We start from the raw sequence: 62,726 nt of genomic DNA on the forward strand, positions 1-62,726 counted from the left end.
GAATGGAAATTAGTGAGTTGGCGTTTTGGAAGTTATTATCGGTCTGTGCTGAACGCCTATGCTGAACTTATTATGTATAAAGTACCTAGGGAACTCCTATAGTATGCTTATAGCAAAGTTTTGGCCTTTAATCTAATTTTTGTATCAGATCACCCCGTGAACAATAAAAAGACTAACATTTAGGCACTTCTATCTTCTTTTTTCTATAAAACATCATAACTTCATTAAAATTTGTACTAATAGCAGAAGTTACAACATCAAACATGCACAGATATCAAAAAACAGATCTAAAATATGGATACTACATATCTAAAAAACTGATAGAAATTACACTGTAAATCTCCAAATGAGATAAAATAATTGCAATCACACGAACATTTGTGCATGCTTTAAATTGCCAGATCTGTTGATAAACTACCTCAAGTTCAGAAATTATGGTGAGATATGTCGAATAAACTCAAGAAATTCCAAATCTAACAGTCAAAACCTAAAAAAAAACTCAAATCTAATAAAAGAAAAATGAAAAAAAACTACCTAAAACTCTCACTAGGAATTCTTAGGAGAGAAAAAACTCTCACTAGACAATTGTATGAGAGAAGAAAGTCTCATTAGGAAATATTAGGAGAGACTTTATTCACACAAATGAAAGAAATTAGCAAGAAGGTTCCTTTCATGGGGAAAAATTAGAAAAATCTGATCTCTCCCATGGAAGAGTTGAAGGAAGTTTTAACTATAGAGTTTTTCTTAGGCGCTTCTATCCATTTTATTCGATGGGGTAGATTGAATGAAGGGTATTTTTGTCCTATTTTAATAAGAAGGACTCTTAGAATAAAGTTGCGAGGTCAATTTCAGTGCTACTGCAAAACCAGCTAGCCGTCAATATGCAAATAAAGAAATGATGGATGACTCAACTAAATTTTTAAATTTATATCGTTCTTCATGCACGAGTTGCCATTTTCATCTTTTTCTCCAGCAAAATTTATAGAGTGCCACTAGAGTGAGTTGTTCTTTTTTTCTCTTTTTTTTTTTGAGTTTGCTTTTTTTTTTTGATACTTTTGCTCAAGAATGAGAATATAAAACCCAAAATTGCTTCTCTTAAATCTTAATCAGATCTGGCCAGATATGGCAGCAAGACAGGGGCGGCGAGTACCTTGGAGAGGGGGGGAGGCAGAAGGGAGGGAGGAGAGGTTAGAATCCTTTCCATTGGATTTCTCTCCATTGGTCTCTCCGTTTAAAATCATCCGATTATGTCATTACTTTTCTTTTTATCTCTAGTTTAATCTCCTAAACAATGACATTGTCTTGAGAATATTTTGGCATCAATTTACACAAAACATTTGTGTTGGGTTTTTTGAGAATATTTTGGCATCAATTTACACAAAACATTTGTGTTGGGTTTGGGTTTTATCCCACAAACTGTGTCAGATTTAGATTTTATCCCACCGACCGTTATTTTATTAGATTTGAGTTTTATTCCACCAACCGCTTATTTTGTTGGGTTTGAATTTTATCCCATCAACCGTTTATTTTGTTGGGTTTATGTTTTATCCCTAGGATAAAATCCAAACCCAACAAAACAACGGTTGGTAGGATAAAATCCAAGTCCGACAATTTGAACAGTAAAAAATGAGTCAAAATTGTAACAAGTATATAGTGAGTTAATCAAATGGCAGAATTTAGTGCAGTTCATATGAATATGAAATGTTATGTATAACTTACACAAGTGATGAAATATATTATGAACAGTATTGATTTTTGAAAATAAATTTTATTATGTTACAATGAAGTGAAATTCTCTCCATTGCAAGGGAGAGGAGATTAGCCCCCGTTGGGGGGAAGTGGGAAGTGCGAGGGGTAGCAGGTTGTATGGGGGGTAAGGGTAGAAGGAAGTTGGTGAAAGAAGATGTTTTTCTTCCCCTAATTTTCGGTAAAGGAAAAAAAAAAAAGCTCAGGAAATGGTGGTCAAATGATTTTAATTGGCCATTGCCCTTTGATTATTTGATTGGACAAAAATGTCCATTATTTTGCTTGCAGTAATGGCATAAATGGACGGAAATACTTGAAATACATGATTTTTATTGTTTATTGGGTGATTTGATACTAAATGAGGTACCAAAATATTGCAACTGGCATAGTTTAAAGGCTGTATAGGTGGTTTATCCTCAAAATATTTGTAGAAGAATTTACCTCATAAATTCACTTCACCAATCATTGAGCACGTATAGTTAACTAATGTTCTTTTTTTATTTTCTATTTTCCTTCAACTTGCAGGACATAAGTGCCAGATATTTTAACCAGACAAATGGTACAAAGGAAATAAAATTGTTTTAGTGGTCCACGATAAATGAGTGCAATTGTTGACCAAAGACGACAATAAGATATCCAAACACTGGATATCCACTAGGCCTGTCAATCGAGCCTAATGAGTCGGCCAGCATTAGTTCAAGTTCAACTCATTTAATTTATAATATTTTCGAGTTTCGAGTTACGAGTTTCGGGTTAATAAATGTGAAACTCATACTCAACTCACATAATATTCGGGTTGTGAGTCTTATTCGGGTTTAACCCAAACTCACTTATTACTCCTTAATTTTCTTAATATAATTACTATAACTATTAAGTTGTAAAACTAATTTAACATTTACAAGACTATAATATTAAAACTAAACATGAATAAATAATAGTTCTTAAAAATTATATAAACCAAAAATTTTTCAACAATATTTATATTTAATTCATTCAAAATGCATGAAAAATAGTAATAAAACATGCGATCATAAGCCAATACATCTTAAAAGTTGAAACTTTTTTTTATATGATTTGTGTTTCTAGATCAAAAAGAAATCAACCAATATTATGCCAATACAAAAATTTACTCAACCAATAAGAAAAATTAAAAATTTAGTTATGCATTACTAATATTGGCTCTCAAAAAAACTCATAGAAATGTCTTCAGATGTATTTTTGTATTTTGTAATTTATATATATTTAGAATTTAGTAATAATATATTTGGATATATAATTATACATAATATCAAAATATAAATATTATATATATAGGTAATTAAAGAGTCTGGCCTATATCGGGTTTGAGCCTAATGAGATCCAAGCTTGGCTCATATTTAATTCGGGCCTAATTTTTAAGTTCAATCTCAGACCGGCTCACTAAAAGGTAGGGCTCATCGGATTTTTTGTCAGGTCGAATGAGCCGAGCTCGTGCTAGCCCAACCGCATTGACAGTCCTAATATCCACCATCAGCAATTGTTGACCAAAGACGACAATAAGATATCCAAACATAGCCTTATGCCGATGGTGAGCAATTAAACCAAGCCCCCCTCCCTCCTCTTCTCCACTTCGAAAAATCATAAATTCACCGCCGGAGAAGGGAAGAACCTTCTTCTGTTTTCTGGATGTCGTGCCTTTGCAAGTGAAGCCCTGTCTTAGACACTGGCCATCTGCTTGGCCAGAAAACATTTTAAGTTAATTTTAGATAGAATATTATTTGAAATAATTATTATAGTATTTTTGTTATGTGATGTACGTGAGATAAAAAAGTGATTAAGAACATAAAAAAGTGGGTTGAGAAATATATTTATGACACAAAAAAAATATTATTTAAAAAAATTTGATATCCAAACACTCATCTCGGCTGCGTCCATCATTGACTTGCAAAAGTCGTGGCCCTTCTAACGTTTAGGTTTTGGCTCCACTTACTCTGGATGTACACATATGTTACTCTGAAACTACAAATGAATTACAATATGAAGAAGTAGGACATTGTGGAAATTTCGATAAGGGATTTTGACTAGATTATGCCTCTTTTATGAATTTTGTCCTCATGCACATTGAAGATGAAATTTGGTACCCATTAATTTATTTATTGTTAACTTCACTAGGGTACTACATTGAGGAAATTGGAATTTAGGAGAACTTGACCAGTTTAAAGACCAAAAATTGGCGTCTTAGGGTTTGTTTGATAACATAAAAAAGTGCTGAAACTGAACTTTTTCAGACATTCAGATGTTTTGAGTGTTTGATAAATGAAAATCCATCTGCTGAACTTGTTAAGCAGTGCTGAATTTGTATGTATTTTTTTTCAGCACAAGAATGCTAACTGAATGCTTAATTCTGATAAGAATCAATATAATTACTTTAACTACCTTATCTTATCTATCAAATCTATTCTTGTTGTTAATTATACTCAAAATTCTTATCTAATTTAACAACTTGATATTTTCTATCTAACAATTTTCTATTTCTCTTTTCTCCTTTTTAATGACTTTCACATCTTCTCCATACTCCTCATATAATATATTTCATCTTTTATATTAATTTGATTCAAAAATAAATATTGTCATTTTCATACCTAATAATTTTAAACTAATTAGATCATAGGTTCTATTTATTTTTTGGATGAAAATGTATAAGGGCAAAATTATCAAATTTAACTTATTAAGCATTCAGTTATAAATGTTTATCAAACAGTATAAATAGGTTTAGCATTAAAATTCAGACATTCATATATTCTTTTTAGTGCTTAAAATTCAGCAAACTAATTGTTTCAGTATTCAAATTTCAGAATTCAGATTTAGTTTTATCAAATAAAACCTTAGTACCCTACCAATTTGGTAACTCATACTTTTTGTCAGTCTTGATGAGTATGAGTGGTTTAAACATGAGGAAGAAAGAACAGAATATGACATGCACAAACAAAAGAATATAAACGCCAAGGCCCGGTTGCCGGAAAGTCGGGCAGCATTTTCATATTTCATAACCACTGTCATTAATAATTGGTACTATAATAACCGCTGTGATGTCCAATCCTTCATTATCAAATTAATTAAAAGTTATTCATCCTTAAATTTGATTAAAGGACTAGTTCCTACCGCTTAATAAATTTTTACCAAAAAAATTTGATATTCCAAAATGTAATTAGCATCCTTACGAAAATTAGATCTAAAAGCCTAATAATTCAAGGGGAAAAAATTTTAGGGGCTCTCGAACGTTTATCTATGTAAAGTTTTAACTCTTCAACAATTATGAAAAAAATTTTGACCCTTGATTTATCAGAAGTATAAAATGTTGGCCTTTCTGTCAATTCATGAGTGACGAAGAAAAAGTACCATGTGCAATGGGTAGGGTTACAAACGAATCGAACCGTTCGTAAGTATCTCGAATTCGAAGTTGACTCGAACTCGAGTCGAGATCGAGTTGACCAAGTCGAATTTAATTTCAAAGATACTCAACTCATTAAATCGCGAGCCGACACGATTATATATATATATATATATTAATTTTAATAGTAAAATTACACATATATCCCTAATTTATTATTATTTGTTAAGAAAAATAATTATTTTTAAATTCGAATTCGAACTTTATATTGAAAATTCAAATTTCATAAAATTAAGTTGAGATTCGACTCGTTTGCACCTCTAGCAATGTGCGAGAGATCAGTAAGTGCATTATAATCAAAAGTGTAAAGCATTTATCGAGTAAAAGGTAGCTTCTATTCCCATCTTCGATCTCGAGTTGCAGACAAAGGAAAACAAAAAAATGTATACCATGGGAACAATAACCTTTTCAAATCAACATTGGGTGCCAAAGTCCCTGCCCTTGGGCTCATAAAATAACGAGTTGTCGTGGTCAGGCGCTGAAGCTTTTACGTTTCATGGGGGCTGATGTGCAATCCTAGAGATTAACGGCAAGAGGTATCCTCATCAAAGTGAACAAAAGCTCACAGATAAAACATTGGCACAAATTTATAGGAATCGGCATACGAAGTTTTAAAAAACAGAGGATTTTTTGGCCTCTTCTTCAGGCCACCAATCTTTTCACTGATGTGCATCATTACAATCCCAACAGGTATAAGATAAATTAAGCGCCTGTTTCTCCTTCTAATGCCAGTAGAAAAGTTCTTGGATCCTTTTGTTTAATTTGTTCAGTTGAGGGTTTTGGAGGAACGGGATGTAAATTGAGGCAAATCAATTAAGTCAAAGTGCTTTTATTGTCTTTTTTATTCGCTAGATGCTCCTGCACCAACTATATTGTCCTTGCTATTTCCTTGTGCGTCCTACGTGATGTTGTTCTTTATCACTCATAACTACTGAAATTGATAGAAGGGTCAATAATTTATACTTTTGATAGGTAGAAAATAAAAAATTTCATCATAATTGTTAAAGGGCAAAAATTTTACACGGTTAAAAGTTTGAGAGCCATAGAAACTAGTTTGAACCTTATGCTAGTGGGACTATCTTTTCGTAACTAGGATTAATTTTATTTAGAATAATTCTATAATAAACGACATACGACTTGCGACAGACACATTGAAAAATGGTTCATATTCTTTAATTTTAAGCATTCTGTATTTATCACTTAAAAATATAGCGATTTTCGGTCGCTCCACGTAGGTGGACTCTTTTATTTAATTGCTTATTTGTCTCAAGACATTATAATTGGGGCCAGACTATCATCCACGTGATGACAAATAGCAAAATTTAACTACCAAGGTTGGCGTTTAAGTGTGCTAATTAATCCAGTCTTTGCTTGATAGTATCACTATTTCCTACACTCCCTAGTTAAGCCTTACACTTATTATTGACAGCCAACTCAGCATTTCATGTGGTCAAATCTTACCCCCAATAATAGCAATATTTAACTTTATATATGTGTATAATATTGCTCTGTGTCTACTTGTCTGAGATTCTCTATATTATTGATGTCAAACGATGTTCCTGAGTTTTTTAATATGTAACTTGCATTGATGCCAAGAAGTTGCATTAAGAGTAAGTGATGTGAGTTCGTGAATTTTTCAGTAGGAGAAAGACCTGTGGAATGTGGACCTCTTTGTTCATCATATCAGAAACTTCTTTCGGCACATTAGTGCTATTCATTTAGCAAAAAGAACAAAGCCCACTAAATTTTTCATCATAGGCAACACAAAACACATTATAATTAGGAGGGCCATCTTGTGACATAGATCTAAATTTTTTAAGGGTTTGGCTGTTCTTTGGCAGCTAGCAATAATTTGTTTCGAGGATTTGGGTGTTACTTTTGCTTCTCGTCATGGTCCTACTTTCATTGTTATAATTTGTAGTGTAATAGTTAGTACATTTTTGTCGATTTGAGTTCTTGAAATTAGTAGTCCAAATGCACGGCAAGTATACTTTATCAATTTATCTAATGACAGAAGAGGATAGCACGTTTTTCAAATCTTTTCGGGAAAAACTCTGCTTGCAAAATTAATCCCGGGATATCTTTTTTTTTTTTTTTTTTATGAAATCATCTTCATTAAATTTGATCCGGCAAACTTTAATGCACTGAATCGAGATACGACTGCCTAAAAACTTTTCATATTATTTCAAGGGTGACTGTGTACCAATTCTTGCAGTATTTCTTTTTTTCTTTTTTTATGATCGTATCAAGTAGTCCATATATTTTCATTACCATACAAACATCTTATTATATGAGGAGTGGATATAGCATAGTCAATGTACTAATTACGGAAAAAATGTTCATTGATTAAAAGCAGAAAGTAAACTGCCTACTATCTTTCTAGGTGTTTATCATTATAAGCAATTGATTAATAAGAAGGGAAATCAAAGGTTGATTTTGTTTTTATTCCTCTTTTTGTGTTTAATACAGGGAGAAGATCTAAGGAATTTAAACTTGTTGATCCCCTTAAAATGTGTAAGAATCATGACCAAAGACTAAAGAACCAAGGGTAGGTGAACTCCCTTCTCAGTGCTTGTCTTTCAACATGTTTTTGACTTGGACATAAAATCAGAAAATTTTGCATCTCCTCACATTATTTACAACACATAGTATGCATATTAAATTCCGCCCCATGCCTTGCCCAATCAAAATAGCAATCATAAACTAATGTATGGTTGTCATTTTCTACTGTGGTCCAACAGTGTATCAATACTTAATCTCACATGGGATTGTGTAACTTCTACTCATAATGCCATGAAACATCACATGGAATACAGAGAGGAAACCATAGCTCGATGTTGAATTAGAGATAAACATATATATTAGGTGTTCTTCAAATAGGACGAATTTTTGCACTAAAAAAAGATGTTGACACTTGTTCCTAGAAAATATTAATACATAAATTTTGAATTTTACAATTTGTCTTAGAGCATCATTGACACTTCCTCACATTCCATACCAATTTCCAAGATAACAAGAGAATACCAAATATAAAGATAGGAAAGCAAAAGAAATTCAAGTAGACTATCATAAAACAAACACTTATCTATTGATGTTTTGCCAATTCTTGATGCCCTTGACCTTGAGACCATGAATTTTGTAGCTTGATCAACGACGATTTAACAAACTATAAGGTCTTGATCTTGGAAGATAAACAATGGATTCTGAGACTGCACAAGTCCTTTTGCAAGAAGCATACATGTTGATGAATCCAAATCGATCACTTAAACTTGTCTTTGATGAAACTTTTGAGCCCTTCCACAAATTACCAATAACATTTCCATCATGGTGACGATGGTGATCATCCTTGGAACATTCCACTAATGCTGCAAAGAATGGATCCATCCTAAAACTTTCACTGGGGTTGTAGAACTTCTTGGGAGAAATGATGATGTCTTCTCTATTATGATGCTTCCTGAAGGAATTTGAGCTGAAACTTCCAGCTGGTGGCAATGGGAGAAGGCCTAAAGCAGATAAACCTTCCTTCTTGGAAATTTCATTCTTGGGAATTCCTGGGATTTGCTCCCAAGAAAATGGGACTCCTGAGAATCTTGCTTGAGGGGTTCTGGGAGGACTGAATGGGGAATTATCATCAGGGAAAGTTAATGATCCAGCAGAGGATGAATTGGATGAAAATGATGGTGATGAAGATACGGAAGAATTAGTCCTGCGAGAAGAAGGAAGGAACAAAAGAGTTGAATATGGGGTGGTATGAGCATCAGTAGGTTCAATTTGGGCATGGCTAGCTCCACTATATGCTGCTTCAGTAGAAGCCATTGCTTTTCTGAGCAAGAAGAAAAGTGGTTAAGAAGAGCTTGTATTAGTCTCTTTTTAGTTACTTCTTGTGGTTTATATAGAGAGAATTTGTGTTTCTTTTGAATTAATTTGTCATTTATTGATTATTATTGCCACTTTGGTAAATAAAAATGTGGGACAACAAAATTGAAAGCAGAAAGATATTGTAATTTACTAATCAAAAGAGGACCCCATAACATTATGACAAGGATGGAGAAAGAAGGGGAAAAAAGAGGACGGAGAAAGAGGGGGGGACTTAGTGGGAAATAAAAAGTACTGGTTGGGCTGGGGTATTATGCAATGGATATTTTAGCATACTAAGTTACATACTATGTAAGACACTAAGAGTCACGAGCTAGGGTTGATTGAAGTGAATAAAGCTATTACTTCCAAAGTTAGTATTATTTGTGCCAAAATAGCACATCGTCCCAAAAACAAGCAGATATAGTTAACTGAAGATGAAAATTAAGACAACAGTTTCTTTGAAATCCTCATGTTGAACATACTTGTTACTGACTTAATTGAGATTTGGCAAAAATAAGACGAACTCATAAGATTTTTCTGGGCAAAGATAAGTGTTTAAGTATCACACAATTTAGAATAAGTTGCTAAACAATTTACCATAATTTGGGAAATCTCAATTTGATCCACCAAATTTAAAGTGAAGCATCTTGATTACTAATGCGTATGTTTAGGGGGCACTAAGTCGGTTCTCAATCTTCGTTGCACTCATCTTATTACTAGAAATTAGACAGCCAACTCCAATGGATAATTTCATCGGTAAAAAAAATCACAAGATTATAAGAAATTAAATTAGGTCCCTAATTGTTTTAACCTAGAAAAATTAACAAATTAATATGGGATCAAGACAAACTTTAGGTATGCCGAGTAAGGGAGGAAATTGTCGTTACCCTTCAAATGTGAGGGACTAATTCCACATCTGTCAGAATGAAAAGGACTGCTTTGGCAATTCATCCCTCAATTAGTAGCCTAGCTATTGAAGAAAAACTAAATTTGGGGGAGTAGTTGTGATGTATCACATGAAGGTGATGGGATATGGTATACCATACATTTGTGTCATATCTTTATTTGGTTAGATAGCTAATCCTATATTGTTTATGTTTAGGCAACATAACCATATCTTTACTTACCACTCCCAATGAAATAAGTTGGAAGAGCATCCAGTATTAAAATGTTCATGTGTTTCGTTAAGTGTGCGGATCGGAGTCCATAGTCAGGCTAGTGCATCACGTTTTAATGCTTTTTAAATTTGCTGTGAAAAGTACTTGTGTGTAGAGCTACCAAATTTTGTGTATCATATGCATTTCTGCCGTAACAAGATTAATGATAGCTACTTATTAATATTCTTCTGCAATAAAGCTAGAGACCTAATAGGAAGTAAAAGATGTCATTGGTCAGTAGTACCACGGCTGTAGTACCAAAATCAGAATAGTTTGTCCTTTCAATCGCTAGAACAGAAATGGGATAAAATTTCTTCCAATTGCCTATGTGTTTAATGGACAAGGTGCAACCGTCCCGGACGGTTTTGATCATTTTCAACTACGCGTAACTTTTTTTGCACATCGCGTAACTTTAGAGCAAATTTTTGTGGGTCCCACACATAGCGTGGAAATCGAGTTACAACTTGTGATCTCAGCCGCACAAATTTTTGAGGCCAAATCATGGCCATTAACCATTCAGGGACGGTCATCTGCCCCATTTCCGTGTTTAATTTTGTTAACCGAGGGTCTCAAGAATCTTAAGCACAATAATGAGTTCTTCTAGCTATTATATGTTAGTTTTCATGTCACTGTTTATGTGTTAGTTTCTAATTTTACTGGGTTATAATATATATGTATTATTCCTGTTATTGTGAGTTTTTTTTTTTTTTTTTTGAAAAAAGGGAGTATCAAGATTTATGAGTTCTCATTGACGAGACAATACAGATGTTATGCAGTAGATATACACACTAACATAGCAATTTAGCAATAATAGCTCATTCAAGTTGAAGTGATTCAATCATTCTTACAATCTCACAAAAGAGTAGTGAAAAGACATGAACAAAAATGATTGTAACTAATAATTACATTCCTAATTGATAAAAGATTAACTAAGGCATGATTTAATAATGAAAATCATTTTCTCAATATTAGGTAGTCTGTAAAAGTATAGCAAACACTTCTTATTTAATTTGGGGTCTTGAAATATTAATACTATAAAGTATTACGGAGACAACTTGGAATTCATCAATTGTCTTGCACCTTGTGGAGGAGAAATTCAGCCTAAAAGAGAATGAATCTAATTCATAACTTGAAACCAATTATTCATCACAAGTTTACCTTCCTCAAATTTTACACCAACATAATTGTGTATGCATCTGCTAGGATCCAATCACGTTATCAAAATTGCTTCAACTTTCAATTATATTACACCATTTTCAAAAGGGAAGATCCCAATTATGAATTACTTGCAGTTGCATCTTACAATTGTTTTTCTCTTCTCCATGTCTATGTATCAGTGGTCCATTAACTTCATATGCTTCCAAAAAATAACTGTACCAGTTTGAAATAATACCAAGCCTATTGGCTGATCGATCTTCAAAATTGAAGCTGCACCTACCTAATTCAATCATCAATGGCCGGTTCCTAGCTCCTACCATTACCATTTGCCGTCAAAACTAACATCGAAATGACATCACAATCGTGGTTACTTTGTGCTTTTAATAAGAATGACACTTCTAATATTCATTATTTTATCTAGTTGTCTGCCTTAGCAATTTAATTTTCAGATTAGAAGAAAGATTCGTTCAATTTTTGATAACCAATGCATATATAATTTTTAATTTTTCATATAAAGTAATTCATCAAATCTTGATTAAGGGCGTAGGTTTAAGATAGTAGATATTGGCGCAGTTTAAATAAAGGAAGTAGGAAATGGGACATGATACTAAAGGATAAGAAGCTCCATCCGTACACTTCTCATAATTTGAGGCTTTGATTCTCTCGTAATTATTGACACGATAAGCTCAGAATTGAGCTAATTAATATGTCAATTATTCGACCTAACCGATGGAATCACTTGTAAATTAAGTAGTAATCTTATGTTTTGTTTTGATACAATAATTGTAAATAAACATATTGTTGTTAACTTTTGATAAAAGAAACAGTAAACCATGAAATGTACATATCAATATGCCAAAAAGATAAAAATAAATTTGCTCATTTTGATTAAAAAGGATTGAAGCTCAATGAGCTTATAGGAGGATGAAACTTGAAAGAATTGTTCTGGAATTACATCCTTCAATGTAATTTATTTGTACTTTCCCCTTTCATCATGCAACAAGTTAATTGAAAAAAGAAGAAAAACATATCGATTCAGATTGCAGATTATTTTTTGACATGTTGACTTTTGTGGCCGGAAAATGATTTTGCTTATATTTGTGGAGCGGATTTGAGATGATTTTTTACAAACTATGTTGTCTTTTCTGTCAGCAAAGAAGCCGATTTTACCTCTTTTTTATTTTAGTGTTTTATTTTTTGGTTGCCTCCTTCTGGTTCTGCTTTCTTGTTTTTCAACCTTTTTTACAGTAAGTAAATAATCCTAACATACTAAAACTTAATTCTGACTAATGCATCTCCTTCTTTCCCAACCACCTAAAAAAGTTTTCAAAAGAATTTTTCTAATGTGACCAGTTGACACATTAGTACACAATATTTATACCTTGGTGTATTAATTTTATGCATATGTTTATATATATTGATTGCCCCTTTCATTTGGACAATTTCCTAATTTAGGTTCATTAATTTAAAAAGGATTTTTTAATAGGTACCAACTAGACACCCATTAACACGCCAACGGATCTTGTGTCCCATACCCTATGCCATTCTCTGTCTCATTTTTTATTATATTGTTATTTCTCCTACATAAATATCATGTTTTAGTCCTTTTTTGTTTCTTTAAGATCCAATAACTATTAACTGAGTAATACAAAAAATTTAACAAACTCAAAAAATCAAAATTCATAAAAAATGAGATTTTTTATGAATTTTCTGCTGTATTTTTTAATTTTCTATTATATCTATTGATTTTTTGAAGCTGTTGTATTTATTTTTTATTCAATTAATAGTTATTAAATTAATTAGTTTTTTTTAAATACTAACACCTCAAACCGCTCTTAACGAGTGTCTCACAAGCACCTGTTAGTAGGACTGCAAACGAGCCGAGTCGAGTCGAGTTTTGGCCTAATCGAGTCGAGTTTTGGCCTAATCGAGTCGAGTCTCGACATAATTTCATTAAACTCGAACTCGAACTCGAACTCAAGCTTGACGAGCTCACAATTTCAAGCTCGAGCTCGAGTTCGAAAAAAATAAAAAATAATTATTTTATTTTTAAAAAAATAAATAAAATAAATATTTTTTTAATAAATAATAAAATATTAAGGATATATATGTAATTTTACTATTAAAATTTAAAAAAATAAAATATATATATACTTAAAATAAAAAAATATATATATACTTAAAATTATATATATATATATATATACTCGAGCTCACGAGCAGGCTCGCGAGTTAACGAGCTTAATATTTTGAACTCGAGTTCAAGTTCGATTCGTTTGCAGCCCTACCTGTTAGTCAAACCAATTTAAAAACTATTCTTGCAACTGTTCTTCATAAGTGCTTATAGGTCACAAGACACTCGGTAGACCAATGTTTCCAAAAACTCCAAATAACTGCTAACCAATCTTACCAAATTGAATCCCTTTTCCAATTCAGCATTTCAACCTTCAATCAAAAGCTTTCATTTTTCATACATGAGTTTCTAGATCAAACCACTTACCAATCTTTACCCAAAAGCTCCAAATAACTGCTAACCAATCTTACCAAATTAAATCCCTCTTCCAATTCAGCATTTCAACCTTCAATCAAAAGCTTCATTTTTCATACATGAATTTCTAGATCAAACCACTCTTTGTCGAATTTCCTTTCCTTCACTTGTGTAAATCTAAACCACTGAAGCAAGCAATCATGAGCCTTTTTTTTTTTTTTTTTAAGCTTATGAAAGTTTGAATTCCAATGGTTTTTCTTCAATTTCCTATATCATTTATTTCTTTGTGGGTTACAATCGGTTCTCTTAGATTTTCAATCAGTTTAATTTCTTTGATTTCAGCCCATTCAATTAATTTTCATTCTATAAAATCTAGACTTTTCTGGAAATTCTGCCGGCGGATGCGTAGGCATCTGTTTGAGGTGGTAGTAGTTCAGTTCCCTCCGAATTCCCCTTGGACCTTTATAAGTCCTCCTCCCCTAGTATAGAGTAGGAGTAGGTTTATAGTAGATTCTATCGTGTCCGGGAAAAAAAATCAGTTATATTAATTTGATCTTCATTATGACATGCTCAGCATAGCAAAATCGGTTTAGTTCTTCAGTAGTAAAACTCAGTACGCACACCAACCTCCACTGAAATTATCTAAAATATTATCTCAAAGGTGATATCTTTGGAATTGCATCATTCCTCTCGGGAATTTTCATAATGGCATCCATTCCAATGATACTAATCATATGAAAATTGGCATTTAAATGCATACATTCATATTTATCCGATTCAATTTTTTTTTTCCAAAAAGCTACCACCTTAAGCGTCTTAACCAACACATTGGGCATTGCCGCATTGCTAGCCAGAATCTTTATTTTATTAAGAATTTCAAAACCCTTTCCTTTCTAAAACATAATATAGGAAAATTAGTATTTGACCTCCGATTGATAAAGATCATACAACTAGCTAGTCTACAAGTCTTTGCAGAGAAGGATTTGCATCTGAACAATTCACTATATGTTGTTAGGTGTGATGCATAATACTGCATTTTCCTCAAGAGGGAAAACACAATCTGTCATGTGATACTATTCCAACTTCCCAGTATTTGCTAGGGACCCATGAAAATAAACTATCAAGTGATGTTATCATCAATGTTCTAAAATTAAAAAGACAAATTGTGGGCGCAACGAAACTGCTTCATATAATAGCTCATTCCATCGACACATTTAGAATTTTGATGGACTTCACATTTGGCTAACATATGGTATGAATTAATCTGAATAAATGAGGTAGGAATTAATCCCAACTGCCTTTTAGTACCGAAGTAAATGTTTTGTCATAGTGTACGAGGCACTGAGTGCTACATCAAGGCCCAAGGGTGAAGAAGGCCACATTGGTTAACGTTGATGGTAATGCATGTTATGATGGATTCCATCAAAACTAGAGTAAGATGAAAACTAAAATCTACCAAATATTGTCCCCAGAAAAATGTTGTGAATCATGTATGCATAAATATTCATTCATGAAGAAATACTCATCTTCTCTTTTGATTAACTATGGTAGCCTTCCTCCCCTCCCCCCCAATCCCCCTCTCTCTTTCTTTTAATTTTAGTGCATCATTTTGCATCATTTTAGTGCATCTTTTAATTCTGGAGTATGTGTTTTTTTTTTTAATCTTCCCGCCCCTCCTCACAATCTTTCTACCTCCAACTGCCAGGCAAGATTTTAAATCCTGACACTGACAACAGAGAAGACTCTAAAAGTTTTCCTTGACCACTGAGTCGAATCCAATCATTTTTCATTGGTAGAAATAATATCCAAATCTTAATAATGAAGTCTTAGGATGCGTTTGATAAAATTGAAATTTGAAAATTAAAATCTAAAATCTAAAATTTGAATTTATTAAGTTACTAAATTATTAAGTACTAAATCCAATACATTTGAGTATATATTTTATTAATTGATAAATGAATAGTTTATCACTTATTGTTTGGAGCAAATTTTACATAAAAAATTCAGTGTTACTTAACTAATTCAGATTTTTTTTTTATTCTCAAATATGTCTGAATATATTAATATTTGAATTCATTAAATTTAAATATTGAACTGGGTCATTTTCCAAGCGTGTGTTTTTTAATACCTGAGTTTTGGGAGAGAAATGAGTTGAATGGTATAGGGAGAATATAAATGAGAGGTCCCGGGTGCGAGACCTCCCACTTACACTTGAAAAAAATAAATAAATAAACTGGCTTTTGAAGAGATTATTTCGGTCTTCATAGAATCGATCGATCTACTTAGTCCTTAATGGTACGCATACACATGGTTCATGCTTGATGAATGGACATCAGTTTAAAATCCTAATGGCAATTACTGAATAAAGAATCTACACAACAAGGACTAATTACATTTGAAAAAACAAATTATTATTATTTTTTATAGTAGGATGCTTAGTTGATTATTTGTTGGAACTCATTTGTCAATAGTGCAAACCTTTTTTGTCCACAACTCCTTTATAGCAAAAGTTAGTTAAGAAATCGATGGCTTTAATACATAATCCAACCAAATGATCCGCTTTGGTAAATTGAGACAACAATCTTTAAATAACTAATGTTTAGGATTATTTTTCTGAATAATATATTATCATGTTACTGAAATACTGTTCCTTCTTGAAATCAACTATGACTCAATGGACAATGTATTTTCAGACACTAAACAAAAAGAACAAGTTTTTCACTCTTGACCAAAAAAAATAAAAAGAAAAAAGGGAACAAAAGCATGGAAACACCTTTTTGATTAGTTTGTTATTAGCTTGGTTTCTTGAATTTGAAAAGCAAATACTCCTTCCGTCCCAATATTAGAGTTTTTTTTTTGAGAATTCAATTTTTTACGGAGACATGGTAATCATTATGTCTAGATAAGATAGCATTGGTGTATTTATATATATATCTTTTGAATTCAAAATATTCTCTTGATAGATATATATTGGGATTTTAAAAAGTGACTTTTTCAAATGGCAATATTGAAAAACATATGTTAAATTTGAAATGATAACTCTTATTTTGGAAGATCAATAAAGTGAAAATATGACAATAACAGTGGAATGGATGAAGTACAAAAGCACATGAAAGATGGAAGCAATTTTAGTGAATAGACACATAAAATAATCACTAAAATTATGCTAGAATCTTAAGATCCTATATCACCAAGACACCAAACACAGACCCACTTTGAGGTTTACAAACTAATGTACTTACTAATAATCCTACTAATTATGCTAGAATCAAATAAATATAATGATCATTAAGGCTCTTAGAATTTTCCCTACTGTTAGGTACGGAATCAAATCTTGTACCTGACAGTTAGGGGTGAAAAAGTGTAGGAGGGGATAGGGGGTAAAAAAATTTATTTATGGTAACATTCTTTTAGTCACATCAGGAAATAATGAAATTCCTAATTCACCCTTGTCGATGACGAAAAATTTACATAAAGTCGTGGTTATACCACGGGATTCTCACAGCAGAGGATTAGGACAAAAGTGGACACCCGTGGTTCTGATTTTCTACGAGTTTTTGAGTGAAAAGGTCACGTGTACATGATGATGCCTCTGTTTGCACCTGGCATGTGAGAACGGGACCCTCCCATTTTTATGAATGTTTGCGAATTTTTTGTCCTTTCGATGTTGATTTTTTTTTCTTGGAGTTATGTACTTGATTACTTGGATAGCTTTTGAACACGAAAAATAATTTTTTTTAACAGAAAAACAGTGGAATTTAAGAAATAAAAAGAGGAAAAAAGGCTTAATTTGTATTCAGAAACTCTAATTTCAGAAGTACTTTTTGTTTGGCTTAAACTTAAAAAAAATATCAAGCTAAATTTGTCTTAATACTTAGAAATGTTTTCACTAGAAAGTGATGGAAAATTAATTAGTACAAAGAGAATTAAACATTTACTCCGGCATGGGAAAACAACAACTCGTCGTTAATGATCGAATTCTTTGACTATGGAATATATCTTCTTCATAAATACCCATCACTTGTCCAATTTCATAATTCATACATTTAATATTTATACTTATTGATATTTGTTAAAATAGTTTAGTTGGACTCCAAAACTGCAGTAATGTTAGAACAGCAAAAGGAATTACTAAATAAGCTTGATGTGGGATTTAATCTTGTTAGAGGTTTTTGTTTTAATAGGTAAAAAGGCACCATATGCACCCGTGAGGGCATATAAAAGGATAAAATATTACTCATGCAAATGTAATAATTGAAAACAGGGAATACACTTTACACCTTAAAGTTTCCTTTACTTATCTCAGACTATGCATTTCTTTACTAATCTCATATAATTCAATTTGTCAGTGAACAAAAAAAAAAAAATTGTTATGAGTCACAAGTAATCACCTTTAAAAAAATATTATATTGCACAAACTTTTTTTTTTCTAATACGCATTCTGGTAATTAAATGCAGTATGCTCAAATTAATTTGTTATAGCCTGATAAGTTTACTTGATAAATTCTTTTAAATCATATTTTTACAAAAAAAAAAATAATAAGAAAAGAAATAAGGACTTTGGAGTCCATAGCTGACAACTAAATGCAGTACCTTATGTTAGGATCATCAGTGCCCTCATGTGATCTGATCTGTCATTCATAATCTGTGTGTGTACAAGTCAAGCTTGGTGATGTAACAGGATATTTGTGAATGCCCATATTTATGATACTTAGATTTTGTGGTGAATCTCCTTGATAAAGTAAGACAAATATGATGGATGATCGGTCAGGATTTGAGTTGAACTTAAGCACATAATAACCTACAAGTTTAAACCTAATATGTGTTGAAGTATCATTAGATTAAACCTACCAATAGATTAACTTGTGGTTTACAAAAGTTTTGCATGCTTATCAAATGTAAATTGGTTACAGCTCTTTACGCTTGAGAAAAATTAATGAACTCCATTACTTTTTTTGATCCAAGATTGTTTAAGTTTTTTAAATATGGTAGATGAAACTTAAAAATTAAACTCAAGATTTGTCTAATTGGTGTCCATATATTATGTGTTAAAAGGAGTTTGAAGTGTTAGACCTTGCTGGGAGAAAGTTAATTTGGGTGGCAAAGGAGGAGGGATTATAAGTAGAAAGTCATGATTTACCAAAAAAAAAGTTCGACTCTATCTGATACAAGCATTAAGACTTGTTTAATAACTCAATTCAGTATTAAATTTGATAGTTACTATGTTAAAATGCGTTTGATAAGAGGTTCTGAATTGCCTAGACCAAACTTATTCAATATATATATATATATGTATATGTAATAAGATAGTCATTATCACTTAATGCAAAATATACTCAAATGTTAAGATTTTATAGTAATAGTTCAATAATTTAATAGATTCAGATTTCAGCTTTTAAATTTTAAATTTCAATTTTCAGTTTTATCATATGTACCCTTAATTTTTTTAAAAAAATTAAATAAAATGATTCTAAATATAAAGGGTAATAAATGTGCAAATATGCGTATACAAATTGTAAGTTAATAAGTGCAAACCGAATGCCTTATTGGGCGTGTTATAGAATTTTTCAACATCTCAATCATAGATTTTGATATTGTTGTCCACAAGAAGTTAATAGGAGGAGTGAGGATAACATTTTGAGGAGCCACGTGCGCTCGGTTTCATGGAGCATCTATCGTCGGTGACTTGCTAGAGAAAGAACATCGTAGGAAGTTTCTTGAGCGAGTACTTTGTCGAACAGAATTACTTGCAATCAATTGCCTGACCCAAAACCCTTTGCTGTCCCACTGATGTGCTTGGAATCAATCAATTATTCGTCCTGCGCTCCCTCCCTCGTCCAAACCCGTCCCCGCCCTCCTCCCCGTTCCACTTCCCCTTTTCTGTAAGAAGAATGACCGCGTCCAATAAAATATAGGCATAAAAAAAATTTCGTGGATTAATTCCCAAGATGAACTCTTAGAGCTTGTAATTTTAAGTTTGCACTAAAAATATATATATAGAGTAACTTTTATGTAAATTGTTACTGTGTATTCTATCACGATTGGATGTATGACACATATGTAACATTTGGGTTTTAAATTTAAATTTTGCATATGTATCATATATCTAATGGTGATAGTGTATATACTAACAGTGTATACAAAATTAATCCATATATGTATATAATATATACATATATGAATTACTATTTTATATACTGACAGTGTATACACTTTCACCATTAGATGTATGACACATAATTTAAATTTAAATTTAAAACCCAAATGTTACATATGTGTCATACATCAAACCGGCCCCCACGGGGTAGCTCGGACGGTGCGCTCCCCCTCTTTAAGGTATAACCACTTACCTGGCAACCCGGGTTCGAGTCCCGTGGCTTACGTCTTCGGTGTGGAGTGGGGCCTCCTCTCCCGGAGTGCAAGGGGATTAGTCGGGCCCTGTAAGAATTGACCCGGACACCCTTGTGTCGACAAAAAAAAAAATCATACATCAAACCGTGATAATATATAGACTGTCAATATATATAAGATTTATTCTTTATATATATATATATATAGGCAAAATGTCAATGAATTAATACGCAGACATATATACGTGACAATGACTCCATTAGCGCCATTAGTAATACATAAATTCTCCATACTGTTCTGTGATAACCATGTGATTTTGTGTGAATTATGTCGATTTCACCGACACTTTTAGTAATTGGGCCAAGTTTGCATATATTTGGGACTTTAAGGTGAAAATTTTAAATTGTAACCCTTAGACTTTAGAGTGCAAAGAGAGAATATCAAAAGTTAGGAGGGGCAATATTTGCCTGGCCTTGTAGTTTAGATTTCAGGCTCTTTGAACTGGGTTAAAAGACAAATCAAGTTATTCAATATTCAATCGAGTTCTTTAAAGTTTAGCTCACTAAGTAATTAAGCTAAATATGAACGAGATTTAGCCTTTCTTAGAATTTCAAGTTTAATAAACACTGTGGCAATATGTAAAACATCTCAAATTAAAATTGAAAATTTCAAATTCTTTGAGTTCAACTTCACCAAAATTTTTCAAATTGAAATAAAAAATTTAAATTATTGAAGCTCAATTTAACTTCAACTCAATAAAAGTTTATTCTAGTTTGGCTTTAAAAAAATTCAAAAACCTAATTTGCAACACAACTTCAAACTTATTAAAGTAAATAAACAAACCTAGACAGTTTATTGTTCATGCTCATTAGATCATTTACGCTACTATCATTGGACTTGACACATTACTTATTAGAAGATCTTTATCCAAATAATTTTTGCTCTTTTTTTAAAAAAATTATTTGAGGTTGGAATGCATAAGATAATCCAAAAAAAAAAAAGTAATTCAACAAGTTTGCTGTTTTCCAACCAGAAAAAAATTCTGCTCAGTCATTTAATTCATTCTTACCTAAAACAAAGGGGCAGAAAAAAAACCTTCAAAACTATACCATAGTTGTGGGTATTAAAATCACATCGGGGCATATTTTGATGATTTCTTTGTTTTTTTTTTTTTGTTTCTTTTAACTTCTTTAGAGGCGGCTAAGGCCCATCTATTGTTTTTGTAACTTGCTGCTGACTAAGGCCCATCAAGTCTGACAATCTTTTCTATTATTGGATTTGGTCAAACATATATGCTTGCATGTAATCTGTTGCAGCAGAACCAGTTACATGATTCATTGGGAATTCGGAATGTCATGGTATTCTGGACTTGGATGGTTTGAACATGTTGGAGAATAACACAAGAAGCCCATTTGTAAAATCAATGAGGAGCTCCAAAGAAAGTACCTTCTTGACTTACCCAAACGAAAAGATTACGGCTCCATACAGGGCTATATTTGGAAAACTATAGTGTAGCTGTTTTTAAAAAATAGATGATGTTGTTTGGATTGTTGTATATGAAAAATTAAGGGTGCGTTTGATAAAATTAAAGTCTGAAATTTGAATCCATTAAATTATTGAATTGTTAAATATTAAATTTAATATATTTGAGTGCATATCACATTCAGTAATAAATGAATAACTTATCATTTAATTTTGAGAGCAAGTTTTATCTAAAAAATTTAGTGTCACTTAATTAATTTAAATGTTCAATTTTTAGTTATCAAACGGTTTGAATATGTTAAAGTTTGAATATATTAAAGTTAAGTTCTAAGCTGGATTATTAAACAAGCCTTAAAGCTCCATATGTTGGCAATTATTTTGGAATACTGTTTTTGTCTTTTAAAAACAGAGTTTTTGGCTAAAATAATTTACAATACAGTATTCCAAAATAATTGCCAACATCAGATTCATGTACCTTTGATCTTAGATCTACTATAAATAGGGGTGAATCCTACTTCATTTGTAACCTGGAAGAACTTTGATCCGTGAATATAATAATACTATAGTCCTTTTTTCTCTCTCCCCGCGTCTCACTCTACTATTCCAATCCCTATGTTAGTAATTTATATTATTAGTTTCACAATACGTTATCAGCACGAGTTTCTACTTTGAGAAGGAAAAGCGCGAATATCTAATTTTTTAGCAAAAGTGAAGCATGAGACGCTGTCAAGGTTCTGACCAAACAGCTTTTGACTACTTATTGAGAAGAAATGAATGCCAAACATTTGGGACTATATAATGGTGATGATAACATTTGTCTCATTGATAGTGCTATTATGCACATTATATTGAAAAATAAAAGATATTTTTCTTCTTTGGAGATGGGAGAGCCAAATGCTAATATTATCAGTGGTAGTGCAAAATTAATTGAGAGCTCCGGAAGAGCCACTCTATTTCTCCCTAAAGGAACAAAAATTGTAATAAATAATGCACTACACTCTCCCAAGTCTCGAAGAAATTTATTGAGTTTTAGAGATATCCGCCAAAATGGATATCACATTGAGACAATGAATGAGACAAATGATGAATTTTTATTAATTACAAATACCATTTCTGGGGAAAAATGTGTATTAGAAAAATTACCTTCACTTTCTTCTGACTTATATTATGCACAAATAAGTGCTGTTGAAATTCATCACCTAGCAAACCAGAAGTTTACTCATCCCAATGATTTTATGATTTGGCATGATCGTCTCGGACATCCTGGATCTATAATAATGAGACAAATAATTGAGAATTCACATGGCCACTCATTGAGAAATCAAAAGGTATTAAAATCAAATGAATTCTCCTATGTTTTTTGTTCTCAAAGAAAATTAACTGTTAGACCATCACCGGGTAAAGTTGGGACTAAATCTCTCACATTTCTAGAACGAATTCATGGTGATATATGTGGACCTGTAAATCCCCCATGTGGACCATTTCGATATTTTATGGTGCTAATTGATGTATCAACTAAATGGTCACATGTATGTTTGTTATCTACTCGCAATCTAGCGTTTGCGAGATTACTTGCTCAAATAATTAAATTACGAGCACAGTTTCATGATTATTCAATTAAAAGAATTCGTCTAGATAATGCTGGTGAATATTCGTCACATGCTTTTGACGAGTATTGCATGTCCATTGGAATAATTGTTGAACATCCTATAGCCTATGTTCACACAAAAAATAGTCTAACCGAGTCATTTATTAAAAGGATACAATTAATTGCTAGACCATTGTTGATGAGATCTAAACTTCCTTTATCTGATTGGAGACATGTTATATTACATGCAGCAACACTTGTGAGAATTAAGCCGACTAGTTATCATAATTATTCTCCCCTACAATTAGTATTTAGTTCTGAACCCAATATTTCTCATTTACGAATATTTGGTTGTGCGGTTTATGTTCCTATTGCACCACCCCAATGTCGTAAATTGGGCCCTCAAAGAAAATTGAGAATATATGTCGGGTATGAATCACCTTCTATAGTTAAGTTTATTGAGCCATTGACAGGTGATTTATTTACTGCAAGATTTGCAGATTGTCATTTTGATGAATCACATTTTCCGACATTAGGGGGAGGAAAAGATCAACCGAAAAAAGAAAGTCCCGATAAAGAAAATCATTTGGAAAATTTCATTGGATTTCCTGGATCCTCGTACCAAAGAATGTGAATTAGAAGTTCAAAGGATCATACATTTGCAAAATATTGCAAATCAATTGCCGGATGCATTTAATGACTCCAGAAGAGTCACCAAATCACATAATCCTGCTGAAAATGTTCCGATTAAAATAAATGTCCCTGAAGGACAAATCACAAGTGCTAATGAATCTAAAGTACGCCTGAAGCGTGAGAGACCTCTTGGTTCCAAAGATAAAAATCCTAGAAAATAAGAGAATCAAATGAATCAATAATTAGTGACAAAATTCAATCTCCTGAAAAGGTAACTCCCGAAGAGCCAACTCTTGAAGAGAATGAAATTATAGAAAATTCAATAAAGTTTGTCACTACAAAAAAAAGTTGGTACCGAAGAGAAATAATTGTTGATAGTACTTCTGCATATAATGTAACACTTGATATTATGATAGATGACGAAGATCATGAGCATAGATTGGTTGATGAATGTCGGCATATAAATGATTGGCTAAAATGGAAAGATGCAATACAATCTGAATTAGATTCACTGACTAAAAGAAAAGTTTTTGGACATGTAGTCCAAACATCTGAAGGTGTAAAGCCTATTGGATATAAATGGGTGTTTGTGAGGAAAAGGAATGAAAAGAATGAAATTGTGAGATATAAAGCAAGACTTGTAGCCCAAGATTTTTCACAAAAGTCTGGATTTGATTATGATGAAACGTATTCACCTGTAGTGGATACGATCACATTTAGGTATCTTGTGAGTTTTGCAATGCATGAAAAACTAGATATGCGTCTGATGGACGTTGTCATTGCTTATTTGTATGAAAATCTTGAAAATGATATTTACATGAGAATCTCTGAAGGATTCAACATATCTAAAGCATGTAAATCAAATCCTAGAGATATGTATTATATTAAATTACAAAGGTCTTTGTATGGGTTCAACCAATCTGGACGTATGTGGTATAACCGCCTTAATGAATGCTTAACTAAAGAAGGTTATATCAAGACCCAATATGTCCATGTGTTTTTATCAAGAAAAATGGGTCAATTTTTATGATAATTGTTATATATGTTGATGATCTCAATTTGATTGGAACTCCTGAAAAGATCCAAAAGGCTGTCGACTATTTGAAGAATGAATTTGAGATCAAAGATTTTGAAAAGACAAAATTTTGCCTTGATTTACAAATTGAGCATTTAGAAGGTGAAATTTTTGTCTACCAAATTGCTTATACCCAGAAGGTATTAAAACTGTTCTATATGGATAAAGCACATACATTAAGTACTCCAATGGTCGTCAGATCATTAGATCCTAATAAGGATCCATTTAGGCCACGAGAGAAACATGAAGAGATATTTGGTCCTAAAGTACCATATCTCAATGCAATTAGTGCGCTAATATATCTTGCTAATTGTACAAGACCAGATATATCATTTGCTGTGAATATATTAGAAAGATTTAGTTCCTCGCCTACAAGATGACATTGGAATGGTATTAAACACATTTTTCGCTATTTCCAAGGAACAATTGATCTTGGTTTGTTTTATTCAAATAAATCCAAATCTAAGTTGTTTGGATATGCTGATACTGGGTATTTATCTAACCCACATAAAGCACGATCTCAGACTGGCTATCTCTTTCTTGTGACGGTACAGCCATTTCTTGGCGTTCTACAACACAATCCTTAACTGCCACTTCATCAAATCATACTGAAATAATAGCAATTCATGAACCCAGTCGAGAATACGTTTGGTTAAGATCAATGACCCATTACATCCGGAAGAGTTGTGGGTTATTCTCCGAGAAGGAAAATCCTCCATCAATTTTATATGAAGATAATGCAGTTTGTATAGCTCAATTAAAAAGAAAATATATTAAAGGAGATAGGACGAAACAAATTTCACCGAATTTCTTATTTACTCATGATTTGCAGAAGAATGGTGAGATTGATGTGCTACTAATCCGATCAGATAATAATTTGGTAGATTTTTTACCAAGGCATTGCTGACTGCTACATTTGAGAAACTGGTGAAGAATATTGGAATGCGTTGGCTAAAAGATCTCAAATAATGTTTGCATCAAGGGGAGATATTATTACACAAAAATACTGTACTTTTTTTCATTCACTAGGGTTTTTGACCCACTGGATTTTTTCCTAGTAAAGTTTTAACGAGGCATATTCTTTGTATAATGGACATCCAAAGGGGAGTGTTATGAAATAATTATAAGATGTGGATGTCCGTTTATATTCTCAAGAACGAAGATACATGTATTCTCTCTAGATTCATTGGTACATTGGATGAACCCATTTATAGATGTACTTGAGGTACTAAATTCATGTATTAGTAGTTAATTGGGTTCATGTACCTTTGATCTTGGATCTACTATAAATAGGGGTGAATCCTACTTCATTTGTAACCTGGAAGAACTTTGATCAGTAAATATAATAATACTATAGTTCTTTATTCTCTCTCCCCGCTTCTCACTTTACTATTCCAATCCATACGTTAGTAATTTATATTATTAGTTTCACAATAAATAATGTTGTAGTCTTCACAACTATGTAAAAGTTGTAAGAAAATTAAACCAAGTTCATGTATTATATAAGTGACACGTGTCTTATTTCTATTTATTAAGATAAGTTTCATTGTTTGTTTTGTGATTGTGGTCACATGGGATTAAATACTATGACTAGTTCCTTCAAAAAAAAAAAAAAGCTATGATGTTATGAAACTAATGCTAATATGATATAGGATTTGAGCTATTTATATGGTTGGCAATATGCTAAGAAATACAAGAAAATTAAAGAGTTCAAGAGAAGAGAAAAGTAAGCAAAGAACTATTTTTTCATTTACTCAAATGAAACTTCAGTTTTCTATACAAGAGAGGATTAAACTCTATTTATGGGGGGAAAGTAAAACAGTTAACTTCTTCTTCTTCAAGATGGTGATACAATCTTCTCATAAGACATGATAGCTTTATCGACAGTCGTGCAGCTTTATCGAAAATTGTAATAGCCTTATTAAAAGTCATGTCACCTCTATCATTTCAAAAGTTATGAGAGCTTTTTCACTTCAAAAAATGTGAAAGACTTGTCACTTTTTAGGAGATGAGATAAACGTGATAGATATCCACAATATTTAATTATTTCATAACATATGAATAGTAATAGTAACACTCACAGACCTCGGCAGACAAAGCCACATGGGCTTTATGAAGTTAGTGGCCTCTATTTCAAAAATCCAACTTATAGTTAGTAGGTACATTAGTCAAGTGATTATGCGGTTCTTAATTTGAATTTTAAATCCTTCATTTTCTTTGCCTTTAAGATTTGAAGTCTTCCTCTCAATTTAAAAAAAAAAAAAATCAGCAGCCTCTGTCAGTTTCATTTATTTTTGTACATCACAATAGACGCAACACTCTTTGGATCTATCAGTAGATGCAGAGTACAATAGTTTAATAAGTGACTATCACACTTTCTTTCAATATTTGACACAATGACCAGGTACAGAGAAATCATTTACGTTATGAATTAATTTTATATACATTAACAGTATATATATTTCATCCTTAAATATATGTCACTTAATTTGAATTTGAATTTAAATATCACTTTTTGTATATATGAAATGTATCAAAGGATGATAATCTATGCACTATATACACAAGATAAACTAGTTTGTTATAAGTAACTCAAAGTCATAGTATTTACAGATAGTTCAATAAATTGTGGACTATATGGTAAATTCAATCCAACTTAAATATTTCATTTGCTACTCAAGCACAATTGCAACCTTAGTAATAAATTGAGAAATTGAAAAAGTATTCTTGACAAAACAATTTCTTTTTCTTTTTCTTTTTTTTTTTTGCAACCAAAGGGCTCCTTTTGGATTTCTCATTTTTTGAAAAACAAGTTTTTCATATACAATATTACAGTAACACACAAACAAAAACAATTCAAAAAACACTATATCCATACAATATATCAAAAATAATTTCAAGTATATAAAAAAAATTTACATTATTTTCTTTTTCCATCTATCATCGTCACCTACCACCACCGCCGCCACCATCCCCTCTTTTCTCCCCCTCCCTCTTTCCCCTCCCTCTCTCTTCCTCCTCCCTTCCCCTTCCCTTCCCCTTTCCCACCACACCCCATCCCTCTCCTTCCCCCACAAATCTGGCCTCGACCAGAGATTGCGATCTAGTCGCGATGTCGTGACCAGAGGCCTTGGTTGGTTTTCAGCTAGATGGGAGAGGGGGAAGGGTAGGGATGAGGTGTGGCAGAAAAAGGGAGGAGGGGAGAAAAGAAAGGGAGAAGAAGGATAGGAAGAGAAGGAAGAAAGAGGGAGGAGAAAGGATGGGGTGGCAGTGGTAGCGGTGGCGGTGGCGGTGGCGGTGGCGGTGGTAATTTTAAAAAATACCAGGAAAATTTTTAAACTTTAAAAATATCTTAAAATATATCCAAAAAATATCTCAAATAATATCACGAAAAACATCTACAATAAAAAAAATTTTCATATACACTGCTATAGTAAGGCTCTGTTTGGATTCTTCATTTTTTGAACAACAAGTTTTTCGTATATAATGCTATAGTAATACACAAACAAAAACAAATAAAAAAAAATCACATCCACACAATATATTAAAAACAGCTCCAAATATACAAAAAAATTAAAAAATTAAATATACACCATTTTCTTTTTCCCATCTATCACTCCCATCCACTATCACCGCTGTCCACCACTACTGCCACCACTCCCTCCTTCCTCCTGTCTCTTCTCCCTCCCTCTTTTTCCTCCTCTCTTCCTTCTCCTCCTCCCCTCCTTCCCTTCCCATTTCCTGCCACAACTCTATTCCTCCTCGAGATTCTCCCCCCGCGACACCTTGGGGAAGGGGGAGGAGGGGAGAGGCAAGGTTGTGGTGGAAAAGGGAAGGGGAAAGGAGGAAGGAGGAGGAGGATGAAGGAGAAAGAAAGGGGGAGAGGAGGAAGGAAAGGCAGGGGGAAGAGAGAGGAGGAGGGAGTGGGTGGCGACGGTGATGGGTAGCGGTGGTGAGTGGTAGTATTAATTTTTTTAAAAATATACTAAAAAGTTGTTAAACTTTAAAAATACCCCAAAATATATTTCAAAAACACCTTTAAAAACTCCACAAAAAAATCTACAATAAAAGTTTTTCATATATATTACTACAGTAAAATATTTTGAAAACACCTCTAAAAACAACCAATTCAAACGAAGCCAATGTTTGTTAAAGGATATCTAGCATCCTACTTACTCTAGTATGTAATTTCTAATGGAATAAAAGGACTTGATTAAATTAAGCATTTAAAACATATTTTTAGTATATTCATAAAAAAAAGGATTGGAGGTTGGAAGCAATTTTCATATTAAGTGTACATTTTTTGAGCTATATTCCATATACTAAGAAGCATACACAAGTCAATTAACAGTGCGTTTGATAAAATTAAAGTTTGAAAATTGAAATTTAAAATCTAAAGTTTGAAGTTTGAATTCATTAAGTTATTAAATAGTTAACTATTAAATTTGATACATTTGAGTGTATGTCATATTAAGTGGATAAGTGAATAGGTTATCACTTATTTTTTGAACCAAGTTTTACTTAGAAATTTTAGTGTCACTTAATTAATTCAGATGTTCTATTTTTTGTTATCAAACACAACTAAACATTTTAAGATCTGAATTCATTAAGTTTAAGTGCTAAATTGAGTTATAAAATAGGTAATCTTTTTCCTTTCATTTATTTTCCATCTTCAATCCAAACAAAAATTCAGTATTTCCTTAATTTTCCTTCCATGTTTAATCCAAACAAAATGGGTAGAAACCATAGTTATTAAACCTGGGGAGGAACCCGGTGAAAGAGGTGGGTGAACGGTTTACTGGTTCAACCAATGTGTGAATGATTCAACCGGTGGGTCATTAAATATATTTAAATATTATGTCTCATAATTTTTTATGCCATAATAAATATTTGGTTAGTCTAATTTATCATAGAATCATTAATTGTTATAAGAATTAACAACCTAAATTTAATTAGTAATCCACCAAATTTCAAGTATAAAATTTTATCTAAGTGTAATTATCTAGTTTATTTATGAACTTTAAGTGTAAAAGTTTATTAAGAATGATATTTGCCTTTAAAATAAATTGTGTAATATGTTATTTTTTAAGTCAATTTCATAATTTATAGAGTTTGGGGAATAATAAAATGTTATTAAAAGATTCCAAATAAATTTTGTTTTGGAGAAATAAAATAAGAATAAAAGTTTAATATATAATATAAGAAGGACAAAATAATCAACAAATGGGCGGTTGGCCCAGCGGTGATTGTATTTTACTTTTGTGCATGAGGTCTTTTGTTCGAATTTTCATTTTAGCATCTTCACAAAATTTTTCCCTTGACAACATGTAGACCGAGTTTCTCATAAAACTGGCCGATTCACCGGATTGACCAGTTGAACCGCCAGTCCGTTAAAAAGTTAAAGGTTTCAATACATAAACAATCTAATTGACAACTCGATCCGGCTCAATTGTCGGTTCATTGGGTTGACCGATTGAATAGTCGGGCCGGGCCGAGTTTAATAACAATGGTAGAAACAACTTTCATCTAAAGCTCTACTCTCTTTCAACCCAAACCATGCCTTAAATACTCCAGCCACACAAGGATTTGCCATGTAATTTTAGAAATCTCGTTATATTGATTTGTACACCCAATCCATCGCTCAAAATTTAAATAAAGAAGACAAAATAGCTTTACATTGTAAAAAACCAATTTCAAATTATCCTATCGGTAAAATATTTTTTTTTTGTGTAGAAATGCTAATATAAAATTTCTTTTTTACGTATAATTCACTGTGAAGATAATCAAATGCACAAGAATTGATCCAGTGTACAGGAGACAACAGGGTACCTTTGCTTTTTTGCTGGAAAACCGCAAACTCTTGTAAACTATTTGATGGAAGAACTGAGGAAAAGCAAGGAAGCATGGAGAATTCACTATTTTTTTTAAAATATTTTTTGGTGGGTTACATTATTTTATGTGCTGAGCAACGAACAAGCCCCATAATTATAGCGTGTGGAGTACGTGCCAATGAATTCTATCTCTTCAAACTCTTTTAATTGAGCACATTGACGATGATGGAATGGGTAACATGTTTTCTATTATATAATGGGGTGTAACATTCATATTACACAGTTTAATACGTTGACATATATTCTTTTTAGATTATCATAATTATACTCCTAATTAAATTAAACTCTTAGAAAGGACACATGTCAATATATCACAGCGCACGTTAAACATTAATATGTAACAGAAGACCCATGGCCGACATTAAATCTTTTTTTTTGTTTGGGGGGGGGGGGGTTTGAGCACCAATTGCATAACTTGTCTCCTTGACTTCATGCAAAATAGATGGTGTATCCAATTTTGTTCTTTTAATCTATGGAACACTTAGCAAACTAGTTTTTAACATCGAACAACAAAGATATTTAAATCTAGCTTTCCAATCATCAGAGACAAATTTGACACTTATTTTTTTTCTTGATTCTTCTTCAATTTCGTTTCCCTATAATAAGTTTTTCAAAAATTAGTTTGGATCCTTCTATTTTTCAAAAATTAGTTTTTCAAATATTATAAAAAATTTTAAAAAGTATTCTAAAAGGTACTATAAAAAGTAGTCTAAATTTTTTTTAATGTTTAAAAAATATCCCAAAATATATTTTAAAAACTCTACTACTCTTAAATATTTCAAAATATTTTCTAAAAATATCCCAAAATATACTCTAAAAACTCTGCTACAGTAAAAAATTTTAAAAATATCCTAAAAAACAGTTAATCCAAACGGAGCCCGAGCTTTCGTCAATAACCAGATCCAAGCCGTAGAAAAAGCCTGTTTGGTTTTAATAATAAGAGCTTTCATCAACCACCAAACCAAAGCAACAAAGAAACCCTGTTTGGATTGATCCATAAGAGTCACGCGAACAAGAACCTTCCCAATCACATTCATTAGAAGCACTTAAAAGGGTTGCATATTATTTACACCTCATTTGCACATATTGACTTCCTTGCATAATCAACACATTTTTTAACCATTTTTTTATCTCACGTATGTATGTTACAAAAATTATCTCAAAAATCTCCTATCCAAACACACTCTAATAGATGTGCTAGTTCTATGTTCTCATATATTGCTTAAACGTAGATACATATACATATTATGGTCCCACCTTTTCTACTGCCTATAATGTATATACTAGAGGACCTCCAAGATCAAAAGTATTACAAATCAGTGGCAGATTGAAGACCATACGAGTACGAGGGCAGTAATCACTTCGCTCAATAATATGTAGCTTCAATTTTTATTATTATCATACAAAAGAAAAATTAGACAAAGGTTATATTAATTTGATTGTGCTTTATTTCAAAATTCTTCAATTTCTTTTTTGTTAAAGTTGCAATTTTTACTTTTGAAAAAAAGCATAATGAAACTTTTTTTAAAAAATATTTTTTGAGGGGGGCAATATGAAAGTAAGAGGAAATTTTACAAAACTTGGGAGGTGCAAATGTGGGATAAATTGGAAAATCTTAGAAACTTGTAAGTCTAATTTTTTAGTTTTGAAGGCTGTTTTTCCTTTTTGGGGTGGGGTAGGGGAAGGCAATCGCCCATATTCACATACATGTGGCTCCGCCAGTACCGTTTGGGACAATTTTTTTTAAGTGGGCAATGAGATGATTAAAGCTACATGAAAGCAAAACAAAAAATGATATGCAGAAAGGAAGACGAACGAAAATGGAGCTAGGGGTGGATCTAAACATAAGCAATGTATCATTTGTTGTCTATGCGGGATGACAAATATGTAAAACACAACAAGAAGGTTCGTTCTGGTCATCTCTTACACATTTTGACAAACATGTAGCATGCATCCCAGTCATCTAAAATTTACCCATAAACAGGATTCGTGCTTGTTCCCTAGGTTAAGGCTATCAAAATCACCAATATCCAACAGAAGCCAGAAAGGAGTATTCCTATCAAGATTCCTCTTCTGGACTCGAACACGGTACATGAATATTTGTCAGGGGGCATCACAATATGATTGGAGTTGACTCAGAACCCCACGTCATTCTAGCATTTCTACTTAGGAACCATGTCAGTTCACCTGCAGTTATCAGGTTTGTGTCTGCAAGAAAATCTGATATGATGATCAAATGGTTCACGGGCCAAGTGCCAAAATGCAACAAAAATCCAATTTTCATCGCAATTTAAGTATAGAATCTTAATTTTAGGAGTTCTTGAATTACAAAACTGAAAGCAAATAAATGGTCACATTCAAACGTACATTACAGCAAGACTCATCCAAGACTTCAAAAACAAGGCAACAAGATGAAGAGGTGAAAACCTGACCTTTCAACAAAAGGAAATACATGGCTCTAGATTTGATCCAGCTGAGTTACCTAGCACAAACATAATACCTTTGATCACCTTGTTTCTCAGTACTAGATTGGCCAAGAGACCTGTGGCCTTGTGTTCATCACAGATAAACTTTGCTCAAAGGAGTATTTGAGCAAAGTCAAAAGGCACTGAAACAAAGCAATGCAAAGAGCTTATGCCAGTTGAATGTTGTTGCGTGGAGCTAGAGCTAGGTAACTAGGCTTTATCAATGCAGAACAGAGAAGAAAACAACGAGAGACAGAAGCTTCAGCGCTTCCATTTGATGAATTCATTTGGAGGAGCAAAAGACAAAAGCTAGTGAGCATGAAATCCCGCAAAAAAGCATTCTTTAAGTTTCTTGCAAGATGAAGCATTAAAAGATGGATTCAGGGACTGGAAGTCAGAAGGGTTTTACTATCCTGTCAAAGAAGCACTTGATGAGCGTGTTTGCTTGGCCATCACTATTCTGGAGGATAAACAATGAGCTTAATCGGTTTAGTTTCATTAGCCTTTTGCAGTCCAAGCATTTTTGATCGTTGTGAAAAAATTCTCCTGGCAGATGAAACTAGCTTATCATTCGTACGTTCCAGGTTAATCTTCTCCAGGTTCTTCATGTGGACAAAGTCAGGTGGGATCTGTATAAGTGTTCTGCAGTGCTTGAGGATAAGGTATCTGAGTTCTGGGAAATTAGTGGCTTTAGCCAACCAACACTCTAAATCTGTAGCTCCAATGAACAAAACTTTTAGAGAATGAAAACCTCCTTCTTCTGTGCGCCAATCCTTCCCCACAAAAGCATTGTCCTTCAACTTGAGAACCTCAAGATACCGAAGCTTTCCAAGTATAGGCATATGAACTTCCCAATGTAGCCTTGTGTTATGCAGACTCAACCTTGTTAGTGTTCTTGGAAATTTGTGTGGTTGAGGAAGGACAAGCTGCCTCTGGTTTCCATCATCAGTATCATGATGTAACTTCAGAGTTTCAAGGGAGTCTAGCTTGCAATGACTCTGAAACAAACTAGACTCACCATTGGCCTCCACAAGAGTGCCTAAATTCCCGCGTACACCAAGCTTCCTGAGTTTCTTAGTCCTTCCAAACACTTCATTCTTAAGACTTCCAGGTGAAACAGTAGACAAAGTCTGTAGGTTTTCGCTGCCAGAGGATTGCTTCTTACACTTAGGCAAGCATGTGGTGGTATTAGTATGCAGATGCCTTAGCTTTGTCATCTCCCAAATGTCCGCTTCTATTTTTAGGGTGGGGAATGTTGTGTGAACGATAAGGGTTTCCAAGTTGGTCAAGGCAGACATTCTACTTGGAAGGGTGTGAAGTTCGCAATAGATGGCAATAAACTTTAGAAGAACAAGTTCAAGTAATTTGGTGGGAAAACGTTTATAGGGAAGCTTGATGGATAAAATATCCAACACTCGGACTAGTTTGAAGGGCTTAAATACGCTTGAAATTGGGCAGAGATCTTTGTCCAATGTAGTTTCATCCAGGCCAAAGCTCAAGAAAGATCGGACTTTCTCACCATGCTGTTTCTGTTTTTCACAATCCGAAATATACTGCAAGAAGTGAGAGTTAATGCAGCAAAGGCGATGACTGGAAGATGAAATGGCACCCATACCATGAATTACTTGGAAAAGTTCTTCTGCTTTGGCTGTCTTCCTGCAGAAGTCACGCAGCGTGTCATGGAGCCGACACGTCTTAATCCGACCACTTAAAGTTCTCTGTCCCACCATCACTAAATTCCTGTCAACCAATTCCTCTAAACATCGTTCTGCTATTCTCTCCAGGCTTGCTGTCTCATAATGCAGAATGAATGTTTCAGCAATCCATAGTTGCAACAGTTTTGACACTTGAATCTCCATATCTTCAGGGAAGACACCAAGGTATAGAAAACATGCTTTGAGCATATGAGGCAAGTTATCATAACTCCTCCTTATTAAATCATCGATATTCTTTTGGTTTTGACCAATTTTTTTCTGGTCATCACCAACAAACTGAGCCACACCAAGATGCACATCCTCCCACCACTTTGCATCTTTAGCATGAATCTTAAGAATACCTGCTGTTACCACGACTGCTAGTGGTAGCCCAGCACATTTATCCAGAATTTTTGTTTCAAGCAATTGCAGTTCCTCTGGTGGGCATTTGTTTTCCTTGAAAACCTTTGTCCTCAATAACTCTTCAGCCTCTTCTGGTTTCATCAGTCTCAATGGATAGGGTTCACTACTTGTTTTAGCACAATTGGCCACAGACACAAGTCTAGTAGTTATTAACACCCTACTACCCTTGCTGTTGTCTGGAAATGCATCCTTGATATCATCCCATACCTTTGTGTCCCAAACATCATCCATGACAATCAAATACTTACCTGTCAATTTCTCTTGGACCTCGGCAACTAAATCATTCTCGGATACATCTTGATCTCTAGTTTTCTTGTCGAAGTATCTTAGTATACCAAGAAGCACTTTTTTCTTGTCATATTGTTGCGAAACACTGACAAATATACGAGTGAAAAAATGATATTCTATTCTTGGGTCATTCAAGACCTTTCTTGCAAGTGTAGTCTTTCCCAGACCAACCATGCCATGAATTGAAACAACTTCTAGCTGCTTTGACGCATTATGTAGCTCTGCCTTAGATGTGCTTGGTGGCTTTGACTCGCTATGTTGCCCTGTCTCACACTTGCTTTGCTCCTCTACTGCAGATTTGCTTTCAACTAGTTCTTTCCCACCGAGAAGTTCCAGTACATCATCAGCTGCATCATCAAATCCAATTATTCTGTCTCCCTCTTGATTGCTACCAGCCTATTAGCATGAAAGTAAAGAAAATCTCGTTCAGACTAAAATGCAAACCACAACGTTGAATCAGAATAAATTAAGGTGGGCTAGTACCCTCTGTACCCTTGAAATATTGAGACTTTGATGCTTTGCACCTTAACTTTGTGATGAATCAATAAGCAAAGGGCTATTATTTTGCCGCTTTTGACCCAATTAAGAGTTCAGGTATAATTGAGCTCCCATTAAAATTACTATATACGTCAAGATTGTAACTTGTTTCCTAAAACATACAATTCATAGAATCTTGGATTTAGCTATCAATTTGGTCAAACTGCCAAGAAGACAAATGGGTTCAGATACTTATTTGTTAGCAACAATTCTAATACTCTTATAATTATTAACACTTCAACATTTTGAAGGTGCAATTCAATTAGAAAAGAAGCAACTGCTAGTTCGAAACAGAAGATAAATGATAAACGCTACAGCCGAGGAGACCTTGGTCTAACAGATAAGGTTGAAATCCAAAGAATGAGAGGTTCTGAGTTCAAATCCATCATCCCCTCCCCACTTCTCTAAATCCCGTCCCTCTACTGAAAAAATAAGCAAATAAATAATGATAAAAAAGCTGCAAATTCTTCATCCAAGGAACTTGAAATATGATATTTCCAAACATTAGAATTGCTCATGTAAATTGCAATTTAGTATTATTTGATAATCAACTAGTACCTTATTGTCTTCAGAAGTTGAATTATCTTTCTTGATCTCTTCCATTGTCCAGGTGGGGATGCCAATCCCTCTGTTGTCATCCTCTGCTTTCTTCATTTTCATACTCAGGTTCAGCACGTCCTTACCAGTATTCCTCAGATTGTTCAGGTGATCGAAGACCCCTACTGCTTTCTTGAATATGTTCTTGTTGGTGTACACTAACTTGTCAACAATATGCGTTTCTAGGACATCTTCAACTTCGCGGGCAAGACGCCTGAAGTCGCCCGCCAGCTTCCTGAGGACCTCGTTATCGTAGTGCTCTTCACCGTACTTGTCCATGAAGGTCTTCAAGAGATCCAGGTCACTGCACAGTTCGTCCAGTTTGGTATCATTACTGCTTATCAGTTTACGATTGTCTTGGATCAACTGCAGCACATTTTGTAAGATGAATCGCACTCCAACCCCAACAGCCGTTTCCATCTCTCACCGACTCTTGATTTCTCGGGCGAAATGAAGGGTGCCTTTTTTCTTTTTTGGGTTAAAGAAGTGAAGGGTCCTTTGATGAATGCATATAACATATGGAGGGTCTTAGCTAGTTGTGAAACGTTGACTGAGGTCACCAGCTACTTTGACTAGTTGAAATCACTCGACCAATAAGCAGTTTGCACTGTGCACTGTGCACAATGATTGGGGTTTGTTGCAATATGCACCTCTAACTATAACCGATTAGCAAATTGCACCATGATTAATGATTTTAGCATTTTTAAGCATCTTATACTATCAATTTCTAACATATTGACTAATTGATTGGAAATCATTAAATTTTGATAGCTAATATTGACTGAAAGGGCTTTTTAGCCCTGAATAAATAAATGAGAGAATTTTAGTAATCAAGTGCAAATTAGATGTAATTAAGATCTTTAAGTTGAACTAATGAGAAGTGCTAGGCAGTTCAAGGTGGAAAGACCGAAAGAGTGTAGGGAGGGGTGAAAAGGTAAAAAAATAAAAAAAAAAATTGATTTGAGAGATGTACAAGACATTAATAGTGTAAAGTGCTAAAGTTTATAAATTTGGGTGCAAAGTGAAAATGAATTATAGTTGAGGGGTGCATATTGTAATTAATCCTAATTGTTGCCTTGTGGCTTGTCACATTGAACAGAAGATATTTATGCTAAGCTCGCCTTCTTAATACTTAATGTATTTAAATTTTAATATATTAAAATACGTTTGATTATCAAAAATTAAATATTTGAATTAATTAAGTGTCATTGAATTTTCTAGACAAAACTTGCTTTAAAAAATAAGTGATAAGTGAATAACTTATCACTGAATATGATATACACTCAAATATACTTGATTTAATACTTAACAATTTAATAACTTAATGAATTCAAATTTCAAATATCAGATTTTAGTTTTCAAATTTCAATTTTATCAAACGCACCCTAAATAGTAGTATACTTTGCTGGTGTCCATCTTGCACGAGCTTGTAGTTAATACAACTTGTTATTGGTAAGGTGAGGTTAAATTACAACCTTTTCAGTTTTATCTTAATGATATTCTTGATAAGTTTTAATACAAGCAACATAAATCATCGTGCACCAAAGGTGGGGATTTAGAATTGAAAGATATAAATTTAACCTCTTTGTTATTAGTGGTTCTGGACTAAAAAATGATCCTGCGCTTTGGTATTTAGCCACTTTCTGATTTTTGTCATGAGACTTGGTAAAAGAGAAAGAAAGATTTTTCTCATGTATTATGATCACGTCTACCTAGCAAAGATTTTTCTCATGTATTATGATCACGTCTACCTAGCAATCATGTAATTTTTTTTTTTGATTTGGTTGTACTATACTGCCTCCGTCCCACTTTGATAGTATTAGTTCTTTTTTCACACAGTTTAAGAAAAAATAATTAACTTTGTTGGAACAATCAATTTAGGTAGCTATTTTCCTAAAATACCCTCACATTAATTAGAGTACAACTTTATGGGAACTTGAATTGATGGTAAAAAAAGAATAAACTCTCATTAAATGGGGTAGGTTTATAGTAACAACAATTTACATTGAATAAGGGTATTTTAGAAAAATTAAAATACAACTACATTTTTCGATTGGAAAGTAAACTACAATTTGGGACAGACGAAAAAGGAAAACAGGACTATCAAAGTGGGACGGAGGGATTATTATTAAACTTTATGTGAGGTAGGTGAAAGTTCACTATCTCTGAATGTGAAAGGCCATTAGTTTATTACCAGTATTCTTGGTTGGCTTCCACTCAAGAACCATGAAAAATTACGCTGAAATTTGCTTGTTTGTTTATCATGATCACGTCTACCTAGGAATTTTGCAAATCTGTAAATTAGTAGTACATGATGCAAATAAATGCAATCATAATATGAGCAATGTGGACGGTCACTGTGGCCAAATGTAAACCGTCATCAATTTATGTAATAAATGTTTGGAACATATATTGGCTATTTCTTTTTCCCCTTTTGATACATGAAATGTATTTGCATTTCAATCACAAATCAATGTGGATGATGAAAATAGACATACTAAGACCCGAAGTATCATTTCTCCGAACCAGGGAAGAAGAGTAAGTTTTTTTTGTTCGTTGACAAGAGAATCCACAGCTGCTATCCGAGAGTGTGTATTAGGTAAATCTCGTTCCGTGCAATAGCCTGCCAATCACATGAATGGATAAGATGCACTAGACAACTCCTGTACGATGGATAGATGTCTTAGAAGAGGTTCGAATCCGGATTGACCAGAAGACATGACACCAATACTACTATTTCAACCAATTCAAGGGACTAGAAGCGAAAGGTTTTGCCTGTTAAGCTAAACATTGAGAAGCCATATTGCAAGTCCTACTAACCCCATTAATATCATGAATACTAAGTTGGAGAATTGCTAGTTTAGTATCATCAATTAGACCCCCTGTCCATGTCCCATGCTCCTCCTGCATAGTAACGCCTTGACAATGGTTGCCGAATCTTCTCAATCCGGCCATTGTGTCTATTTTGTACTTTATGCTGCAAATTCAAGAAATATTAAAAGTTAACCATTTGCTCACACTTCGTTAATCATCTGCAATTTCAAGCATTTAAATTATCAAGACATGCTCTCAAATTAATAAGAACTTTTCCATGCATGCGCTAACGTGGACAACCTCTCTTTCACTTTCTTTTTCAAATAATTCTTTATTTTGTCAAAAAAATTTAGTTTAGAATTTTTACCTTCGTTTGAGCGTCCTAAACATTAAATTGTTCCAATCACTTTTCAGCTCTTTTAGCCTTTGTTTTTCAAATCAGACTAGACTAGCCAGTTCAACCAGTCAAACTGAAAATTGGAAGGCCATCCGATCTGAGTTAGTGCAAAAAATTGGGTGTTTAAAACTCTGTCAAAACTTAGGTTAAACTGGAAATCAGGAGAAACTGAAAAGATTTTTTCAAATCTCAAATCACTTTTCAGCTCTTTTAGCCTTTGTTTTTAAGATCAAACTAGACTAGCCAGTTCAACCAATCAAACTGAAAACTGGAAGGCCATCCGATCTGAGTTAGTGCAAAAAATTGGGTGTTTAAGACTCAGTCAAAACTTAGGTTAAACTGGAAATCAGGAAAAACTAAAAAGATTTTTTCAAATCTCAATTCTTGCCTAATTTTCTCCCAAATTCTCAGAGTAGATTCCAATTTTTGAGTGTAGAAATTGTAGCGGCTGTAGTAGTAGTAGTGGCATAGCGTGGTTGTGCCTTTCTAACACTAAGACCCTATTTGATAACCCAATTCAGTACTTAAATTTAATGAATTCGAATCTTAACATATTTAAACTGTTTAATAACTAAAAATTGAACATCTGAATTAATTAAGTGGCACTGAATTTTCTAGACAAAATTTACTCCCAAAATTAATTGATAAACTATTCACTTATCATTGAATGTAATATACACTCAAATGTATTAGATTTAATATTTAACAATTTAATAATTTAATAGATTCAAACTTCAAATTTCAGATTTCAAATTTCAAATTTGTGAGAACCTGAAAATTTTCACATTTTACAGGCATTATTTTATTTCTTTGCCTACATTTTTATTACTTTCCTTTAAAATATTACATTTTCTATATATTTTATAAGTAAGTACAGTTTTTAAATCATTTTTCTGATATAAGTTAGTGTACGTTCAATTTGAAGTGTATTAGGGACGTGAGACCCGTTAGTGCGGTAAGTGCGATAAATTTGGACCAATAGTTGGAGTTTTGTGTTAAGTGATATAATTCTCCAAGAAGCTTGGAGATAATGGGAGGTTAGCTAGATTAATTAGTATTGGAGAGAAGAGGATAAGATTAAAGCTTAGAGGCGCCACGTGTCGCGACCCGATTAGTGAGTGGACTTTGACTAAGAGTATTTCACTTTCCTAAACTTCAATTTTAACCCAATTTTTATCCCATTTTAAGCTTCCTTGGCCGGCCACCTTGAGGGAAAGAAACCAAGAGAGAAACTTCATTTGTTCTTCAATTTCTTGTCCAATCTTGAATTCCAACCAGAATTTTTGCAAAACCCTCCATAAAAGTTGTTTACTAAAGTGGATTAAAGGATTGAGTGGAGTGATTTTGGAAGGACAAGCTCCAAGCTACTAACTTTCTTGTGGTGTTAAGGTATTTTGTCAAGAAATCTTCTCTTTGTTACTAATAATGGTAAATTAGTAGTTTGTAGTGGCTAAAAATGCTATTTTATGGAAGATTTTGTGGTTTGAGGTAGAGTTAGCTAAATTTCAGATTTTAATGGTGATTTTTCTGTTTTCATATGATGATTATGGTTGGCTATGGAATGATAGCTTTATATTGTGTAAAATGGAGCCTTCGGGTGTTAATTGTGGTTGCTTGCGGAAAATTTTAGTTCTGTGCGGAATATTCCAGCTTTAGGGTTTCTATTTTGAGTTACCACTTGGTTGTATTTGAAGGGTATTGTGGCCCTAATTAAAGGTGTTTGATAGCTTGTGATTTGTGGGTACACTTGTAGTGGCATTGAGAAGTGATTGGTGTTGAGGTTTGGATGGAAAAATAAAGAAAAACAAAGGAAGGTGCTGTCAAAATTTTCATAGGAACTTTTGTGCAGTCTGGGGAAATCTGCTATAACTTGATGTAGGAAAGTCGGAATCGAGTTTTGTTTATTGTGTTTGAAACTAAATTCAGAGTAATTCTTACCGTCCAAATTTCATGATCTTTCTTGATTTCTATGAATATCTGTGATTTTTCAAAATTGACTGAAATTGCATACCTGTTCTGTCTTGTGCTGGTTGAAGCAGCAACTTGAGGCTCAAATTTGACTGACTTGTGTTCTGAATCTTACAATGGTGTTTTCTGGAAAGTTGTAGCTCTTTGAATGTATTTTCCAATGGTATAAATTTTATCAATTTTGGACTTAAGAAACTTGAGATATAAATTTTCATATACGGTTGCGCAAAACTGGAAAATCCTATTTTCCTAGACTTGTTCTTACTCTCATTTTTCCACTTCAAATTTGGAGATGGTAAATCATTGTAGGTATGGCTTTTTGGTAGAGGTGAAAGGCTTTGAGGTGGTTCATGTCTTTAGGACTAATTGTTATCTTTTCACTTCAAAGCCACATCTTTGTTTTGCATTAATGGTTCATGTGGATAGACACATGACTCGTAACCGAGTCTCACCTGCGAATTCCATTCACTAAGTCTTGGAGTCGAGTCTTAAGTGTTTTCCCTTGATTGTTCTAGGAAGAGCCGGCGATTAAAGTCATACTTGGGAAGGAAACTTTTGAAGTTATCCTTGCTTGAACTGGTGGGTGTACCACTCCCCTGAATTGTTGCTTAATTGGTTCATCTATACTTGAAATTTGTGACATGAATAACTATGAACTCTGTTTATTCTGAATGAGACGAGGGTGTACTTTACCACACTCGTTCTCTTGCATGTACTATATAAACTGGAATCTGTTACTTTTGCTTGTTATGAATTTGAACATGTTACTTGTGCTTGTTATGATGTCGTTTGGACGTGTATCCAACGACCTTCCTATTAAACCTGAGCTCAACCTCATGGGGAGTTAATTAAATCGAGCCAGCCAGGGCTTGGTCGAGGAAATTGGCAATCCATGGGTGCCTGTTCCTGGGGAATCTTTGGGTATTGAAACTCTTGATTCCGGTATACTCGAGTATTACCATTCCTATTCCTGTTTGGCGTTCGGACCCGGTAAGGGGTATGTTTGGTGAACGGGATTTGGCGTAAGAGGGGTCTATAGACATGTGTGTTTCATTAAACGTTGACGGAGGATCAACGAGGCTGGATCAAGTATTGCAACGGGGATTTGGCTCCTGAGAGCCACCTGTATCCTTCAAATTGTGGTGTTCATTCATTTCTCGTATTTGATGTGTATATGTGCCTTAAAAGTGATTTCTCATGATTTCTACTGTTTATACTTTTGGTACCTCATTGAGCTTTTACCTCACCCCGTTCCGTTATTCTTGTTTTCCTTACAGAGAATAATCTTTTGGAACTTCGATTTTTTGAAAAATGAGTTGAGCTAGTTAGAAATTCTTTTGTTCTTTTGGTATAGCTCATCGACAATTTGGAAACCCTAAATGTATTTTAATACAATGTTTCCTTTGGATAAGTAAACTTAATAATATGTATATTTTAAAGAGTTTCCTCATATTTATGTAGCATATGTATTTGGGAATGTTCATTCTCTCATGTTAGACAAAGTTTACTTGTATTTGGTTGGGTTTTAGACGAGTGCGAAAGTTGATCGAGAAAAGAAGAAAAATTCTGGCGGGAACTGTTCATGGAATCCGACCAGATTTTGGCCGGATATCTGGCCGGATTTGCAGGGGAATATTGATATTTTTGGGGCTGAGTTACTGCCTCCAATCCGGCCAAGAATCCGGCCGTATATCCGGCTAGATTCCGGCCGAATTATGACGTGGCAGTCACTATTCACCTTCAGTTTCAATTTTCATTTTTCTTTCCGTGGTTGTTGAATCGTTTAAACGCGCTAATATATTTCGGAACATTTTAGTTTGTGTATAATCGTCTTAGTAGTCCTGGCGAGAGTTCGGCAGGCGGTCCGCCGAACCCTTTGGTTCGCCTTAGGGGGAGGTGGGGCCGTCACAAAATTTATCAAACGCACCCTAAATTTGAGAGATTAATAATTGAAAACAAAAGACTTTAAAATAATAAGAAGAGAAGTAAAGAGAAAAAAAGAATGCGCAGAATAACAATTGATGTTCACTTGTGTTGAGAATAAAGAAAAGAGAGCAAAAGATTTAAAGTTATTAACAAAAAGAATAGGAAAAATGGACCTCTCGAGAAGAAACGACGAAGAGGACAACACGGGACCCAAGAATGGCGTTGATGTCCCTCCTTTAAAAAAGAGGATCAATTTAAAAGATTAGACATTTGATCCATAGTTTTTTTTATTTCGTTCTAGCCCCTAAGTATTTTGAACAATTATGAATACTCTCAAAAACTTTTTAATATTTCAGTTTGCACCTTTATTTCTTTATTTGGTACAAATAGGTATTGAGAATTTAGGTTTAGGCTCATCAATTTGCATTTAAAACTTAAAAAAATTTAAATTTGATATAGGTTCTTTTCCATTTAATGCTTAAAAACATTAAATTTGATTTGGGTATCCAATGAAATTAAATTATAAATGCAATAAAAATTGAAAGATAAAAGGAACCTTTTTATTCATATTAATAATGTACTTATATGTACCCTTCGTGCATGATCTATTTACTTTTAGATTAAAATATTTATAAAATCATGCTGATGTCATCCGATTCTTTAGGATCAGTCGAACCCATTAACCCCGAACACTAACCTTAATTGAGTCATTGTCCAGTCTAAGTTTAAAACACTACTATTAACTCTATTCCTTCTTAATACGATTCATAATCAATGTAATCACATGTTAACTTTTGCAATCCTTTGCTTACAATATTCAATTTCTATTTTTTCCTCTTTTATGAATTGTAGATGACATAAAGTTTAGACCATATATACAATTAAAACATCTTTACAGTCAATTATATCATACAATTACTATCCAGTTTTCCAATATTTTGTTTTTCTTTCTTTCAATCAAATTTATTATCCATTTTTAGCTTTTAATCAATTTAAATTTTCTACATTTCAATTACGAGTTATAACATTAATTCTCAATTGTATTAGACATTCTTCCAAGTGTCTTCTTCACAAACTCAGTTGGGCCCATTCTTTGTTCCACTAAGCTCCTCTATTTCTTTGACCCAAAAAGAATTTTTCATCATATTTGCACACTAAAGACAAAATGTATATTTGGTTCCCATAGAAGCATATCTTGCAAAATATCCTTTCGAAAAAAGTATTTACTACAATCAATAGCCTGAATCCATATATTTACCCACTAAAGTAGACACTTTCTCTATCATTTTCCTTTTTTAATTTTATCATTTGCTTCAAAGAAAACAATTTATAATTTTTTTATCATTATTTGATTATGCTAAACATAAATTGCTCTTTATAATTAACTAGTAAATCTATGGGAATATTTTTCTATTTCTCCAAAACCCAAGGAGTACACATTGTAAGACTCAAAGACAACTTAAGAAGGATCAAGGCCCATCAGATTGAATTAAAACTCATGCAGCTAAAAGTAATTTTAACCAAGTTTTACTAACCAAATTACCTACGTGAGAAACACTTACGCAAATAAGATAGCAAGGAAAAATATTGCAATTAATGCACACAAATAAGTTAGGAGAAAAGAAACAAGAAATTAAAGGGATGCTAACCAAATTTATAATGGATCGACTTCCTTCTTGAATTCTACCCCTACTCCCAAGTTTCGTCAAGTTTAGCTATTTCTTCACTAAGTGTCTCTTCTCTTTTCAAAATTTGATGAGACAATGACCAATTAATTGTACAAGAGTGGCTCACTTTTGTTTGAATTAAAGATTGTATTACTCTCATAAGTAAACATCTCCTTGATACAAATGTATTTCTCATTTTCTATTTAAATAACACTCTTTTTTTCAACCTCACAAGAATTACAAATGAGAGTGTTTCTAATAGGGAAATTTACCAAATTGGTCCCTAACATTTTCACAAAAAACTTTTTTAGTCCCTAACATTTAAAATCAGTCAGAATAGTTCCTAACATATAAATTATGAGCCAGTTTGGTCATAATGCTCGTATTTATTCTTTTTTCCCGCTAAAAATAGCACACCGACATAATTTCAAGAGCAAAATCGGAAACATTCGTTAATCCATAATTTTGCATCCCTCAAACTCTTCCACCGCTTCTTCAATTGGTTCTCAGCCTACTTAAATCCCAGTTCCCAATTTGTATTTTCATATTTTTATGTTAGAGTTGAGGAAAAAAGTGAATCATCATCATCATCTTCTTTAGTAGCTGTGGTATCAGAAGAGCCTAAAAATGAGGAACCCCAGAAGAAAGATTTGAGTTTGGAAGGTGAGTTAAGTGGAGAGAGCGGAGTAAGTGGAACTAAGTCCAAACCTGAGGCTGAATCTGATGCGGAGAAGGAAGAGAAAGAGAAGATGCAAGAATTGGACTGGAAAAGTAATGAGAACTTCAAGAAGTTCATGCGGAATCCATCTATTGAGGCTGCTATAAAGTTAGAAAAGAAGAGGACTGATAGGAAGCTAAAGGAGCTTAACCGGGAAAGAAGTGATAATCCCATCTTGGGCTTCTTTAATAAATTAGCTCGAGATAATTTGTCTAAAGAGAAAGAGAGGTTGGAAAAAGCAGAAGAGGCTTTTAAAGCTCTTGACCTTAACAAGGTACTATTTTCCTCTCTGATATGCCTTCAGATATCCATTTAATTTATTGCACTTTCACCTGTATTAAATTATTTATACGCGTTTGATCTTTGTTGTTATGTGATTTTTCTGTCATTGCATGCAGTTAAAGAGCTATTTTGGATTTCATACATTTTTTGCCACTGATGTTAGGAGATTTGGAGATGGAGGAATTCTTATTGGAAATACAAATTCCAGTTCTCAGCCTACTCATCCCTCAAACTCTTACCGGTAAGATGATGATGATTCACTTTTTTCCTCAGCTCTTTTCTACACCACCACAAAATATGAAAATACAAATTGGAAACTGGGATTTAAGCAAAAAGAAGAATGGAAACTGCAGTTGGAATTCAAGAATAAACAAGAAGAACAAATTATGAAGTAGCAGTAGGCTAAGAACCAATTGAAGAAGCGGTGGAAGAGTTTGAGGGATGCAAAATTATGATTTAACGAAGGTTTCCAATTTTGCCCTTGAAATTATGCTGGTATGCTATTTTTAGCCTGAAAAAGGAGCAAATACGAGCATTAGGACCAAACTGGCTTATAATTTATGTGTTAGGAACTGTTCTGGCTGATTTTAAATGTAATGGACTAAAAAGTTTTTTGTGAAAATATTAGGGACCAATTTGGCAAATTTCCCTTTCTAATACAATCACTCAAAAGGTTGAATAAATGTAGGCACAGAGTTTTATTTATTTCAAACCTATGTTTTCAGACTCGGACCGGGTATCGACTCGGTCGTCCTTAGGGGTCAGGGGTCAATGGGTTCGATCGGAGTTGAACCGGATGATGTCATAAATAAAAATTATTTAAAAATTAAAATATTGTATGTAAAATACTTAAGAACATGTTAATATTAATACATGTATATTCATATATATTTGATGCTTCAAATATATTTAACAAGAAAATACACAAAAATTAGAATGATCAAGTAGTAATATATATTATTCAATGAACATTAACAAGTTTATAATTAAAATTATGAATTTGATTGAAAAATAACTCCAAACTTTAGGGCAACATTTATAAAGTATGAAATATTTGAGATATATTAATAATTTTTAACAACTTAGGAGCCAAAACATAATATTCAAATTCCTTTGACCTTTCAAAAAAAAATTTGGGCGGTAGGACTTAGTGGTTGAGGTCTCCAACTCTGCTGCGCATGTCATGTTAGATCCCTGCTTCAATTCAGAAGGCCCCATTATATCTTTCCATCGGGCCAACCAAGATCCCACCACTGGTTTGTAAGAAAGAAGAGTAAAAAAGAAAAAGAAGGTTTTGTATCAAACCGGTTCATCCAGTTTGCAGGTCAAATCCGGTCAAATCCGATTTTTTGACCGGGTTTGACCGAGTTTTAAACATTCGATTTTTTAGAGCAACTTGGACCGGATACTTGGCCGGTTCCCGGTCCAGTCCGAGTTTAAAAACACAGTTTCAAACTTCATGACTTGCATGCGATAAAAATCTAGTCCAAATTATCTTCCAACGGTCTTGCATTAGATGTTTAAAAAACTAGCCTCTCTGGTTGAGTCCAGAGAGGGTGGCCGAAACACTATCCAAATAAACAATTCTTTAATTGAGTTCTTCCACTTCGAATGCCCGATGGTTAAGCAGGTGGCCGAAAAGTTCAATTTGCCTTTGTCGCTTGAAGCCCTTCAGATGGTCGAAACTAAAGGCAGGTGGCTAACAGAGTGGCCAACAATGGTCAGCGAGTTTCTTGTGAAAGAGTAGCTGACAGCGTGCTCATTCAACCCGTCAATTTCAGCAAGAAAAATCAAGATAAGGGAAAAATTCACTTTTTCTCCTTAAATTTTGAGTTAGAGACACATTTCGTTCCCAAACTTTTAGACGCACCATATTTAGTAAATGAATTAATTATTTTGGGCCACATTTAGTTCAAAAAGGGTAAAATATTCAATTTGGATGAAGAAGACTGACGTGACCGTTAATTTTAACTGAAAATTTATTTTTACTTAACGGCCATGTGCCAAACACGTGACTTTTTCCATCCAAATTAAGTGATTTACCATTTTTGGACTTAATGTAACAAAAATAATTAATTCATAAACTAAATATGGTACATCTAAAAATTTGGGGATGAAATGTATCCCTACCTCAAAGTAGATTTTTGCCATCAAGATCAAATTGACAAAAATTCAACCTGGCAAAAGGACACTGGTACATGCTAGATTCAACTTCCTCTTTCGAGGGTTTGTGATAAGTTTTTCTCAGGTTTCTTTTGCATTCATTTAGCCCCTGATATAAAACTGCTTTTGTGTGAAAATTAAGGCAAGAGAAAATGGTGCTGCTTGAGAGAAAAATTGAGAGAAAATAAGGAAAACACCAACCCTTGCTTTGAATTGTACTAGCTTGGTTGTTTAATCAACTTTCCAATGCCGTTTCTCCAAATCTACCCAACTATTTTCCGACATCGTTTTAAGGGATAATTTCAGAAACCTCCCTTGAGGTTTCTGACCATTTCACTGAGCTCTCTTGAGGTTTGAAAAATTATACAAACCTCCCTTATCATTTAAAATGACAATTTTATCCTTAAATATTTTAATGAAATTCCCTTATTTGGTATGCTTATACTTAGAATGAGTTTTAAAATTATTTTTTCATTTTTTTCCTTCTTATTCCTTTTTATTTTTTCTAGTTTTTATTGTAACCAAATGTCGAATCAATAATTTTTTTAACGAGTTAATTTCATATGTAATCTAATATTTTTACTGATCTTTGTTTTCTATTTTTTGGTAGTAAAATTAACAATAAATCAAAAAGAAATGGCCAAAAATCACTACTAAATTATAATAATCCCACTACTCGAAAAATTCATAAACTTTTCATTTTTTTCCTTCTTATTCCTTCTTATTGTTTCTAGTTTTTATTGTAACCAAATGTCGAACCAATAATTTTTTTAACGAGTTAATTTTATATGTAATCTAATATTTTTACTGATCTTTGTTTTCTATTTTTTGGTACTAAAATTAACAATAAATAAAAAAATGGCAAAAAATCACTACTAAATTATAATAATCCCACTACTCGAAAAATTCATAAATTCTAAATGAATTTTTTTAATATTTTCTTTTATATCTTATAAATCTAAATCCATAATAAAGTATCATCAAAAGTATCATATCATAGTGATAAAATTATTATTATAGTTGTATATTAAATAGTAGGTATGGACATGAAAAATTTGGCACTTTTTCTTTATAATTATACTGGATAATCTTATAATTATATAGGAAAATATATTAAAACTCATTAAATAAGGGCATTTTTTGGATATTCATTTAAAAAATTGACCAAATCAATATTATTTTAAGGTTTTATTACTAAAACTATCAAATCAAGGGAGGTAAGTGTAATTTTTTAAATCTCGAGGGAGTCCAGTGAAATTGTCAGAAACCTCAGGAGAGGTTTCTGAAATTATCCCTTGTTTTAATCTGCACTTTTGTAACACATATTGTAGAGTTCCTTTGTTCTTTAACCATCCTTAACAAGTTACCAGAGGAACTTCAAATTAAAGCCTAAAGTTCAAGGATCATCATCTCTTGTTTCCAAGGAACTCAACAACGTACCACGAAGAACAAATCAGAGTGGCATTTGATTCCGCTTTCCACCATTTCTGGCACTAAATTAACTTCAAAAATTGACTTAGGTAATGCCTAAGACCCTTGGTGGCATGATCTTGAGCGAGCTTTTTTCTTGATCTTATGAGCCTTGTGGCTTTGAAAACAAACCAAAAGCTTCATTTGTTTTTCTTCTTTGTTTGCTTTGCTCGATAAATGAATGGTTTGTTAGGGCGGTTATTTATATTTAACCTTTTGGTGAAAACCATCACCTATGTAACCCAAGATCTTATGGCGATTATTAAGAAATAAATTAACGATAAAATTGTGAAAGCGTACCTAGATTCATATCGACAAACTGATATATGAATCTCCAAGGGTATTGGGGTGGCTTTCCAGATCAACACGTATTCGCCGATCCTTGAGAGAGTCCTTTAGTATCTCTCTGGTATCTTTCCTGACGATGGGATATCAGAGAAGAACTATATTTTGTGGTACTAGAAAATACGACAAATAGAATGATACATGTGACCTGGGGACCATAACTCTATTTATAGGTAACATTCCTGTTACCTTTCGGAACCCTATTTCAGCCTATCATAAAAATAGGAGCCCTTAAGTCTCTACACACTAAAGACCCACATCCTATTAGATACATTAAATTCAAACCATATTTGATCACTTTAATTGGACATAACCTTATTTGATAGTTTGCAACCCATAATTATTCACATATAAGTCCAACGTTCGATTAAGGATCCAACAATCTCCCACTTGGACTATATGTGTGACCTTATAATTATATTTTGCAATTAACCGTATGAGTTCAACTTTACTGTCATTGCTAAAATGTATCTGTAGCCAATTCGGTCCATCAATCACACCAATATAGGATCAAAACGGTCTTTGTTACAATTTAGTAACTCGACATTAAGTCTCTACACATTAAAGTCCCGCATTCTATTAGATACATTAAGTCCAAACTATATTTGATCACTTTAATTGGACTTAACCTTATTTGACAGTTTGCAACCCATAATTATTCACATATAAGTCCAACGTTGGATTAAAGATCCAACAATCTCCCACTTGGACTATATGTGTAACCTAATAATTATGTTTCGCAATTAACCGTATGAGCTCAACTTTACTGTCGTTGCTAAAATGTATCTGTAATCAATTCGATCCATCAATCACACCAATATAGGATCAAAGCGGTTTTTGTTACAATTTAGTAACTTGACCCATCAATGGTCACATATATCGATACAATTGAATGACATGAATCATGATGTGGATGTATAGCATAAAAATTTCATGTAATGTGATCAAAACATGCCTATTTTCAATTAGTCTACCTTAAATTTTATGAGATCAAATCATACCAAAGTCAGGGTGTAAATAAATCCAAACTTTATTTATCCATAAAATATTCTTAAATCATTAATAATCGAAAAGTATTATAAGAGCATTTAAAATATCAAACTCCCACTAAAACTGTACATCATTTAACAACATGACACTCATACGAGCAGTATACTCATGAAACATTTTGGGTAGCAATCCCTTAGTAAGCGGATCCGCAACCATGAAGTTTGTCTCGATATACTCCATCGATAACTGCCCACTCTATACTCTTTCTTTAACATGCAAGAACTTGATATCTATATGTTTAGATGTCGTCGAACTCCTGTTATTATTGGAATATAAGACTGTTGATTTATTGTCACAAAATAATTTGAGTGGTCTTTCAATACTATCTACTATATATAATCCTGTAACGAAATTTCGAAGCCAAATTTCTTGATTGGATGCCTCATAACAAGCTATAAATTCTACAGCCATAGTAGAAGATGCTATGAGAGACTGTTTAACACTCTTCCAAGATATGGCACCTCCAGCCAACAAGTAGATATAGTCTGACGTTGATTTCATAGTATCTTGACATCCAGTATAATCGAAATTAGTATATCCAATGATTTCTAACTCATCTAACTTCCGATACGTGAGTATGTAATCTTTTGTTTTCTACAAATACCGCAAGACCCGTTTGGTTGCTTTCTAATGATCTAATCTAGGATTGCTTAAATATCTACCAAATATTCCAGTAATGTACACAATATCCGGACGCGTATACACTTGAGCATACATTAGACTCCCTACTGCTGACGCATAAGAAATCTTTTGCATTTCTTTTTCCTCAAAAGCATTCTTAGGACACTACTCAAGATTAAATTTGTCTCATTTAGCTATGGGGATGTTGGCTGGTTTACAATTTTGCATGCCATATTTTTTGAGAACCTTTTCGATATATCCCTTTTGTGATAGTTCTAAAATACCTCGAGATCGATTCCGGTGTATTTGTATGCCTAACACAAAAGATGCATCACCAAGATCTTTCATCTCAAAATTCTTAGTTAGAAATTTCTTTGTTTCATGCAATAGACCAATATCGTTGCTGACAAGCAAAATGTCATCAACGTACAATACCAGAAAAATATACTTGCTCCCACAGAACTTTTGGTATATGCAATCATCTACTAAATTTATCTCAAAATCAAATGAGATGATCACTTGATGAAATTTGAAATACCATTATCGAGACGCTTGTTTGAGCCCATAGATGAATTTTTTAAGTTTGCAAATCATATTCTTTGGATCTCCTGATACAAAATTTTCATGTTGCATCATATAAATTGTCTCATCAATGTTACCATTGAGAAACGCTGTCTTTACATCCATCTGATGTAATTTAAGATCGAAATGCGCCCCCTAATACCATGATAATTCTAAAAGAGTCATTTGAAGAGATCGGAGAGAAGATTTCTTTATAGTCGATATATTCTTTTTTTGTAAATCCCTTAGCGACAAGACGAGATTTATATCTTTCCACATTATCTTTTGAATTTTTCTTGATTTTAAATATCCATTTACAACCAATGGGTTTCGCACCTTCTGGCAATGGGACAAGATCCCAAACATCATTGTCTTTCATGGGTTTAATCTCCTCATTCATGGCATCGATCCACTTTTGAGAATTTGAACTTTCTATGGCTTGACGGAAGTTGATCAGATCATCTTCCATCAATCCAGTGTCATCCTCATGTTCTTGGAGAAAAATAATGTAACCATCTGGCACTGCACTTCTCCTTTCTCTAATGGATCTTCTTAATGGCACTGATTCTTGGAGAGGAGGAGTTTGTTCTTCTATAACAGTTTGTTCTTTGACATTGTTTTGAATTGTCATGTCTTGATCTTGTTCAGGATCTTGTTCAGGAATAGGATCTTGAACAAGATCAATGACACCTGTGAGAATATTAATATATTCCTCTTTAAAGACAATGTTCCTTATTGTATTTTCTCCCCCAAACTCGACATCCTCAAAGAACCATGCATTTTCTGTCTCAAAAATTAATTTAGTTATGAGATCATAAAACTTGTAACCTCTGGATCTTTCAGAGTATCTAATAAAATAACAACTAATTGTTTTTTAGTCCAGTTTCTTTTCATTTGGCCTGTAAGGCCTTATCTCAGTTGGATACCCCCAAACGTGTAAATGCTTTAAATTGGGTTTTTTCCCTGTCCAAAGCTAATAAGGGGTTTTGATAGTTGATTTAGTTGGAACTCTATTAAGAATATATGCTGCAGTCTTAAGTGCTTCTCCCCAGAGTGACTCTGGTAAGGTAACATGACATATCATACTCCTTACCATATTTTTAAGTATTTTATTTCGTCTTTCAGCTACACCAATCATAGTGGGTGAACCCGACATAGTGTATTGTGGGACGATACCACATTCCTCTAGGTATTTAGCAAATGGTCCTGGATGTTGTTCACCTGAACCGTCATATCTACCATAGTACTCACCACCATGGTCAGATTTGACGCTTTTAATTCTTTTATTGAGTTGATTCCCAACTTCAGCTTTAAAATTTTTGAACACGCCCAATGACTGTGACTTTTCAGAAATGAGATATATGTAGTCATATTTTGAAAAATAGTCTATGAACATCATAAAATATTGTTCACCATTCCAAACAGATGTGAAAAATGGTTCACAAATATCTGTATGTATGAGTTCTAAGACGTCTAAGGACATATTGGTTTCAAATCTCCTTTTATTGGTTTGTTTCCCCTTTATACAGTTAATACAATTATTAAAATCTGTAAAATTCAAGGGATTGAGAATTTCATTTAACACAAGCTTTTCTATTCTCTGTTTGGAGATATGTTCCAATCTCTTGTGCCATAATGCAGTTGAATTCTCTTAATTAATTTTCTCTTTACTCCTCTGGTACTCAAATGCAGAGATTCATTAAATGAGCTAATTGTATCAATTAAATATAGATTATCGTATTGCATTAAAGAACCAAAACCAACCAATTTTGAATCATGAAACAATTCAAATTTTTCATTTTCAAATGAACAAAAATAACCAAATTTGTCCAAAGTAGAAATAGAAATTAAATTTCGTCGAAAAGACGGTACAACAAATGTCTCATTAAGATCCAAATAAAATTCGGTCTTTAACAATAATCTAAAAACTCCAATTGCCTCAACTTGAACTGTTTTGTCATCGTCCACGTAGATATATCTTTTATTATCATTAGACTTTCGGCAATTCAGGCAACCCTGCATAGACACACTGATGTGAGTTGTTGCAGAATCTAACCACCATGTGTGTCTGGGTACCGAAATTAAATTAACCTCAAAACAAACCAAATTGAGAAGTATACTTTTCTTAGCACGCCAAGCGTGATAGTTGGTGCAATGTTTCTTTTTATGCCTTTCAGTTCCACAGAAGAAATAACTATTCTTTCCCTGATCATCTGATTTTTTTTGTTGTTTCTTTTGTGGCGCTGTACCTGCAGCTCCTTTTTCCTTCTTTATCTTAAGTCCCTTACTTTTATTATTAGTGATTGATATCAGATGGACACTTTCTGTCTGGTCTTGTTTCAACCTTTTCTCTTCCTCTACACAGTGTGAGATAAGTTCATTTAAAAATCAAGTCTCATTTTGACAGTTGTAACTCACCTTAAACTGGCTAAACTGTGTAGGAAGAGATATTAAAATCAAATGCACTAATAACTCTTTAGAGAGTGTCAATTTAAGTGCATTTAATTTTGAAGCAAGATGAGACATTTTCATAATGTACTTTCTAATATTACCTTTACCACTAATTTTCATTGAAACTAGGTAAGTCAAGAGCGTACTAATTGTCGCGCCCCACTTTTTGATTGTGAAATGTGTGTGATGTGTGGTGTGTAATGAGCGTGTGCAAAATGAAAAGTAAAAGGCCATGGGACTTTGGAAAGCGACGATTCGGCCAAATGAAATTTTTTTAAAAAGGGTTTTTAAAATATGAAAACGGAGTCGCCACTTGGTATAAATTTGGGGTGTACCAAGTCACCCAAAAAGTGTTTTTTAAAGACAAAGTAGTAAAACCCTTTTTAAAACGACTCCTAGTCCACGTAAGCCAAAGAAAAAGGTTCGGGGGTCACGTTTGACAAAGGGGAAGGCAAGGATAGAATCCAAGGCACCCCTTTGACCTAGCCAAGGCTAGTTGCGCGACTTAACCTTACCTTTCCTAGTTTTCTACCCAATGTATGTTCGCACGTTGGATATGACTATATGAATGCAAAACGGAAAGAAAAATGCAATCCTAAATTCTACGATGTCTCTTGTGAGGCCTTTGGTCCCAAACCACATGAATTGTGGCGGCCAACAAAGGAAAACCCCATAGAGGTCGATTAATGCAAATGAGACTCAAGTGTGCAAGTGTGAAGGTGTATGAAAGATACAAGAAATGTAAGTGCAAGTGTGCAAAATTGTATAAAGGTGCTTGTGTGAAATTGTATAAAGTTCAAGTGTTTTCGTGTGCAAGTGTATGAAAATAGAATAATAGATGTATAAGGTAAAGTGGAATTTCATTTGTGAAGTGAAAATAAGCAAGTGATGGGTAAAATGTAGTAAAATGAAGTATGGTTTGAGAAATGTGAAAAAAATGTGTTTAAGAGAGTGTGTAGGTGATAGAAATTAGAGTATGACCCTAGAGGAATGCAACAAGTCGGGTACGGGGGTTGACTCCTAACTTCTCGACTTTATTTTCCCTTTGATTAGAAGGCAAAACTAGCGTGCTAAGGCTATTGAGTAGCCACACTCGCTCGTTTCCCTTATCAGAAGGGGACGCTCAGGCAAAATGAACCCTATAGCTAGTATGGGATGCAAAAACTAAAGTGAGGGGAAAGGGAGTCGAGGAGCATGCCAAATGATAAAACTAAGGGAAATGCTTGATATGTAGTGAACAGGCAAATAATGCATTAATGAAAAACAAAGGAAAAATCCTATTGGGTCTAGCGTTGGACTAGCCCTTTCTATGAATTCCTAATGAAATAATGAGCCACAACTAGCGTTGGACTAGTGTGGTGACGTACATTCATCAATTCCATTCATTCATGGTTATGAAAGCAAGTAGACATGCCAAAACGCTCGTAAACACGTAGCACGTAGCACTTAGCATGCTCGACTAGATACAAGAGCCTACTAAAGCAATTTAACACGTAACAACAAAAACAAGCAACCAAGGGGAAGGGGAAATGGACAGATGCTCTCCGAGCCCTATCTATTACAAGCCAAGAGGTGTACACATACCTCATAAAAGCATAAAGGGGAAGGGAAAATGGACCAAATGCTCTTCGAGCCCTATCTATTACAAGCCAAGAGGTGTACACATACCCCATAAAACTTAAATAAAAGTAAAAAGCAAGTAAATGCATGCAAAGAGGTAAGGAAAGCGGAGTAGGCATGCGTATTCACATAACACGTAGGAGCACGTAGGGTCAAATGAAGTGCAAATGAAGGATAGAGTGTACCTCCCTTGAAGCGACGCCCTAACGTAGTGAAATTACTAACTTACCCTCCAAAATAATAAAAAGGTCAAGGTACCACTTAAATTATCAAATAATCACACGAAACAAAAATTAAATATGAAAAATGAAAGTTAAACACTAAATTGAGTCAATTAAAGTATTTACATAGACAAACCAACCATGTACAAAGCAATTGATGCAAGAGGGACTTAATTAGAAGGACATGAAAATTTCTGAAAGAGAGTAAAATAAAATACCAAAATTGATGACTTAAGATGAGGCCCATGAAAATCAAATGTAGAAATGTGATTAGAACACAAATCCAAGCTAAAAAATTCTATTAAAACTTATTGAACCTCAAAATGCATCCTAAAATTCACTAAACGTCTTACCCAAAGTCATGTCAAAGCAAACCCAAAACAGTTAAGATTCTAGAATGACAAAAGTGATTAAATTATTCAACTAATTGGACCATAACAAGGCAAGGGGGAACTTAGGGGGTTAAAGTGCAAGTGTTTTAGGACCTAATTGTAAGAATATGGAAAGTAATTGGGCCATAATGTGTTAGATGGAAACCAAGGGGTTGGAGTGCGATTTTTGAAAATCATTTTCATGCAAAAGCCATGCAATCACGTAGAAGAAACTTTCTCTGCAACAAATTTCATTTCCAGCCGTGGCTTCTTTCTTTCCACTTAATTAGTTCAAAACAATCACCATTTCAATACTTCAAACAACTAGTGCAACACAATCATTAAGCACACACCTTATTTCCCCTTAAGAAAGCCTTCTTTTTAACACCAAAGCCATGCAAATCAGATTTTTTTAAAAAAAACATCTAACAACCCAAGCAACTTCAGCAGCCCGGACCATCTTCAATTAAAAAAACATCTAACACTCTAGATAACAAAATGAAAGCTGAAACCGTAGATTATGAAAGAAAAAACTTCAGCAGCCCAAGCAATCCACGAAAGAAAAACACATTTCTGCAACACCTTGCCCTTTAAGCTTCCCGCGGCCAACACAAAATCCGAATACCCATTTGTTTTTCAAACTCCAATTACAAACCCAAACACACACAGCTTTAAATTAGACAGCAGCCACATCACGTTCACCATCCAAACAGGCAGAAAACTTAAAAGATCTCATGCAAAATTTCTGGAAAGAATATGCAAATGTTGGACAAACAAAACTGCCGCAACTTTTCCTCAAAATGCAGATTCCTATGAAAACTTTCGTGCCAAAATGATTTTAAGTTTTAGCTTTCGTGCAAAATGATTTTAAGTTTCAGCACTTCGCATGGCAGATTCATATCAAGCTCATCATGCATACAAGGGAATGGTAAAACCAGAAAATTTTCATGCAAATTTGAGATGGCAAACTAAAAATCCAGCAACAAGAGAAATTTCAGCAGCCAAGCTATTCCTATGCAATTTTCACCCGCAAGCTGCTGCAACTTCATGAGCTCATAGTGCAACTTTCCCAGCCCAACCTCAAGAATCCAAACAACGAAATGCACCATTTTCTAACACCCAAACAAGTAGCAAAATGCAGCAAAGAAAGTTGCAAAGACATATGTTCCAATCAGCCAAAGAATCGAATGAAACCTTCTCCATTTCTGGTTGCTAAATTTCTGCCAAAACCTCTCATCAATTACCCAAACAGCTCAAACAAACTCCCAGCTCAATATTGATTAGTTTCCATAAGACCGACATCACATACAGCAGCTAATCATGCTAAACGAAAAGAGTCAAAACAGAGAAAAGCCACAATCTCAAATTTGTTGCCGCAATTCTGCAGCTTATATCGTGCAACTGTGTCTGTGCGGGAAATCTAATCAGACTTGCAATATCACCACCCTCAAACTCACATAACCTTCATTCATCGATCAACTAAACTGATCTAGGCAAAGAAAGTAAGAAAGAACAAGGTGTATGACCAGAAAATTTTGACAGCTTTTTGCACAAGGAGCTTTGCAACAAAATATGTAGTTTTCAAAGAACGCATTTGATTACTTGCTGGTTTCTGGTGCTGCGACTCTTTGTGTTTTTCCCCCCAAAAATCCAGAAGCAAAAGATGCAAACTTTGGCTATTTTCAGGAGCTTTTATCCGATGTAATAAACCCAATGAATCAACAAACCCACAAAACTCTAGAGTTCAAACTCACTGCCTAACAAAATTTGGAGATACACACTCCACAGGCCAGATTGAAGCAGGTAGAGACAACGACAAAAAAACAACAAAACAGAAAACCAAAGGCAAGATTCCAACTCAGTCACGAAAGAACTTGGAAAGGCTAAGGAAACCAGTTTTAGGCAGATACCTGAAATTCTTTCTTTTTTGATTGATGGAGAGAAAGTGAAAGCTTCGGTCTTTCCTCTTGCTCTGGTAGTTTCCTTTGCTGGTTCTTTGGTTTTCCGTCGTCACTGGGATGCTCTGCTTCCTTTGTCCGACCGTCCTCTTCTCTGATTTCTTCTCCAGCCGTCCGTCCTCTCAGTAGTTGCTCTCCAGAAAATCTCCCCGGTTTCTCCCTTTTCTATTGCCGTCCCCCAAAAGAAAACCTCTCCTCTATTCTCTTATCTTCCCCACCATCAGCCGTCACCTCTCCTTCCTTTTCTTTTTTGCCCAGAACCCCCTTTCTAAAACCCTCGCTTAGTTTTTTCTGTTTGCCCGTCGATGCTCTCTCCCCCTTGCTCACCGAAAACTCCCCCTTGCGGCTGTGGTTTTCTTTGCTCTTTTATATTCACTTCCCAATCTCCTAAACCTGCTCTCAATGGTGAGGATGAAGGCTTGTCCTTCCCTTTCCATCCAGCCATCCGATGGCTATTGAAATTGTACCTTTGCACGCTGCAAAAAATTGCAGCGTGCATGCTGCGATAACAATTTTTTTTTTTTTTTTTTAACTTTCAACTTAATAAATACAGAAATGATAAAAGATAAATAATAATAATAAAAAATTGACAAAAACCAAGTAATAATAATGAAAATAATAATAATGAAAATAATTTAAAAAAACTAAACAACTAAAAACAACAAAAATGGCCATGTTTCCATCTTTTTTTGTTTCATTTTTCATTTTTTTTCATTTTTTTCAAGAAAGCATTGAATTTAAATTACAAACGACTAAATCATATTTTTTTGAATGCTTTTTCTTTTCCTTTTTTTCTTTTTCAACAAATTCTATGATAAAACTTAAAAATAAAAATAAAACTGGAAACTAAAAACTAAAAATGAACACGACAAATAAAAAAAACTAAAAAATGAAATTACACCAAAAATTTGGTGTCTAAAGTTTGCCCCTCTTTGTCTGAGTTTTGGAAAAACTTGAGACAAAGAAGTAGACACCAAATACTTACCTGTGTTATTGGGCTACAAAATGATTCCAACGAACAAGAATTCTAAAAAATGGGACTGACCCGAACATGAATGTAAAAAATGGGATAGACCCGAACAGAAATTTAAATTTGGGATAGACCCGGACAGAAATGTAAAATTGGGATAGACCCACGGGATAGACCCGGACAGAAATTTAACTTTGGGATAGACCCGGGATAGACCCACGGGATAGACCCGGACAGAAATTTAAATTTGGGATAGACCCACGGGATAGACCCGGACAGAAATGTAAATTTGGGATAGACCCACGGGATAGAGACCCACGGGATAGACCCGGGACTGAAATTTAAAAGTGGGATAAGACCCACGGGATAGAACCCGGAGGGCAGAAATTTACTTTTGGATATAGGACCCACGCGGATATGACCCGGACAGGAAATTTAAAATTGGGATAGACCACGGGATAGACCCGAACAGAAATTTTAAAATTGGGATAGACCCACGGGATAGACCCGGACTAAAATTTAAAAATTGGATAGACCCACGGATAGCCCGGAAGAAATTTAAAATTGGGATAGACCCACGGGATAGACCCGGACAGAAATTTAAAATTGGGATAGACCCACGGGATAGACCCGAACAGAAATTTAAAATTGGGATAGACCCGGACTAAAATTTAAAATTGGGATAGACCCACGGGATAGACCCGGACAGAAATGTAAAATTGGGATAGACCCACGGGATAGACCCGGACAGAAATTTAAATTGGATTTGATCTGTCAAGATATAAGAAATTAAATTTTGATTTTCCAAGAAACAAAAATTTGAACTTGATTTTCGATTTTTGACTTTTGAATTTTTCTGATTTTTCGAGAGAATCTTTTTCCAAAAATAATTTGCCCCAGTGTAGGGCCCTTTTCCCTTCTTTCTTCTCTTTCTTCGGCATCGGCCTTCTACATCGCCAGATGCTTTTCGTCGACTTCAACTGTGAATACCTGCACAGGGCTTACGTGCACTCAAATGAGCGTGACTGATTTGAAAAAATGTATTATTTTGATTCTTGGACGAAATCCTCAATTGGACTACAAAAATATTTGCCCCTGTGTGGGCTTATTTTGCGAAATTTTGCAAATAAAAATTTTTGCCCCAGTTTGGGCCCATTTGATTGCAAAAATTGGTTTAGATGATTTCCCATTTACTTGAACAAAGAAAAACCGCACTTTCTAAAATTTAGAAAAGAGTGCACATACAACAATGTGAAGAAACTTTAATCGTCAAGTTTGAACTCATGCAGAAATTTCATGATGAATTCCTCAAAATAATGCCAAATTACAAGATATTTCTTCCTTACCTTAGCATCGAAGCTTTGGGTAATGGGCGTTATTTCTGACTTGGAAATGGGAGGTCAAGATTGGTCTTATTCTTTGTGCCCAAATGGTGTGTAACCCCTTCTATACCACATCTTGGTGAAAGCAAAGAGTTTATCATCCTTATTTCTTAAGAAAACGTAGTCCACATACGAGCTTTATAGGCTTGCAATAACACGGATGGAAACGATAGCTAAAACATGAAAAAACTGGTTGTTCCCTTATGATCACAAATGATTGATGGATTTCTTACGAGCATAGTCGTCACTTTGGATTGTCATGAAGGAATAAGTCAACGATGGACTTTATGAGCTTGTAATGTGGCTTGAAAACGATAGCTAAAGAGTAAAACTTTCAAGGACATTACACCACAGATCGCATTTTTCAACATTGCCTTCATCTGGACTCCAGATTCTTGGACTTTGTTTGACTTTTTATCATCACCCAACAGGGTCTTTCAACATCAAATCTTTTTGCATCTTTCTTTTGCATTCATTTCGCTCGTTTTTCTTTTCTTTTTCCCTCTTTTCAGAAATACCTTCTCGGGGTTTCATATGAAGAGCAGTGTCAACCTCACGCCAAATCAATTCAGAAATACAGCTAAAATTTTCGACATCAGAAATTTTCTTAACAGGGCCATTGCTAAGAACAGAAGTCAGGGCTTTCGGCTTTTGTAATGGGGTCAGGTGGGGTGCTTAGAAAAGTTAAGGCTTGAAAACGGATTTCAAAGTGGTTTGAAAAATCCGAGATCGCATTGTTGCGCCAACCCTATTTCAAAAATCTGCCTCAGTTTTTGCTCAATTGAGGCTTTTCACTTTCATTTTTCTTTTTCCTTTTGACTTTTCGGCCTTTTTGCCATTCTTTGAAATTTCACAAAATTTGCCCCAGTTTACTTTTGAACTGAGGTTCTCTTTTCTTCTTTTGCCTTTT

General features: G+C 33.8%; 2 protein-coding genes across 2 annotated transcripts; both read right to left on the reverse strand.

The window, feature by feature from the left end:
* Positions 1-8,053: 8,053 nt before the first annotated feature.
* On the reverse strand, positions 8,054-9,051 carry LOC113748937. The gene has a single exon (XM_027292540.1). The coding sequence runs from the start codon at positions 8,990-8,992 to the stop codon at positions 8,324-8,326; it is 669 nt and encodes a 222-aa protein (XP_027148341.1). The 5' UTR covers positions 8,993-9,051; the 3' UTR covers positions 8,054-8,323.
* Positions 9,052-33,120: 24,069 nt separating this feature from the next.
* On the reverse strand, positions 33,121-37,350 carry LOC113749537 (putative late blight resistance protein homolog R1C-3). The gene is made up of 2 exons (XM_027293307.1): positions 36,823-37,350; positions 33,121-36,123 (listed from the first exon to the last, which is right to left on the reverse strand). The coding sequence occupies exons 1-2, from the start codon at positions 37,279-37,281 to the stop codon at positions 33,778-33,780; spliced, it is 2,805 nt and encodes a 934-aa protein (XP_027149108.1). The 5' UTR covers positions 37,282-37,350; the 3' UTR covers positions 33,121-33,777.
* Positions 37,351-62,726: the final 25,376 nt, after the last annotated feature.

The sequence above is a fragment of the Coffea eugenioides genome, chromosome 10 (genome assembly GCF_003713205.1).
Source record: "Coffea eugenioides isolate CCC68of chromosome 10, Ceug_1.0, whole genome shotgun sequence".
NCBI lineage: Eukaryota > Viridiplantae > Streptophyta > Magnoliopsida > Gentianales > Rubiaceae > Coffea > Coffea eugenioides.

Coding starts and splice junctions, on each gene's coding strand:
- LOC113748937 (XM_027292540.1), bottom strand. CDS start 8,992: ATGGCTTCTACTGAAGCAGCATATAGTGGAGCTAGCCATGCCCAAATT.
- LOC113749537 (XM_027293307.1), bottom strand. CDS start 37,281: ATGGAAACGGCTGTTGGGGTTGGAGTGCGATTCATCTTACAAAATGTG. Junction 36,124..36,822: donor CAACTTCTGAAGACAATAAG/GTACTAGTTGAT, acceptor TCATGCTAATAG/GCTGGTAGCAATCAAGAGGG.